The 60,948-nt window shown below is 39.3% G+C and overlaps 1 protein-coding gene across 2 annotated transcripts; it reads left to right on the forward strand.

The window, feature by feature from the left end:
• The first annotated feature begins 32,636 nt into the window (after positions 1–32,636).
• On the forward strand, positions 32,637–42,636 carry pitx2 (paired-like homeodomain 2). 2 transcript variants are annotated; one of them, XM_085468983.1, is made up of 4 exons: positions 32,637–33,087; positions 35,479–35,548; positions 39,948–40,147; positions 40,993–42,636. In XM_085468983.1, exons 2-4 carry the CDS (start codon positions 35,503–35,505, stop codon positions 41,548–41,550), a joined length of 804 nt encoding a protein of 267 aa, XP_085325109.1. In that variant the 5' UTR covers positions 32,637–33,087; positions 35,479–35,502; the 3' UTR covers positions 41,551–42,636. The 2 variants fall into 2 exon arrangements, with proteins under 2 accessions (XP_085325109.1, XP_085325100.1); XM_085468974.1 differs by lacking the exons at positions 32,637–33,087; positions 35,479–35,548 and adding an exon at positions 38,997–39,489.
• Positions 42,637–60,948: the final 18,312 nt, after the last annotated feature.

Raw genomic sequence — 60,948 nt, forward strand, 5'->3', positions numbered from 1 at the left:
AAAGCATTTGCCAAATGTAATCATTGTATTTGTGTCCAATGTGTTTATGACATTGTAGCTGAGGAAATGAAAAAGCATGCATAGAATGTCTATATTTCTTGAAGACACTGACTTATGTGCCTGTAAGAAGATAAGACAGATAAGACTAATAAAAGGCCTACATAGACCTTTGCATTTACCTAAATTCAGTTTTTTTACTGAAAGTTCTTCCTGAAAGCGTCCTGATTTAAGTAAGCGCACACACACGAACATGGAACTGACCAGGTGTGACTCACCAGTAGCTAACATCAGCCAGGCAGCGGGCAGCACAGGGTGAACACAGTGCTGGGCTGAGTAAGGCCTTATCGCTGCTTTAATTTTTCTCCCCAAGGTGAGCTGGGAAGAGATCAGTGGCACTAAACCCCAGGAATTACCCTAGATATTGGCCCCCTGTGCTCTGCAAATGAAATCCTGCCGTCGGTTTGAAGAACATGGTGGTTAACACTCTGAAAATCATTTTTTGTGCAGACCACAGCTGGCGCGAAGAGGCAAGAGAAAGCAGGGGAGAAAGGAGCAGGAAGGAGGGAGGAGAGAGGAGGGGGAAGGGCAGTTTGAAAAACGACAGAACTCATAAAAGAGAAGTCTGAGGGAGAAGGTTTTCCTCTTGGCGTCTCAATTCTTTAGAATATCTGCTTACAGAAAATCTGTTTTTATGTGCAACAAGTGTTCGTATCATAGACAGAATTATAGTATGGTGAGACTGTGTGGAAATAGAGACATATGAATATGTGACAGTGGTAACAGAGAGTGGTAGTCTGTAGTTGTAGTCTCCAAACTAGTGGTGAAACCAGAACCAAGGTCCAGCTGTCTGAAGTTCTAAGCAGGGGTCTTGGAGCCATGTCGAATGGGTGGATGGTGTGCTCAAAACCAGTCACTGTGAACGTACGCCTCAAAGTCATGAAACTGACCAGCTGGCCGGCCTGTGTTTGCCTTCTATACTATAAACACTTCGGGTAACATTTTTTAATATAACATTTTAGAGAAACATTTTTCTGGGGGATTTTTTTTATTTTATAGATTTGAAACAAAATTCTGACATTCTTCCACAAATAGTGTCATAGTTTTGGCAGGATGAGAGTTTAACTGCAAAATGACTGCAATTTATATAGGAATAACAGGAATAGAAACCAAGTGGCAACCAGTTGAAGTAAGTCCACTATTCCAAAAAGAAGTACTGAGACACGTTATGCACACTGACTTCAGTTGATTGCAGCAAGCTGACAATCTAGGTTTGTCAAATTATATAGTATTATACTGTGATTATTTGCTTAACTAAATGTGTCTGAGAGTGATTTCAGTTAGTACAAATCAGACTGCAACAGTTTGGAGACAGGTTGCCTCAAACCAGGGCACCTGTGCAAGTGCCTTATGATTGAAAATGGTTCCACAATTGGTAAAGCAAAAGCAAAAAATGCCACTGATGTTACTAGTCACGAGGATCCCATGTTTAGTGTCATGTGACTGAACTATTAGTGTAGCAAACTGCACTGACAACTTTCATGATATTTGTCACTCTGAAGGAACCCAAGAAAAAACAAAGCTACAAAGCTGAGTCTGGAGCACTTTTTTTTTTTACAATTGTAATACAGGATATTTTGCTCAGCATGCTCTTCATGTGCCTTTCTTGTTTTTGTTTGTTATGTTTGGTTTTGTTATTTTGTTTTTGCCAGATAAATATGAAAACTAAATGCATATTTTAACCATATTTAAAGAACAGGAAGCCACAACTTATGCAACAGTTTTATCGGTTCAAACTATCAAGCATCTTGGACTTGTGGCCACACCCAACTACAGATGTCACAACCAGTCTTTTGATTTCAGCAGCTGATGGAAAACACTTGCTGTGACATCACTGCTTCTCCAGTACAGCAGCAGTTTTTGTTTTTGTTTATTTTACAGAAGAAAAAAAATCACAGCAATTCATGAAGAAACTTGTTTGTTGAGGAAAAATGGCTTTTGAAATATGAAAGGTACAAATAATGCTTACTTGACAATAAATTGGGTTTATCGTTACATTTTTTATTTGTTGGTTTGTTTGCTTGTTTGTGTGAGCTACATGGAATGGCAGCTAAAGACCTGGAAAATCAATCAACAACTCCTCCCTCACCAAACTGACACTACACCGAGAAGAAACTGTATATGCTGTTATATTTCAACACTCACTTGAGTTGGTCTCAGTTTCTGTCCCTCACAGATATACACAAATACACACCCATTCACACAGCATGTACATACACACATATCATCACCCATATACTTTGCTCAGACCCCCTCACTACCCCCCACACATAGATATTATTTATAGTCCCTGATAAGGGTGTAAAACCAGCCCTTCTCTCTTTAGAATAACCCGCCCCATATTCTCCCAAAAATAGCAGGTGTCCAACCAGTTAGCCATGGTGGGGGGATTCAGAGGTTCGAAATAAAGTAAGGGATGTTTACTCATCGCCAGAATGAAAATGGCGCTAATCTCCAATCAAGTCCAAAAGGCAGATAGTTAGCAAGGAGAACCTAAAATAGCGCAGAGGGTAACACATTCCTACTATGACTGAGCTTAACTTTGATCTTACAATACACTGGCCCTTGTGCACTGAAAATGATTAGCACTTCTGTATAGTGATTTAGGACATACTGTATATAGCTGAACTTAAAAGACATAAATAGGCCAGAGCATTAGTGGATGCTCCGTGTTTCCGTGGGATGGAAAATGTGGAGCAGTGGGGGTGATGGAAAACTGACGGAAAGCTTCATTTGGAAATAAAGTTACAACAGACACAACTGACTGATGACCTTGGAGATGGTCAGGATTTACTGAGAAGGTTGGGTTCATATATCAGGACCAAAATATTGAACTTGAAAAAAAAATGTAATTGTCACCATTGTTTCCAGAATTTAACATTTCACGGTTGTTTAAAGGACCTCTCATTTCACCATGCGGTAAACAGAATACATTGTGGTGTTAAAAGCAAAGTATTTAATCAAAACTGAATGAAAAATAGCACAAAAGAAGAAAACAAACAAAAAGGGATGTTAGAGTTCTAGAGAGCAAATCACCCGAATATATTTAAACTGTAGAAAGAAAATTTGTGTGCAATGCTGCAGGTGTCAAGTATTAAACTATAAGAACTATTAGGTTTCCAGAAATTCAGGTTTTTAAAGACATGTAACTACAGTGTGCGCTGTACCATGTTACAAGGGTGAGTTTAATTTTCCTTTAGGTTCCAGTGTTAAAGTTTGCATTGGCCCTCTTTCTGGGTTACGGACAACATCACTCTCTGTAGATGTAATATTACCTCTTACAATTTAACATTCCTGTTCAGCTATTCTGAATGAGCAGTTTTCTGTTCCTGTTCACCATACTCGCCAGTGTTTAAGGAATATGATATTTATACACATGGAACAATAGTAGTAACTAGAGAGCAATTCAAATCCATCTATCCACCCATCCATGTGTTTTCTTAATCTAGTATATAGATAAATTTAGAATTAAATACATCCTCAAATGTGGGTAGAGAAATATCCTTCATTTGATTCTGTGACCTGTGCTGAGTGTCATACCTTCCGATATCGTCTTGTATTTCATGTCTGACTCTTCGATGTTTGGCTTCAGATATGGAGCAAAGATCTATTTTAAAAGCATCATGTCTTGTTTGAGTAGTCACCACTCAAGAGTTGGATATTCTTAACATTATCCTAATTTGTGCAACATAATCTGCATCGCACGTATTTATGAGACTTGTTTTGATGACACAGAAGAAGGAGAAAATTCAACATGTAAGCTTCAAGGATTAAGTAACATGGATCTGTATCCTGAGATTAAGAACTGTCACAGTAGATGAAGAACTGACATTACAAGTAGTGCAAATAACTCTTTAATATTCTACAGATTAACAGTCACTTTAGACATATTAGCTGGGGAACTTTGCCTATGTAGCAAGGTGTACAGCGGTCTGTTATTTTAAAGGGCTTTTTTAAGTGGTTTCAGAGGGCTGTTGTGTAGCTGCACAGTGAAGTACTTGGTATCATAACCATTTGGCTATGACATATTTTTATAGACTTGAGATAAACTTTGAGGCAACGTGTTTAAGACTACCAATGGATGCAATGGTTGTTGTTGGCTGATTGTTGATATGATGTAAATCAGAATATTTGAGAATACCTATGAGGTCAGGTCTTAGACTGTCCACTAGTGACCAATTTCCAGCTACAAAGTAAACGATTTAGTGTCTCTCCACTCGTCCATAACTCTGGTCAGTAATTAGGGATCACTGTGTTTTACTCCTCTATTCCAGCCCTGCAACAATGACATAAATTTACTACTATTACCCCTGCCAATGCTCTAAATGTAGTTCAATTCCTAACTCTTGCATTTCTTCTTCAACCGCAACTAGAATTTGCCTCCTCAGCTAGCTCTTTCACAACCTTTCGATACTGTGCTCAATCACGAATTCCCAGGATTCCACTTCTGCAGGATACATAACAGTCCTCCAACCATCTTCTCTGGACTCAGCAGCCAGGTCGTAATAATTTATTTGCTTCTGCTCATGGGCAGCTGTGCCAGCCCTTTTCCCCCTGGGGCAATGAGCTCAACAAGTAGAATGGAGAAGAAACAAATTACAAGGTCAGACCAGAGCGATGTTGCAGTAGTCTGCAGTAGGAACTGAAGCTGCTTCCCAAGGTCAATTCTTATGCTCTACTCATGTCTGGTGAGAGAAGTTTTGTTCTTTCTTTTAGTCGGGAGGCTTTAATGTGCTCTCCAGACCTAGTAACCTGGACAAAATGTTTGGCTGGAAAGGAAAGATTGTTTGCATCTACCCTGTATCCCTTAATCAACTCCAAAAACTTCCTCAGTCATGCCCCACATGCTAAGATTTCCTTGAGTAATGCATCAAAGACCATAACATAAAATGTTGTCTATCAAACCTGCTGGTCTTGGTAGGCAACTTTGGCCTGCTAGCATTCCTGCTTAGCACTTGTCACTTCTACTACCACCACGACCTTTCTACCATGGTTGGCCTTTGACCAGATTAGAAAGATTTGCTCCATTTGAGGTCTGCTCCACCTCCTTGGACTCTGCCAACAAATCTGTCTTTGCTTCTGGTCCTGTCCTAAACTAACACACTATAAGTTTCAGGGTTTGATCTCAATCCATGCCCATGCATAAACTTGGCAATCCTCTTCAGCAGTCTTGTTGTTCTAGCTGGAGTATGACAGTGACGCTGTCCATGCAGTGGTCTTTGCTTTGATGGCAGTTTTACTCCAAATATCTGTCCTACCCTGATGCCTACTTCTAACTTTTGCCAACTTGTAAAGAAGACCAGATGGACATAGCTTACTTGGTGGTCCTCACTGTAATGGGCTACCGAGTTTCTAATGTTGTAATAGTTGGAAAAAGAAATCCAGGATGGTTTGTTTCTTTGATGCACCTCGCAAACTTCCACGGGATTTTTAGGATACCTGCTTAATAATGCTTGTATGCATTTCTACCTTTCTAGCTTGGGAAGAAAGGTGTTGTTTAGAAAGGCTGGAGGAGGAGCGTGAGCTGTAAATTGGAGAACCTTTACTGTGCAATGATGTGTTGCTGAACTTTAGCTCTTTTTCTATCTAGCTGGTATCTAACCTCTCTATGTCTCTAGTAGTTTATTTGCATGGTTACAAGTTTATTCCTTTTTTTTCATCTGTCTTCCTTCTGATGTACTTTGCCTTCAGTGGACTCTTCTAGGTTCTTCTTTGTGCCTTTTCACAGCAACTTTGGCCTTCCTTTCTTCTTTGTATTAGCTTTCTCCACTCTTTTTAAAACTACCACAATCTCGTATCCAGTTCCTCAATTTCATTCACAGTCAGTCTTTTCCTCCCTGGTCAACACTTGAACCATTGTACTTTTCCCAAAGTATTCTTCATACAAACTGCCTCGGATATGTGAGTGTGAGTGCTACAGTATGGCATTGGTGACCTTATTCACGTAGCGCCCTCTTTCCTTGAGGGTGTTTTATAGTCTCTCTCCACCCTGGTTCTTTTCTCTCTGCTTCTTGGACTCAATCCTTGCCTCTGGACTTGGTAAATGTTGTGGAAGTGTTTGCTGTGGTGGAAATGATATAGCGTGACTTGAATGGGACTGTTCAATCAAGCTTTCTTCAGACACCTGATAAACTCAAACAGCCTTTTTTTAAGGAAGAATTGCCTGAAGATTCTCCTCATTATTGTGGAAGTATGATGACTAGCTTTTGGTGGCTATTGATGGTGACTGGTGTTGTTGATGTGTTTTTGGTTTTGTCAAATCATATCTGTATCAGGATTTTTCAAATGTCAAATGAGATATTCAGCATTTCTTGATCAAGTAGAACTTAGTCAGTATTTCACGCACTAGAAAGTATATAGTTGCAGGCTCTCTGTCATTATTTCTAGCAGGAAATTCTGATGTCTCATGTTGCTCGCCTTGAAACGTACACATGGAGACCGCAGACATCATAAAAAAAATGCCTATCCACCTGTTGTTCTGGCATTGGTTGGGGGGGGTGGGGGCCATTTTGAACCCCACCTGCAATTCACTGGTCTGGTAGACTGTGATGTGTGTATGTATGTGTACGTGTGTCAACCGAGTGCACCACTCCCCATAAACAGGTGGGGTTCTCTGCCACAGATATCAAGTTACGCTCTTTGATAACCCATTACAGACTTCATTAATTTCACTCACTCCAGCCACGCACTCACCGCCTGACAAACCCACTGAGGAATTTTTGCATGAGCACACCTCTTTGGGCTTGTGTAAGTTTTACAAGCTGGGATTAACATGTGTGAAAACAAATGTAATTTAACTCTTTATAGTTTTAGGAGAATGAAGCGGACATGCCTAGTCTTTTAAGGGGTTTCCGTGAGCAACACCGCAGTGCTGTGATGGAATTCTCAATAAAGTTTTTCCATCAATGTAGGCAAAGAAAATTACAAATTAATTTTGAAGTGGTGAAAAAAAATCCACATTAGGTCTCAAGCATCCACACATCTTTTTTCTGAAACGCTTTTAACTCAGGAAATGCAACTCTATATAGACAGATATCCAATGTACAGTTGTGCCGGGCCATTTGTGCTTTCCTTTGTTTCTTGACATTGACTGGTTATTCTTGAGCATATGGGACACCCGACACCACGGGCTCCTCAATTCCAGTTGTGCAGTGAGTCATCTCTGTGTCAGGCAGATGACACATTGTACTAGGTAAACTTGGCCTGGACTTGATTCCACATTGAAACTGTGGGTGCTGTGTGTCCAAACGCATATCTAGCATTGCTCCCAACAGAACAATGTCAGGGATTATGATACTGGGCTAAATATAAAGTCTTAAAATAATGCATTTAAAAGTACAAGCACCCACTTGTATTATAATTGTTACAAATATTTTATTCCTGTGAGTTTGGGTAGCAGTTGAGGTTGAGGGAGGTCGTTTAAGGGAAATGCTGAAAGAATAAAACTACCCATCAAGTTATTGTTTTATGATGACAAAAACACAAACTGTGAGGTTTACTTATCTTCATTTTCTTTCATTATATAACAACACATAGTTTTTATACAATCTGATACTGTTTCAGTAAAGCTAACCCAGTATGACAAGTGAATTTTTGTTGGTTTTGTGTGTTTGGGCCCTTTAACATCTGCTGCCAGCATTACTGGCATCAGTTTCCTAAAAATAATGTCTTCTAAAATTCTTGGTGTGACCTACACACAGATTTGACCTTGACATTTCAAAACAGAGAGCTTGGTGCAACGAGCAAGCTGTGGTGCACGAACTTGACCTAGTCAGGAAAAGTACAAGGGATGTACCATGATGTACCATTTGCAGTGCCTTGACACTGAAAATGTCAAGACTCATAGTGGAAAAGTCATGAATGTCATTATCTTTAGATACTGTAATAGATTAGATTCAGTTTAAGCTCTTTTGTTGTGGCTGCTGTTTTACTATTATATTATGTTTTATAGGATGTTCTAATAAAATCTAATTCCACTGCTGTCTTCTGCTGTAGGAAACTTGACTTGGCAGGTATTGATGGATGAATGAAACACCCTGCATGTAAACAGCTACGTCAAACTTTAAAAAATGTCCTAATTTTGTAGATACACAGGTCACTGCTGTCTTTTTTTTTGTGTTGTTGCTTAGAAGAGGTGTAGCATCTGACTGGACCTTATACTCTTGTGTTGTTGTGGCAAGCTTTGAACTTTTGTCTGACCAGACAATCGTCTTGATTTAACACAAAGGAGCAACGTTTCCTGGAAAAAGCTGAAGTATTTTTGGCCATAGAGGTAGATACTGAGCATGTGGGTGCTTGATTTCTAGATGATTTACAATGCTGAGGTATCTATAAATCAATACTTTTGAAAAGATATAAACATACCAGAGGAGCCACTGAGCAGTGGGAGTGGGAAGTCATGAATAGAAAACTAAGCAAAAGCATTTCATCAAGCAATTTTTGATCTTCCTCCCGGCTGAGTATTGATTTTTGTGGTTTACTCTGTAACTTTGTGTGAAATCTTTAATAGTTCAATGCCATGCATAGTAGCCGTTCTCATTAAATTAACAAGGTCAATCGTTACTACAAACTGAATAAGCCCATCTTTGTAATCATATTGTCTGCTGTGGTGTGCACGCACACACACAAACACACACACAAGTCATTCAGTTTTGAGTTTGGTGCAAACAGACAGCGGGAACTACTGTTGTGTTGTTTGATTCAAAATCATATTGATCTCTGCCTCTTTTGATTCGTATCCCCCCACTCATAGCCAATTCCTCCCACACAGGCTTTGCTCTTGAAAGATCACTTTCTGACAGTTCGAAGATACCAGCTATGCGCCAAAAATTGTTCTCAGAGAATAATAGTTTAAAATAGGTATTGATTCCACTTGCTGAAATGAAGCATTATGTGGGTGTTGAGTGGAGCTGGGAGATACAGCAGTGAAAAATGACACTGCATCATGAGCTATCAGTTTCAGTGCCTGGAAGAGAAACATCTGGTTGGACTCAGCTCCAAAGAACAAAAACGTAGCTAAGGAGACTGCATAAGTTGGGAGCAGACAGCCTTCAAAGCAAACGCCACCAACTTAGTTGGCTTCTCTCATAATTTGCTCGAGGTCTTATTCAGTTCCAGAGCTGTGTGTAGTACAGTGGTAAAGTGCAAAAGAAACGTATTACATGCACCGGGTCAACATAAAATGAAAAGGTGAAAAAAGGTTCAGTTACCGTGTGTGATAACAGATACCCATCCTATGAATATGTTACATTGTTACCTCTTTGGACACTGTACATAGTTTGGCTTTAGTGTAATCCATCAACTCAGGGTGACAAATAGCCTTCTATATTTGGCCTCTACATCTTTAGCTTGTTCTCTCAGTGGGTACATGGGCAGCTGAGGAGACAACCCTCTCCATCAGTCATAACTGCTGGCCGAAGGCCCAGAGTTTCTGTCACTAAGAGGCTTAAACCAAAGAATCTCCCTCCATTCGTATAAAAGCCAAGCAGGTCAAAAGGTTTTAAAATGATTTGTATAACCAGTGAGGTACTGACTTTATGACTGTAAGCCACTATTTAGACTGAGTTGTAATACTCTCCAAGGTCTAATTTCCTTAGATGACAACTTTTACCATTGTTACAATCAGTGCAGTGCAACAACCGTAAAATTCAAAGCTGCTAATAGCTTCTTTGTGGATTTACTGAAATCATTTTCTTGAAACGCTAACACGTGGAACTCTAAATTCTAACCAACTTAGACTCAGTTAATTTCAGTTCAAGTTCCTCTACATCAGCCTTATTTAACGTTTTAAACACCACGCTCAGCTATAGAATCCGAGACCCATAAAATGCAAGTGTAAGAGCGGCAATAGGAAAACATTTGGGGAAAGGAGTCGAAACTGGGAATTGCTTTTGTAACACTGCCGGGTGACCACAAAAATCTGTCTGAGAACCACGTCAAGACTGTGATCATTATTTCACTCCTTTCGCCAGCTTTTCGTCTGCATTCATTTACCACTACATCAGCATTTTTCACTTCTAATGAAATCTGAAGGCATTCCTTTTCCTTTCCACACCTTTTTCAGAGCTAAAGTCATACAGAATACGTCTCTCTTTACCTCACCAACTGATATTTGCAATTGTTGTTACTTTATTTGGAGCTTTTTCTCTTCAGAGTATAGTTAGCAGTCTCTATCATGAGTCAGTGATTCAACATAACTACCTCAGGATCCACATTGGGTCTTGCCTTGATTAAATTAAATGTGTGATTTGATAAAATATTTTGAAAAAGACTGGTCATTTTAATGATTTGTTGGTTACCCATATATCCTGCACTGATATAGAATTTATTTTAATTTAGTTTTACTCCAAGCATGAGTACAATGTCTACAGTAATGTTCTTGGGGTTGTACACACTGAGAGAATTTCTAAGCTGGAACACAGTGTAAATATGCAATGGCAGGAGTTGATATCTTGTGGTTACAGAACTTTTCCCACAGAACTACTCCGGGCTGAAATGATTGACATATTAAGTTTAAATAATGGTGTAGCCATCTCAAGCTGTCTTCAAAGTGCAACTTGTGCAATTTCTGAAATGTTCAGAAAGATTAAAGTCACAGTCTATACTATAACTTGAGACAATATGCCCTCCTATGAAAACTGAATGACAATGTCGCCCATGTTTTTAGCCAGTTTAGAGTCTCACACTCTGTCCAGGTTCTTCATGGTATGTAAGTTATGTACATTCTACTTATATATATATTCACATGAAAGTAGAATGTACATAATTTCAAGCAAGGACAGTCTATTGTACTATAGCTCAGTAACATTTTCCATTGAGGATGGTTTCCAGACAGAGCTGGCTAACAGACCATCTGTAACCACAAAATGCAAAGCACCGTTTGTTCACATAAATAGGATATGTTACAAGCTTGCTGATATATGGGCTACTTGGAGGCTTAGTTCCTGAAATACTGTTTCAGTCAAACTAATATGTAACATAGCTGGTCAGTTACATCAGCACTTCAACCTGGCTTTAACACCCTGAGAACCATTACTCTATAATGAGGTAGTTCATACTTCATTAGATAAGCATTATAAGAGTCTAGCTAAAAAGCAATGATACCATTTTGGGTTCTTCTAGTCAGGAATCCCATTTTGTCATCGGCTTAACATGAGCTTATATTTATACTGATTAAAAATGTGCTACCCGCTTGATGTGTCAAGATTATCATTTAACTGTTCTGATTAATGCCCTTTTTTCAACAACTTCAAGTCATAGACTGTAAATAAAAGATGGACATGGGCTATTGCTTTCTGGACTTTATGGAAGGGCTTTTCAAACTTCAGTGTTAGGAACTTTCCCACCACGATGTTGGGTTTTTTGGAATCAAAAGTGACCATATTTAGACTGTCTCCATAAATTATGCAGATACAAAGAACAGACACACATATTTGTATGTAACAGACTAATAAGGTACTGGAATTTTACTGACAGTACATTTATTATTGGACTGTCTGTGCCTCACAGCAAGCCACATTATTTGTCAGAAAAATTACCAGCATCACCAACACAGTTGGGAAGATCAGTTCAGTGAGTTGAGGTGATGGCTACAGCTTCCAGCTACAGCTGCATAATTTTAAGACTTCAAACTCCAAATCTTAAAATTGCGTCAAAACAACCCAGTTATATGGGGTGAAATAATTCATGGAGGTTTGGCTACTTCGCACAGGGGTCTAATGGGACTGACTTGTTTTTTTGAGCCAGCCCCAAGTGGCCACTCCAGAAAATGCAGATTTGGGCACATCTGTGACAGCTTTATTTTTCAGCTTTGGATGTTGCCATGTGTTGCAAGCAACAGAATGAAAGTTCTGTACAATAAACAGATCATTTGTGTACATTCTAGGGTCAGTGCAGCCATGTAGTCATTTCCAAGTAAATCGAAAATACAGGGTCTTTACATTTAAATGTACTAGAAATGCCTGATAATGTTATCCCACAGATGCATCTTCTGGACTACTTGTAGCAGACAGCACTCGTGACTCTCAAGAGTCCTCATTCTCCGCTTGAGTTGACCGCCACCGAAGCCAAGAGAGGCAGTATGAAGTCATCACAAGAGTCAAGAGCTACTGTGCCACAGAGACTGATGTGTTCAAGGAGGGAAGAAAAGTTGGCAGAAAATCAGAGTTGTGTCACTGGAAAGGATTTGCAAGTGGGAGGAGGAAGAAGGAGGGGAAGTGGGGAGGGGTTGAGAGAGCAACTTGGGCTGCAGAGGAAGAGGGATGCTTTGGAGAGACTAAAAAAAGAGTGAGGAAAAAATGCTGGATGAATAAAGTGAAATACAGAGATAAAAGAAAAGTTTAAGGGAGTGAAAAAAGGTGAACGAGTAAGACTTGGGGCTGTGAAGCAGAGTGAATAGTGGTGTTGAAAGAGGAGGTGAAAGACATTTTCTCTGGCTCTAGGCCCAGCTGGTGTCTGTGCTGGACCACTGCGGGTGTCAGATCTTTATTCCAGTCCTGGAGACAGCTGGAGGTGTCAACACTGTGCTGGCCTCAGTTATACCTCCCGACTCAGCCATGTGTTTGTGCACAAAGCAACCCCACTGTCACAACAAGCAGATATGTTGACATAGGGACCCACTCCTTTTACCACCATTTGTATCAGTGGTTTAAAATGTTATTTTACCTCTTCAGAAAAGTATATTTGATGAATCAAAAGTATTGTTTAACTTTCAAACTGTAAAATGGCCACTTGAAGACCAAGAGTCACTTACAGGATGTATAATCAAGCATGACATGACCCAAACGAAAAGTTATAGAGGGGCTTTCATGCCCCATTTACATTGAAACAATCACTCAGTACTGGGGTTTCAAATTCTCAAGAACCACAGACAGACATTTAAGGGGTTAACCCACTAGCTACAAATCAAACTGGTAGGAAGGCATTTTATACTTTTATTAATGGGTTCCAGAAACGATGACTCTTGACTATCACATGTGTGCCTCAGAAAGACAGTCCCGTGTTACTTTCCACCCAAGATTCACATTTTTTTCTTAATCTTAAGGTAGCACATCCTGCCACGGAGATATACTGCAGCGAGCAGGCAGCTTCACTGTAAGTAAGACATTCCTCAGTAATGAGGTTAGTTATGGTCTGATAGGTGAATGACCGTCTCTGCAAGAAACTGGTAACAGTCCCAGAGTGATATCTTTCATTTTGTTTTGTTTATTTCAAAACAACATTTTCAAACATCTGACAATGTGAGTTATGTCATAAAGATTCTTATTTATGAAATTGCAGCTAGTTTTATAAGGGAAGGAGGCAACATCTGCACTTTGCTGAACTGGAACTCTTCCACTACAGATTTGACAGATCACTTCTCCATTCAACTGTAGCCTTCTTCGAAATAATGTGGCCGTTTCGGAAGGGAAAATCATTTACTATATATAAATCAAAGGAGATCAAGGGGCTGAAAATCTTAAAATGATGCTTCACTTCCATATGTTGAAAAAATCAGTACCTATAAAGCTGCATATGTTGAGTATAAAGGTTTTAAGTATTTAACTGCATATCTACAGTATTGTTAACATGATATATGTTATAAGTGGTCAAAAGGAAGCAAAGAAAAACTGTGTAGTGAAAGGCTTTTGGGGTTTTTCTTTAAGGGTGTATTCAGAACAATCAGCTTCACTCTGTTCCTCAGTAAATAGCTCTGAAATGCATTACATATTGCAGCACAGCCTGCAAGAAAACTCAAGCACACAGATGTGTTCATGGGAAATGGGATGCCTAATAAATCTTTGGCATAATGTTATTGAATTAGTAAGGACTTAGGATGAGATACCATATTAAATCCTGTCTTTTCCAGTTCACTGGTTTTGATAGCAATATATTAGAGTTCCACATGATATACTTACGTATCCGCCATCGTTTTTTTTATCACCTCTGGTGTGGAATTGGCAAAGGGGCGATGATGAATAATAAATGAGTCTGAATTTTCTGATGGAATTTCCATTTGCTCTGTGAACAATTTTCAGGAAAGAAGATTTATACTTAATACCTCACGATGCCCCCTCCAACAGCTGCTGTTTGTAGCGCAGGTTAATGGGGAGATCTCCATTTCTTCCATGTCACGATGTGATATTTGTTGCCATTTAGAAGTTACTCATTAGTCTGAGGACACAAACCTTCCATGTCCAGACAGAATTGAAGAAGTTATCCCCAGAAAGCAAAACTTTAATCACAGCAAGTAAATATCTTAGGTCCAAATATGTCTTTATAAGTCTGTCTGCTTGCTTGCAGAAGATTAAATGAGGAGGTAGCAGTGCAAGGACCAAATATTTTAGTGGCATTATCAATATTTGACTATTATTATTATTATAGTATATATTATAATTATATTCCATATAATACAGCAAAAGGGTTGCTGTTAATTGAACATTACACAGCAAAGCTTGTAGACTATTCAGCTTTCATGCAGCTTTTGTTAATGGGAGTGGCACATTGCTGATGACTCCCATAGATTTTACTTCCTTTAAAATTGTAACCAAATATCAACAAATACTGGTACTGAAAGCAGTTGTTATTTGTCAGGTCAAAGTTTTAATTGTCTTTGTTTTCCACACCTGCCTGTGTTAAAATTACAGTAAATTACAGTAATGAGTTTCAGATCACTAGGTTAAACTGCCCAAGTGTGGGTCAACTCATTCACTCTGACCTGAATCTGACCAATGCAAAACTGGTTTTGAAACCTTTGGTCCAGTGATTGGATACAGGATGCAAACAGCGCAGCCTTTATTTATGGACTGATAAGCAATCAGTGCCGGACCTGGTGTAACAACTGTAAACACCCCAAAAGGTTGCTGTAGAGATCTGTGGATGCAGGTGTGTTGGCTTTGACAGTAACATTAATTGAGAGAGAAGATACATTATTCCTCCAGCTGTGTAAATATATGCTTAGAAAGTGAAAGTTGGGGTATCAGCGGGTTAGAGAGAAAACTATTGTTCAACTCTATGTTAGTACAAAGTTGTATCCAAAAGTATACAACAAAAGCAAAGAGCTAGTGAGAGGAAACGGTCTCCAAGTTAATAGTTGAGTGTGTTTGGAAACCTCGTCTTCTTTAAAAAAAAAAAAAAAGTGGAAATTTTGTTTAGCAATGTGTGATTGGAGGACTTATTAGCGTTAGCGTTAATAGACAAATACATCCCTTGCGCATTTAAAAAGTCACACTACTGATAGAAAATCAAAATAAAAGGCCAATACACTAAGGGATTAACAGGTGATCACATGTTTAAGAAGTGAGCGATGACTGCTTATCACCTTACATGTTAACAATAATCCCTGTTTCATCACAAACTTCTTAACTTGCATCACCTTCTTGCTGTGACATTTCATCTACTTTCAAAGTTGCTTGCAATGTTTGCAATGCATGAAGCTCATTCCACTGGTCCTCTGGATGAAAGCAGAAGCTAAATACCTCAGATGTAAATGTAAACAGGCTTCCACGCCCTCACATCTTTTCTTTCTTCCCAACATGGGTTGTAATCGGATGCCTAGATGCCCCTTTGCCATCCCTCATTACCCAGCATTCCTGAGGCCTGCATGCTGAGGGTGTGGCGGAGAAACTGGTGTGAGGTTGGCGTGGGACCAGGCGACAGTGATTGATCGAAGTATGATTGATGGCTACAGCTGATTCGCCAGCTCTGCTTTCGATTGTTGTTGGGTCTGGCACTTCTCACCTTGTAAAAGAGCTTTGAGATGAAAGAAGGCATAGATCTGAAAGAAGAGGATGTTAAGTGTGAAAAGTAACTGAGTGGTGAAACTTCAATGGATAAACAGGACAGTTCTTGATGATGACATATTCTGACCAAACAGCTGCTGTAGGTAAACAACTTTTGCAATGTTTTGATGATATCACTACATTAACCCTCTCAAAGCAGGCGTTGCAGATTTGCAACAAGTAAAAACTAACAACCTGATTACCCCACATACATATTTTATGAGGTTTTTTTACTCAGAAGTACCACTGCATGTATTCTTTTGTGCATTAGCAACAAAAACTTAATTTGAGCCTGAGAGGGTTAACGGAGTCAGAATGTTGGTAACTTTTTCGACTGCAATGCTAAGGCAAATGTAGCACCAGCAACTCATGCATCAAAACTAAATGGCAACATAACAGCGCTGCTCAGTATTTTATGTTTTGTCCCTAAAATCATTATTAGGAAAGTATAATTATTGTAACCTTTAAAGACATTCAGCAGGTACTGTTTTGCAATTTTGTTTCAAAAAGTAAATATGCCATTCACAAATACACATCCTTCTTCCCCCATGAGAATATTTTCCTTTGGCGTCATGGTGAGATTGACATTTATAGTTTTAGATGAAATTGCTGCAAATGTTGTTGGTGACACAAAGTCACCGGTGTTAACTTTTCAGAACGTCTGAGTTTTAATGGTAGGTTAAAATTAAAATTGGTTAACTACCGTGGCAATCAAAAGTAATGTGTGTATAGCACCATTTTATAAATGTTAACCTCCCAAAACACTAAACTGAGCTCCAAATAAAAATCAGCCACAAAGGTGACAATAACACTCGTGTTTATACTACCACAAAAATGGCTCTTTGCTTTCAGTGAAATGGCCACATCATGTTCTTAAGTTGACATTCCTATGAAATATTGTTTGTTAATTTTTGTTTTCTAAAATGCTTTTGTTGTTTTCCAAACCAGGACCATATCATCTACTCAATGTGATATCTTACTATAATAACTGCAGAAAGTATGTATATACACCACCCATAACATTGTGACCACTGATAGGTGAAGCGAATAACACTGACTATCTCTTGACCATGGCATCTGTTAGTTGGTACGATATATATTATCAAAGCTGATGTGTTAGAAGCAGGAAAAATGGGCAAGCATAAAGATTTGAGCAAGTTTGACAAGGATCAAAATATCATTACTAAAGAACTAGCTCAGAGCATCGCCAAACTGTAGCTCTTGTGGGTGATCCCAATCTGCAGTGGTCAGTATCTAGTCCAAGGAAGGAACAGTGGTGACCGAGCGATGGTGCCATGAGTAGCCAAGGCTCACTGATGCACGTGGGGAGCGAAGGCTGGCCCATATGGCCTGAACCAACACATGACCTGCTGTGGCTAAAATTGCTGAAAAAGTGGTGGTTTGGATAGAAAGTTGTCAGAATACGCTGTGCATCGCAGTTTGTTGCCTATGGAGCTGCATTGTCACAGACCAGTCAGAATGCCCATGCTGATCGCTGTCCCCCTTCAAAAGTTTCAACAATGAGCACATGAGCATCAGAACTGGACCATGGAGTAATGGAAGAAGGTGGACTGGTGTGATTAATCACATTCTGTTTTACATCACATGGATGCCTGGGTGTGTGTACGTTGCTTACCTGGGGAATACTTGGCACCTGGATGCACTGTGGGATGAAGGCGAACTAGTGGAGGCAGTGTGAGGCTTTGGGCAATGTTCTGCTGGGAGACCTTGGGTGCTGCCTTCGCAACTTACAGGACTTAAAGTATCTGTTGCTAACATCTTGGTATAAGATACCACAAGACACCTTCAGAGATCAAGTGGAGGCCATGTCTCAGTGGTTCAGGGCTGTTTTGATAGCTAAAGGGGGACCAACACAATATGGCAGCTGATCATAATACTATGCCTGTATGCATCCTATATCCTCCTTAATTGGTGAGCCTATCTTAGCTAAACCTTTCACAAACATCATCACACACAGCAATGTTTAGCATTTTTTAATCATTTTCTTATATATCCCAATTCTTTTGATGTTGATATATGTATATTATGTTCAGCTCATGTTGCATTTGTTTCATGTGTGATGTTCAGTGTGTCTTACCTGTATTTAGCTGTTACCAAAATTTGTATTTGCTACAGAATTTAGTTTGAGTCAGAACTACTTACAGAATCAAGACTTTAAAAAAGCACAACAGGGTAGGTTTTAATGTTTTGTTTTCTTTTATTTAATTCAAATTTTAGTAATGAATAAATTAATAGATCATTGCTATGGTGAGTAATAAATTAGATAACACATACACTACCAGTCAAAGGTTTGGACACCATCTTATTTAATGTTTTTTCTTTATTTTCATGACTATTCACATTGTAGATTCTCGCTGAAGGCATCAAAACTATGAGCGGCATCTGCAATCAGGCCTCGACAGCTTAAAACAGATTGAACTGGGTCCTGACTGTTGTTGGTGGTGTATGACCTGCTGTGAGCTGGAAAGCTGCCGACATGTGTATTGTTGTGAATAGCAACCCCAATAAAGAAAAGTGTATGCTAAAAAGCGTTGATATGTGGTCGGTTCTGTCATGCGATACATGAGGTAGTCACCTGAAATGGTTTTCAAACAGTCTTGAAGGAGTTCCCAGAGATGCTGAGCACTTGTTGGCCCTTTTGCCTTCACTCTTTGGTCCATCACATCCCAAATCATCTCGACTGGGTTTAGGTCAGGTGACTGTGGAGGCCAGACCATCTGCCGCAGCACTCCATAACTCTCCTTCTTGGTCAAATAGACCTTACACAGCCCGGAGGTGTGTTTGGGGTCATTGTCCTGTTAAAAAATAAATGATGGTCCAACTAAACTCAAACCGGATGGGATGACATGTCACTGCAGGATGTTGTGGTAGCCATGCTGGTTCAGTGTGCCTTCAATTTTGAATAAGTCCTTAACACCGTCACCAGCAAAGCACCCCCACACCATCACACCTGCTCCTCCATGCTTCCTGGTGGGACCCATGCATGTAGAGACCATCTGTTCACCTTTTCTGCGTTGCACAAAGACACGAGAGTTGGAACCAAAGATCTCAAATTTGGACTAAAGCATAGATTTTCACTGGTCTAATGTCCATTCCTTGTGGGGGGTTTTTGGCCCAAACAAATCTTTTCTTCTTGCTGCTCCTCCTTAATAGTAGTTTCTTAGCAGCTGTTTGATCATAAAGGCCTGATTTGCGCAGTCTCCACTGAGCAGTTGATATAGAGATGTGTCTGGTAATGGGACACTATGTGGCATTTATCTGGGCTCTAATCTGAGGTGCTGTTAACTTTCAATTTCAGACGTTGGTGACTGGGATGAATTTATCCTCAGCAGCACAGGTGACTCCTCGGCTTTCTTTCCTGCAGCGGTCCTCATGTGAGCCAGTTGTAGCGCTTGAAGGTTTTTGTGACTGCACTTGAGGACACATTCAAAGTTTTACCAATTTTCCAGACTGACTGACCTTCAGTTCTTAAAGTAATGATGGACTGTCGTTTCTCTTTACTTGGCTGATTGGTTCTTGCTATAATATAATTGTAACAGTTTTCAAATAGGGCTGTCAACTGTGTACCACTCGACTTCTGCACAACGCCACTGATGGTTCCAACCCCACTAAGAAGGCAAGAAATTCCACAAATGAACCCTGACAAGGCACACCTGTGAAGTGAAAACCATTTCAGATGACTACATCATGAGGCTCATTGAGAGAAAGCCATGGGTTTGCAGCGCTGTCAACAAAGCAAAGTGTGACTACTTTAAGGAAACTAAAATATACGACAAATTGAAAGTAATTTATCATTTTTTTCTTTGCCACATAATTCCATATATCTTGCTTCATATGTTTGATGTCTTCAGTTTGTATCTACAGTGTAGAAAGTAGTAAAAATAAAGGAAAAACCATTAAATGAGAAGGTGTGTCCAAGCTTTTGAATGGTATTGTACACATTGATCTTAAACAGAAATACCCGCTCTCTCCTTTGCCTAGGGTTGAATGTTTAGCTGAAGTGAACAGGTGGCACCCTTGTTCCTCGACCCTGCTACCCCACTGCTAGCTCCACTGGTCCTGCTGGGAACTGCATATCTAACACCCTCGCTTTCTGAGTTCCTGCTTTGTGGCCAGGACAAAGTTACTTCGTGTCCCAGCAGGGAGGAAACAGGACAGCATGCCGCCAGAGTATGGGAGGACATAAAAGCCTTATCTGTGACCTTCTGAGACACCAATAGCTATCTGCCCTTTACAGCATGTCTGTGTTCCTATATATATTGCATCAGCACAGAAGGAAAAAAGAATGGATCTTATACCTACAATATCATATGGCTGTTAAAGTTGAACAATAATCTAGCATGAGCCTGAATGTACTGCCTCACTCTTTCAGTAGTTCAGTAACTCCTCCCATTGTTTCATTTAATTCATGACTTGATAAAAAAAATAGCAACATAAAGAGTGAAATACTTTTTCAGGCATTTAATGAGCGGAAAAAGACAAAGCAGAGAGATTTAAATGAAGACAAGTGGACTCCATATTAAAACCAAAGGGTCAGCGCAACACAAAAGAGATATACCTGACTCCCTTCACTGCAGCCTTTATTTACTGGGCCTGACATTTCTGCCTGTGTCAGTGATTCTACAACCTCTGCAAATGACTTTTATGTGGTGTAGCCAGTAGATGTTATTGAAGATGGAGAATCTGATTTTATTCCAACTAATCATTTGATTTGGCTCAGTTGCTTCAAAAGGTAAAGTGATCTGTGGTTTGTATGTTGAGGTAATCGGATGGATACCTAATTGAGCGTCAGGAGAGAACGGAGCAGATGTTCAACCTACAAATCTTCTTTTGTTTATTAGTGAAACAGAGACATCTTCTTTCCTGCTCTTTTTTATGTCAGCTGGCAAAAAGTGAAAATTATGACATAGTTTTCATGCTTTCTACTAATTTGTTGCCAGTTTACTTCAAAGTAGTTATTTTTATGGCACTGTGAGCCTTCATTTAACAGATTTTATATTTTCTTTTTTCTTTTGAGGTGCAGGTAAAGTTGAGTTCTTGAGCCCAAATGTTCTTCAAAGTGTTTTTCTTCTCTGTGCCCATAGAACAGTTATGGAGTCAGGAATTGATCGATTTGCTTCCCTTAAAGATCCTTGAAGTTGAGTGGGATTGGTGACAAAGCCTTGCTTCTGTTAATATGTGCCCCCGGTGACCTGACGGTATTTGAACTGCCCTTCAGGTCCGGTGATCAGAATGCACTGTGTTATAACCATGAGCACCATAGAAGGGGTTAAGACTCAGTTGGTGGTCTACAAGGGCCAAGCCTTCAACATACTCGGGCATCCGCAGTTCTCTTTGCAAGGATCATGGACCTGCAACCTGTCAACCTCTGCTGAATTCATGTCTCACTGCCCAGTGGAAAATATCAATCAATCACTACCTGAAGCCCACCATTCAATTGCAGCAAATCCTGTAAACATTTTATCTGTCAGCAAACATTGGCTATCCTTTAAAACAATCTTCTTTCAGTGTGTTTTCACAGCCAACACACTTCTAAATTTTAAAGATTCCGTTCTTTATAGTGATTAAAACATATATGTTCCTATTCGCTCTGTTCAGCAATAAAACTGAAAGTGGAGTACTGTTGAAAGTATTTATGTGCATTTACAGCAACTGGTCAGTAATTTACCTGCACTGAAAAAAAGATCTATGTCCTTTGCAAGCCATGTGACGGACTGGCAACCTGCCCAGGGTGTATCCCACCTCTCCCTCAAAGTGTGCTGGGATGGGAAGTAGATGGATGGGTGAGTGGATGTTAGAAGTCTCACATAAAAAAGTCTACTTGTATAACTTGAAGCAGAACTTAGATCTGTGCCTTAACAGCAACATTAATTTCTTTGAACATTATAACGCTGCTTTGATGAAGTGTTGAAGTAATGTAACAGGAAAAGGAAACAAAGCAAATTTTGCTTCATTAGTGTTGGCTTTCTTTCTGGTCTGAAAATCAATACGGTTCCTAATCACATTCCTCTGATTAATCTGTTTCATCATCTTCACTAAGAGGCAAGATATTTGTTTAACTACACCTAACATATCTGATTCATAGCCACCACCGCTGCACGCTGTTTGTTTTATGCACATTTCAGGTTTCACACAGTGATTTTTCTAAGAAGCCTCTCAGGTCCTATTCATCAGCTGCATAACCTCTTGGTGTTTGGCCTAAATATTCACACTTTATCCTTGACTGTCAATTTCAGATAATTCTGTCAGGATACAAGGCGAGTTCAAAGGGTCATTTGTGGCTGAATATCAGAGAAATGAAATTGGATCCAGTAACATACTGATTAATTCTGATAATCAGATTTTCCTTGTGCTGTATTTATTAAAGTAACATATGAAGCAAAAGCGAGGAGAAAGCGATGAAATTGCCTCGAGTGAATGTTTGTCTCGCCACACATGCAAAATGAAGTAATGTGCACCACCAGGGATGCACAGTGTTTGCGTGATCCGTCACATCAGGCATTATCAGTCATATAATGAAGGCTTTGGTTCCACTCCCATGCTTTATTTTCTCTCACACTCCTCAGATTTTTCCTCCAAATAATAAACTATCTCATCCCTTTTTCATTACAAAAGTATTCCAATGCTGGACTAGCCTGAAGGTGAAAGATTTTTTTCTTGTGATCAGTAGGTTACAGTTTTTGAAATCTGCCAGATTTGCTAGGAAAACTTGGAAGGGAAAACTGTATGAGTATGTCACAACTTCCACTGCGTGCCATGTCACTACTTGGCTTTGGTGCAGCTGCTCAGGACATTTTTAACACTCTTTAATTAGATCTTACTTTTAAATATCTCCAGAATTAATATATATATAAATAAACAATTAGACTCCACATTTGAGGACCTGTTTTTGGCACAAAAGTGTCATTAAAATGATGTGTAATCAATATTTTTAGTAGCGCTATAACTTAAAAACATGAAGATTGTCGGACTTAGGAATAGTGAAGGGGCCCGATTGTGTGAAACAATGTGGAGCGAGATTTAGCTGTTCTAATTACATCTATCAACAATCGGTGAGCTCACGTCAATGCCAATGTGTTTCCTGTTAGCTAAACACAGTTCGTGACAGCCCTGAAATTAATTGAAACATTAGAGAGAGCAAGGAATGCTCTTGGGCTCATGTGGCCTTGGCTGACGAGTCACATGCACTGCAGCCCCCAAAAGACACGGAAAGCCTGAGCTGTCCAGCGGCAGCTTAGCCTAGCCTCAGTGTCAGCAGGCTAGCTTTTCTCCCAGTCAGGGGGAACCAGATGTAACTTTGTACTCAGCATTAGCACATGTATCAAGTAAATGTCCCTTTCGTGATGAGGCTATTGCCCTGCTGTGTATTATTTTGAAAGTGTTAAACATAAAAGAACCAAAATGGTGACATCTAGTTTCTGGCGCTCATATGATTTATTCGTGTGTTACATGAGGATAAGGGGCTTTTGGAAAGTAAGAACCGAGTAGGGAGTGGCAGCATGTGCTATCTCAACCACTGCTCATGTGTCCTCTAGCAAGAAAATCAACCTGTGGAATGCATTCACTTTGTTCAATACGCACTTAAAATGATGACTTATTATACTGTCAAATGCACCAGCAAAACACTCAAACTTCAGCTTTTGCTGACTTCAGCTTCTTAAAGTCAAGGATTTGCTACTGTTTTCAATCTTTTATGACAATAAACTGAACTTTTTTTAAGCATTTGTCAAATACAATTGGAAGCTCATCCTTTAACTGTGATAGGCAAATTTCACTATTTTATGTCCCTTTATTTATAATCATTGATCAATTCCTGATAACAAAAAACAGATTCAGCATATCAACCTTTCTGGAAAATTATTAATCACTCTCACACATCGTATCCTTACAGGGGACATCTTCAGGGCGAATTATCCCAGCTTTATTTATGTCATGATGTGGTTTCAGTTTATTTTAATTGTAGTGTTTTAAAAGTAATCAGTTAAAAGCTTTTACCTAAAGGGGGAATACGTTTTCTTCTTGACTTGAAAACTTTCTTTCTTTCCATGTACCCATGTGTGAGGGTTTAGGCCAGGCTGGATTTTTTTACATACTCTCACAACAGTTATCGTGTGTAATATGTATCTGTGTTTGTCACAACTGTTGAGTGTCTACATCAGAAGGAATTTGATGTCTTTTATATTCATGCATCTCAAAACTATAAATGTGACATTATTCTTGCAAGGACAAACGGCCGCTGTTATACATTTGTGCCATCTGTCAGAGTGTCTTATGTTGGAAAATTCATTTAGCAATGAAAGTCATCTCTTACATTGTGTGTGTCTGTTCCGTTCATTACAATGGAAACTGTTGTGTGACATTCACAACATGCCAGGGGTCAGCAGCGCCAGCCTGAAGCAAACCAGCATGTCAGTCAAAAGATGTACTTGGAAACAATCTTAAGTATTATTTATGAGATGGCAACTGCCATTACAATGAACTATGACATCACCTAAGCTTAGCCCATTAAGCATTGATTTGCAGCAATGTGGCACCTCACAGATCAAAGCTGTCCGCCCGGTATTCCCTGCGCCTCCAACTGCCTGTAGCTAATTACACGATCTGATGGTTACCCAAGGAGGGTTGTGACTGGATGCACGCTGCTGGGTGCTCGATGTTGTTGAGGTGGCTCACCGCTACCTCAACAACAGCAACAGCTGCTGTGCCCTTGAGCAAAGTGTTAAACCCACACAACCCAGTAGCTGCTCATTGGCCAACAATTAGTATTTAGTAGATGTCAACCACATCTAGGGCAAGTCTGACACTATTATGATTTTATGTTTTTTCAAAAGATTAAATAGAATTGACAGGAAATAAAAAATAATCTTATTGAATGTCCGACAAAGACATTTTAAAAGGAGAACTTTGGTCCTCCAATTCCTATTCAGTCAATGTAACAAGGAGTGGCGATACAATCGCTGTAATTTCCTTTTAGGACAAAACATGCTTACATCACATTTTCGCATTTCAATACTGAAATTTGCCCTGTGGGATTAATACAGTTCAATCATCTAATTATACTGCTACTTTGATCTTCAAATATAAATAGGCAAAAGCTTTGATTTTGACTACTTGTCACTTTCAAGCAGGAAGGAAAGTTAGCCTGGAGCAACACTGTTCCACAACAAGAACAAACAAGATTTCTGCTCAGCTAAAACAGGAAGTTCTCAAACAGGTGGCTTTCAGAAGCACTTCAGGTTTTTACTACTCACGCCAAAATGAATCAGAATCACAATACTTTATTAATACCAGAGAAAATTATGTGCTAAAATAGCAAGAGCAGTAATGAACAAATTAAAGTACAAGTTAAAGTACCATCAAGTTAAAGCATGTCCACTTGTCTCATTAAAGGGGTTCAAGCTGCAAATATACGACATTGTGCAGGTTTTGTGGCTGTGGTGAGCAGTTTCATTTGTTTTACTTCAGGAAAAGCAATCAGACTTTCAAATATTGATAGGGATGTCCACAAGCTACAAAAGACAGTAAAGACACCTTGTCTTTCAACACGTTCTCACTCCCAAAGCATAATATTTTACTCTAGGTGACAAATCGTCAACATATTACGCTTCCGGGTACCCAACACGTCCCTAAATGACAAGATCAGAAAAATGTCTTTAGCATCACATCGCTTTTCAGCAAAACATATCAGTTACACAGAGCCCACATTTAAGAGCTGTCCGGTGAAACTGTAAAATATGGGTGTTGTTACACCTGAAATAGTTGTAAGGGAAGGGTGCTTTTCTCACTGTTCTCACCGTTGTTTTAGTGATACATCATGTTGCATCACGTTATAGTCATTTTGTATCTGTATACTGAACTACTGCTGCTTGGTGGAGGGTAGCAAAATACAAATTTAAAGTCAATTTTGTCATTCTTAGAATCGTCATCAAATGTAGCCAAAATAACATGGATCCAGTTCATTTTAAATTAATATACAACAGAGCAAAGTAAAACACGGCACCTTCTCCTATATAACTGGCCATCTGCCTGGGATACATAGCAGTAGGATCAAAGGCTTTCTCTTTTCTATGTTGATCTTCTGTCCTTTTATCTTTCTTTGACCTGAATAATTCCACTATAGCAAAGTGTCACATAATTAACAAACTGGCAGTGGTGGACTCTCATAAGGATTACAAGCTTCTGTCTAATAAGCAGAGGTCAAATGGTTCATGGTCTCTGATCTGTCATTAGGCACAATGAATTGATGGATACCTGTGACTGTAAAAAGCTCTCTACTTTCTGTCAGTACCTGTGCTAAATATTAACCAGAATTTAGAGAAATGTTGAAAGAAAATGCAAAATTATAATACTGCAAAGTATTCGAGCATATATGGAAATAAAAAAGTCCATCCACCCATCCTGTTTCTTTCACTTATCTGATTCAGGGTCACGAGGACAAATCAAGTGGCAATAGATGATTAAAATAGAAATAATTAAATTAATATACCACGATAGATAATTAACTATCGTTGTCAACAGTTGTTTTTCTACTGCATCGGCAAAACTTCCAATCGCTGGCCCTTGTTGTTCAGGCCATATCTCCATTGTTGTGGCAGAAATCAAAAGTGGCAGTGGAGACAGAAATTGTGAATATGTATACCTTTAATCCCCCTTATCCTGCTGTTAGGCCAGGGTGTGTCCCCTGGTCTACTATAATAGTCTGCAATGAGAAGCTTGAGTAAACACAATCAATGGAAGACACTAGCATATGCACCACAGAGACTTCCGAAGTCTCCCCCCTTCCTTTTATTCATCCCTCCACGTATTCGATTACACACCTCTACCACTGAGGGGCTTCGTGCAAATTACAACCTGAGACAAAAGTATTGATGCAATACTACCTGTAGGTTGCAGTAATCAGTAATGTTATCACCAGCACAGGACTGTCTCAGGAAAAGAAAAAAAAATCGGATTTTACAAGAGGGGTGCCCTCTCTCCCTGTCTGTCTCTCCCTGCACATGGTATGCTTGCATGCTCTCTTACTCCTGGATTACAATCTCTTCATCCATTATTAATGAAGTTAAACTACTAGTGGCATGCTGAATGTGCTGCATGGGAGATTTGTAGCTAATCCAGCGCAAAACAGCCCCAGTCACATAATGAAGGGAAAAAAAGAACAAATGTCAACAGTTTCACACTGGGACTGGATTAGACACCCCCACCTCACCCTCCTCATTCACGCACAGCCTCGTCCCCCCTCTCCTTTCCTTTTCTCTCCTCCACGCCACTTGCACAGAAACCCCTGCACACACAGACACACTTACAGAGTCGCACAGCAAATCTTGCATCCAGCATGTAGGGTTATGAGTATACACACGTCTACCTCCCTCCGTCGCTTTCTCTATGATGTTTCCCCACAACGGATTAGTGAATCTCAAGTACAGATCTGAAGGAAAAGGCCAAGGAGCTGCTGAGGTCTATATGTGAAACCATCCACAGTTCTCTAAAGATTAATAGTTGCAATGCTCTTTCTTATAAATCAGTTTACACAGTTACGGTTTGTGATGCTTGGGGTATGACACTGAGATGCATCATCTTTAAACTTCTCCCCCATGCGATCACTACATAGTGGGTTTGGTCCTTGTGTTGCGGTGCACTCGTGTACTGTGCAGCCAAGCGATGCGGCTCCATGAAAAGGAGAGACGAGCATGAAACACTGGAACTAATCAGAACACATGACACGGGACTAGCATCCTGATTTTAGATTAGCCGTATCCTATCCACCCTCCCTCCTGCTCTCTATTTTTCACTCTGTCTTTATATCTTTTATCTTTGTCAGCCTTTGTCTGCTACGTAGAGTTGTTCTTTTGATCTGTATCATTAAAATCTCCCTAAAGAAAATGTGCTAATTTTCAACTGAAATCTTTTCATAACTATCTCTTGTTTCTGCCATTGCTACTATTCACATCAATTCAAGCCCAGCACATCCAATTTACATGATAATATTTTTTTAGGTTCCCAATCCCTAACCCAAGTCAACCTGCAGCTACCCGTAAAGCTACATAGGTTATATTTTTTAAGGCAAACATTTTTGTGGCTTTCAGATTTGTCTACAAATTCAGTTCTCTCAGTTCTCAACAGCGATGAACAGCAGAACTTTCCAAAGAGGAGATTTGGGGATCTTAAACAAACCTGTAGTTAAAATTTGGGACACTGAGCAACATAGCAAGTTGGTCATGCGATTACAGGATAATCAGGCTGCTGAGATGACATGGTTATGTATTAGCATCATCAAAAGCTTTCTCACAACAACAGCACCAGCTGGTCTTGAGCTAAGATGGACATCGCTGCATTGAGCTCTAGTTTGGCCCAGTTTGGCTGTTGTTTGTTTTTGTGCCAGAAATGACCATATTTGAACACCAAGGTGGAGTAAGGTACTAAGGTGTCAGGTGAAAAGGACAGACAGACAGCTGAGATGCCTATTAATCAGTGCTAAAGAAAAAACTGATACAGACTAAAATTTCACTCACAAAAAGTGGTACAAGCAAATTAAGATGTTTAAAAAAATAGCAGCACCTCAAGAACGGTCTCCAGTTCAGTATCTCCAATCAGCTAAACTGAAGCCTGACAGAGAGCTAGTGGCATCGTCAGTACCTGGGAATTTGGAGTGAATTTAGCTTTGGTGGATTGGAGTAAAATGTCTTAACTGTTGAAAATAGTGTCGTGAAATACGATGCAGATATCTATATTTTCCTGAGGATGAATTGAAACCGTTTTAATGATCCTCTGACCTTTTGTTAAGCACCATGATTGTGCCGTTATTTTGACTTGCACAGTTCTGTTTTATGAACCTGTACAGCTTGTCTTTCATATAGATCTTAAGGGCATGTTCTACACATTTTCTCTATCCTCTGCTCAGTGCAGTTTTTTTGCATCCATTCCTCGTATCACAGTAGACCAATTAAGACTAATCTGATTCCAGTTGTGACCTTTAGTTCCACCTCAAGTCTTTTGACAGGCGAGTTAGCGTGTAGCTGAACTGTTTTACATGTTATCGACGGGGTGCGAGGCATCATAGTCATTTTATCACACCAATTTCATTCTTGGCCGATTTCCCCTTAGGCAGGTTAATGGCAGCTTCCCATTGATTTTTCATGTAATTGATCAGAGACCTGCTTGAGCAATTTATTGGCCCACTCGCACCTGTGATTAAGGCTGAGGCCACATGTGTTTATGCATACACCGGCTATTACTATCCCCGAGATCAGCCGTGTGCCATAAAGTGCTGCTCTGCTGTCTGTCTGTGACTGTCAGCGTAATGAATGCTGTCCCGGTCTCAGGGACATTTTTAATCATGCTTGACCACAGCCATGTCATGTCCAAAGTCAAGAGGAATAGAGACAGCCTTGTCTGACTGACCCACAATGACAGGAGTTAATATGTTCACATAAAAACATCGACCGAGAGTTTAATTCAAAGTAGTCCTTACTCATTTTAAGCTGCTTCATGCATGGGATTAATATTAGAGCAGTCGGGGGGCCAAAACCACAATGACATCAGCTAAGCATTTTCTTTGGAAGCCGAGGATAGGATAATTACAGAAGAAGACAAAGACGAAGAGCTGAGTACTTTTTAAATATACACCCTGTTAGTTGGGCATGTCGGGAGAAGTGAGGGTAGCCTAACATGTAAGTCATTTACTGGCCTTGCATATTACGTCCTAAACCACAAGCCATGTTGCTGAGTTGGAGTGCTTAGCGCTGGTGTAGCTCATCTCCCTTTGGTACTGTGACAGCGCTGGAATAGTAAGGATCAGGCATAAAGCCGCTCAACAAGCTCAAGAGCTATCAAAAAGCCACCCTTTTAATTTGGTTAATTTACAGGCAGCTTTTTCACTAATAACGTTCTTGGAGTGATACTTGACAAATGGAAATACATACAGGATATTTCTGTCTCAGTGGAGAATGCCTCATCTAATGTTTTGCCTTTCATTTTGTTTCTTTCTCCTCTCTTTCTTCTATTTTCATCTTTGACTCGTGCGTTTTTCTTCATATTTATCTCCCCTGCAATTGTATAGAAGTCACAACCTTCAATAAAACAAAGTTCCTGGCCAGTACTTTATTTCTAGCATATTAGCAGCACATAAACTGATTTGTTTAAAGATTTGTGGCTTTGGAAACACCAATTTGACTTAAATTTTTATTATGTGGCCACAGAGTGTTGGCCAGACAGAACTCAAGGCGACAATCACATGTGGTTTGAGGCAAAATTTGAAAAAATAGAGCGAAAATGAGCCTGGTTTCTCAGGCAAAGAAACCCTTGCATAATGAAACCACCTCACATTTGCATTACTCAAGCTTCCCAATGCCATGATGACAGTCATATACATCACTGAATGTTATGGGAAAGAGGATTATTTTAGCTTTTTAACAACAGTATAAAAGCAGCAGAAGTTAGAGACATGTTTTTTATCATTTGACACTAATTTTGTTTATTCCTCGTGCAATGGACAGGATACAAAAGGCTCGTTTGTGGAAAAAGGTATCTTTTGTACCAAGATAATTAGTGTTTGCATCTTGTGGAAATTAAGGTGTACCTAATTTCACAGCACAACTATTGTGTCACAGTGCAGTTTGGTAAAGCAGAGGGTTCACGTGAATGTGAAAAAGATTTTATTTGTGCAGAAATGTGGGGCTGTGGCATATTTGGTTATAAGGCTTGCGCATATTTACAAAATCTGCATATAGCGACTTTAAATGGTGTTGTTGCTCTCAGGCCTTAGACATCTAAATATTGGTTCAAATGTGAAATATATTGCGTTTCCTGTCTGGTGTCACGCACACAGTGAAGTCAGCAATAGCAAACACTCTGGGGCTGCACTAAGTCCTTGTGAAAGTTTGAGTAAAAGAAGAAAAACACAACTCCTTCAAAATAAAACTTAAACTGAGTCAAACTAGTACGGCTCTGGTTTCAGACTGTGTGTGGTTGTTGTGGCTGACAGGCCGGGAAGTCTATCAACTCTCGTCTTTAAAGTGGAGGCTGGGATGCGTGCTGATATACATAAAAGCCGGAAAGAGTGTTTTAAAATCCTCTCCAGTATGCAGGAGGAGGAAAAGTTGAAATGTCCAACTACACTGACACTGGCGCGCTGATGTGCTCGTTAAGAATCAGGAGAGAGCATCAGCGGAGCAGGTCACCCTGTTTCTCACATCACAGCCCCATCAGAAATTCTTTCAAGTGTCCTTCTGCGTCGCCAAAGATGACAACGGCGAATCGATAAGCGCTTGAAATGAAAAGAAGCCGTCGGTTTGCCCCCGAGGCGAAAGATTTCATACCCGCCAGCCTTCTCTGAACTTCAGGCATTCCTCTGCACCTTTCTGCGTGAGAAAGAGGAGGCTCTTGACTGATTTTTTTTCTCTTTGTATAAGAAGGTAAGAGGAGAATATAACCGAACCATCATGCCTCTCCAGACGCTACTCACCCTCTTTATCTCTCCGTGCAGGCGGGGCGTGATTTGAAGATGCAGGGCTGATGTTTTCTCTTCTGGCTTCTGGGTCCTTTTACTCACATTTTATGCGATGGTGCATGTGTGTTGGAGTGTTTGTGCATGACTGTCCCATAATACAACAACTAATATTAAAGCACAGAGGTCAAAGTTTGAAAGAGCGAGCTGTTTTGGCAAATATGCTTATTTTATTTATTTTTTCCCCATATTGGTTCGCATTTGACCCATTGTGCTCAGTGTGCATGTGTGTTTGGCGAGAGGAAAATTAATAAAATATGGTTTTCTCGGGCCTTTGTGGAAGACTAAAAGGGATTTCTCTTGACTAAAGCCCAGCTTAATTTGATGTCTTTACTCTTACATAAGAAGACCAAATAAGCTATAAAAAATTACATTATGGTGGCTCTTATTATTTTTCCATTACATCTATCTATATAAGGTATTTATCAGAAATGTGCTTGGATCCCAGAAATCAAGCCATCCTTTACTCAACAAATTTTGATCGAGGATGGCGTGTAGATGATGCACACTTGCTTCAGTGTCCCCATTTGCCTAGAAATTCCCATGTGGATGGGTGCATTAATTACTTGTTTAATGGGAGTATGACTAAAAATGTAAAACAAGGATTAGGCGCGGGGAATGCAGGCCTACGTCCGGTCGGCTTGCCTCACTTAAGATGCGAATGGAAAATCAGCCTGTATCTAACGAAACGGATCTATAAAGAACATTTGCATCCGAGCCAGCTGTTCACTTCATCTGCACATAAATCCGCAACACGATAGCGCTATCTGGCCCCGAAGGAGCCTAATGCATCAATTTAAATACTTTGCAGTTCCAAATATTCAAAATATTGCGTTGTGTAAATTAGTTAAATTATAAATCCACAATGACACAACAACCAGCTTGTGTAAAATGGACTCATTTTGCTGATTGGATTATAAAAAGAAATTTTAAAAATCACTAAATGCCTTAAAAAGCATTTTATTTAAAATAAAGGCCAGTGAGCTGGTTAAATAAGGAATCTGCAGCCATGCTCGCTGTTTATTTTTGCACGGGCAGAGTTTATATAATAAGCGGTTAAGTGGCTGGTTGTAAATAGGTTGGGTTTAAGCAAATTGAACTGCTCTGTGTTTTGCATGCCTGTCGGGATGGCCTATCAGGAATCTCCGTGTTTTATTTTTTTAACACGCTCTTTTTAAAGATGACACTGAATTTTTGTGTGTGTGTTTGATTATTGTTGAAAGCTGAGACGCTCCGAGTTGCCCTCTGCTAGATTACACAGGCACATGAGCGTACACAAACACACCCCTTTAAAAGCGCGCGCGTAAACACACACGCATACGCACACGGGGTCCCTCTCTAAGCTCAAAAGCAGGAAAAATTGCGCCACTCTTGGAGCGTCTTTCAAGGGGGAAAAAGTTGAGGAAGACAGAAGAGGACGAACCAAGAGGAGACTCGAATGAAAGCGCCTCCTTCGCAGTTTCTCCTCACTGTAAATAGATGGTTATTTATGCGCATAAATGAAACAATCCTAAAGGTAGTGGTGCGTCTCTTTTTGGATACATAGTGGGAGAGCACATGCTACGCTCTGGTTTTCCCCGGACAGAAACGTAAACTTCAGTGCTACTGGATCTTGAAGTTGCTCGGTTTGTCGCTGTAGACAGAACTACTGGTGTCTCAGTGCGTTTGGACGGTGGAATTTATCTCATCTCTGTAGAATAAAACGCCGACGGCCGGGAAAAGCAACCTCCCCACCGGTGTCTACAACTGGTAAGTACAGTAGAAGAGTGGAGGCGCTTAAAAAAGTGAGATGTGAGTTAATGCGAGTGAAGGAATTTGTTCCACCTCGCGCTTTGTGCGCTCTGTGCCTTTCCGATGTAAATTTAAAAGCCATGGTTGCAATATAAAGGAGCATGAAGTGATGTGAGGGCAGAGTTTGCCTTACAGGTCAGTGGATGATAATGATGTATCGTTAGAAGTGATGGAGTGTGGGGAAATAAAAAAAGGAGAAGAGCGAGATAAATCAATGTTCAGCCGGCGAGGGTTGTAATAAAATATATCACATAAGCCATTAAAGCTGATTTCAGAATTATACGTTTTATTTTGATTTTTAGCTTCAGACCAGAGCTGAAAATGCATTTTCAAAGATAATGAATAAACTGTGAGTAAAAAAGCTGACAAACAGTGTGGAAACTAAGAAATAATCAAGCTGCAAATAACAATTTTAACAGAAAGTGTCCAAAAAGAGTTTAGATGTCATTCACCCTCCCCCGAGTCTGTTTTCGAAACTGAGAGAAAGAAGTAACGGGGGTAAAAGAGGCGACGTTCACGGTCTCACGCCTTTAATTAATACAGGACCATATGGTGGAGGTTAGTCGATTCATCTCCCGGTAAAGGCTGCAGTCTCATGCTCTAGCCTACTGTGTTAATTTCAGAAGTAAAGCCAGTGAGAGACAATGCCAGTTTGCTGTCTGCACTGGGCCTGATGCCATGTGAGTCACTGATTCATATCAACTGTTGATGATGAAAGAAGAGAGAGTCCATGAAGTGAGAATGAATGGATGAACGAGATTAATATAAGTTATCATAATACTCATACTATTTTAAAACCGCTCCTATGGGGTAACTGCTGCAAAATCTAAATAAATACGTGTTGTCAGGTTCAATTGCCGTTAGAAATATTTTGCATTATTATTATTATTATTATTATTATTTTTATTATTATTATTATTAATATTATTATTATTACAGTTGCCCACATATGTCTTTTCAAATTTGACTTAATGAATGAGGCAGTTTAAAGATCATACTAAGGTGATGTTCGTCTTAAATGAGCAACTTCCGATTTAAAACAAAAATGCTTTTCCTCTCTAACTTTAAAGGAAAAGGCACTCTTCGAAATCTGAAGCGTCCTGAACAAAATACAGACAACAAAAGAAAAAAAATGCTCAAGTCGTTAATTCAAAGCTGAAATTGCAGTTAAATTTTCACACAATAAAACAAAATTAATAACAATAAATTAAAAAAAAATGTGTGTAACTTCAGAGACTGTGGAGCAGCACGACAGACTGAAATATTGGACGAACCTCTCATTAAATTTCACTGATTAGGTAACACCGAGCCGCATGCAATAACCTTACACCTTACAGCGTGACCCCCACTATTTCATTTTGCAGCGGGGATATAGAGGAGGGATGCGAAGAACGGTTGTGCAGGTACACAGCATGTAAAACTTAACCTCCAATATCTGCATCTTTTGAATTAAAGGGTGAAAAAAAGAGAAAGAAAAAAACTCGCAGATGATGTAGAGCAGGTGAAGAGAAGAACTGAGGAAAATGGTTAACAGCATGACTGGATGCAAATTTCCCCCGACTTGAATTATCATAAGCAAACATTGTGAGCCTGGACTAATAAAATCCCATCTGTGTAACTTCATATCGAGGTAGTATGAGGGCTGCGATAATGAATTTTGTAATATCCCACCGACAGACATCTCAATCAGACTCTAATCCCATGATTTTACTACGGAATCACTCCACTCCCAACTGCACCAGGCAGCACCAAAACACAGAATCCGGCTCGAGCAAAACACATGAAGGGTTTTCCACACCGTGCAAAAATAAGAAAAAAACACATAACGTAAAATCACGATGAGTTTTGAACTGTAATTTATCAGAATTAAGTAAAAAAAATACCTTCAAAACTAAGAGATTATTCACTTGATTATTGCGATATATTCCTTGTTTCGTGCACACCGGAAGTTAAACTCAAAATTCTTTCAAAAATGGCACATTCAAACTAAAAAAAAAAATTTTAAAAAATAAAAATTTAAAAATCTCATCAAGATCCACATTTTGCAATAGTGTCATCATCATGCACCGCCGCTGAAATCCCACCATGCTCTTATATATTTTTGCTTTTATGTTTGTCCCATTATCATCATTTGCCATTCACTCAAAAATAAGAGTTTTCAAAAGGAATTCTTTTTCTTTTTCTTTCTTGTTACAATCAAAGGATTGCCCCTTGACCACATCAAAGTCCTCACGTAGGCTCCCGAATTATTGACTGCACAGTTAGAGTTTGATGATAATAAACGACTCAGAGGACTTTTTCGCAGTCTCAAATTGTGGCCAATTGTGGCTTTTTTGTTTCTTTTTACAGAAGCTGTTTCTTTGAATTATCAGAATGGACTCCCATTGCCGTAAACTGGTCACCACCTGCGCACAAATAGGTGAGTAACAATTTCAAATGTTCTCATTCTAATAGAAATAAAAAGCTTTTGCAAAAATGTGTATTAGTTTACACAGGTTGATACAATTTTTCACTTCACCTAAATTAAAAGAAAATCATTTAGTGACATAACGAAAAAGAGTGTGTTACTTTCCAAATCTTAAGAAAATGTTTTACAAACCTAGTAACAATATGAAAAAGGTGAATATTTTTTATATTTGTCAACGTTTAGATATCTTAAATGTCCCCAAAATCTTAAAACGTAAAACACAATAATATACAATTATTAATGCACTTTTTTGGAAGTACCACAGATTATGTTGATACTTACATGTCAATATTAACAAACAGATATTTACATGTTAGGCAACAGGTTTACCAGCGAGCCCAACTTCTTCGTTTGTGCCGTTTCTGATCAGAAGACCAGATTAATTTTTCAGAGAAATATCATTGATTTCCTACATTTTATCTTCACGGCTTCGCCCATATCTGTTTATTCGTGTTTTAAAAGTTGCTTTGTGCGCATATGTGGTATTTTGATGTTTTCTTTTATTTCATTATATTGGTGTAGCCTTTTTTATATGCCTGTATTTCGGCCCTTTTACTCCTCAATATGGAGAAGTTGTGAGACAGCCGAGTTGGTTCGCTATGTTAGAGGGACACCTGGTGGTCGAATGCGGATCAGCACGGCACCAGAGCAGAAAAAGGAGAGCACAGATAACTCTGATCATCCGGGATTTGAAAAGGATGGCCGCTTCGCATAGCAAAGTTAATTAGTTAATTTAAAAATATGCTAATGTATGACAAATTACACCGTATTGTTAATTTTACTTTTAATGACATTTAACACAGGAAGGCAGTTTTCACAGATTTTTTTAATCGTCAGTTCTCCTGTAATATGCTGAGAGCCTTTCATATAAATGGTAGTCTCCAAAATCCCTTAAAACCGATATCAGACTAATTTAAAGCTGCAATCCTGAACGACAAAAGGATGGGATTATTAATTATTCTCTCATGTGACACGGAAATTACATCAGGTCTTGTTAGTGTCTTTGACGAATAACCAATAAGTCGTATTGTGTTTCATTTAGTCGACATTGCTGGGTATGTGTGACGGTCGCGTATTGTAGCTTCTTAGCTGCTCGTCGTGAACCACCACTGATTAAGAGTAATAAGATAAGTAAAATCAAAATGGGTGATCGAGAGAGATGCCGGCAAATATAGACACACCAGCGTCAACTGTTTTGCTATAATATATGCAGTGCTTGTTGGATTGACTCCGGGGAAAACTACATGTATAATGAAAGCCAATTCGTGAGGAGGAATATCCTAATGGAGGAATCTGATGTCTGCTTAATCCTATGTAAAAAGCCTTGTCGTCTCCCCTTATATTGACTGAATTGCTAATTAATGGCCCTCTATGGTGGAGGCCTATTGCACGCAGTAATCCGCAGAAGAGAGATAAAGCATTCAGAAGGTAGAAATGAAGAGGAAACCGATAATCCACTTCAAGTTTATTATTACAATGCGCCTGGAAGAAAAAAGGAGCAACAGACCGTCCGTTATTTAACGGAAAATAAGGCACTAAATAATATTTTATTTGCTATTTTTTAACAATATAAAGGTAATACATATTATTATAAATATTAATATTATTATTGTTGTTGTTGTTGTTGTTGATCTACATGAAATTTGGCTTACTGGTTTTTACCCTTTATAAAGTTTTGTTATTGCAATGATAAATAAAACCATCATTACAGTTTAATGTTAATGGATTGTAATTGAATTATGATCAAGGTTTTATTGCTCTACATTAGAGGCTGTTCGTGTGAGTGTGTGTCTGAGTGTATGCGAGTGTGTGTTGCATGCAGTCTACGGTCTGCTGGTATTTATATATGAGGGGCTTTCACGGGATTAGCCCAATAACTTCTTAACAGCGCCAAGTCCCAAATGTGCTGGCTGAATGGGCTTTAGTCTGGCCACGTGGAGGGTGGAAGTGTGATTTTGATGATGATGATCTTGATGATGATTATGATGAAATGTGACTAGAGTGTCTCTATATTTAGATGTATGTTTTCACTTGCACTCCTGATCGCACTAACTGGCGCGGATGTTGCCTATCTCTTTATGGTCGCTCCATCACTTCAGCCACCTGTTTGTTACCCAGCTGACGTTTCTCCACCCGCCTATGAAAATCAAAGTCGCATTTGTTTGATTAGACATGTTTGCTTTGCCTTAATGCGGCACAATCTTTTAGGAATTAGATCTTAAAAAAATGTCTCGCATATCAGCTCAAACTCTTTAAAAGTGCTCCATTAGAAATAATTAGTCAAATTAAGAGTCTTATTAGGTTTTCTGCCAAAAAGAACACTTCGGGGGGGTTCGCTGACAACGGCTATGGACTCCAAACACAAAGTGAGGAGAGATCCAGTTAAGCACCCAGATAAAGTAATCTGTCATCAACAAACTGAGACTGCGTGGTACAAAGCTCCAGTCAGTTGATTTAATGAATATGTGAACCTCAAGTCTGGGAAGGTCAAGAGAGTCGCCTCATTTGAAAACTAGTATGACTGAAAATGCTTTTCCAGGATGGATGTGGGATGGATACGGGATTCAGGGAATAGCAAACCAGTTAAAGTCAGCTTGGTCACGTTTTTGGACCGTGATGTAAATGCACAATAAAACTGAAGGCGCAAAATGCATACATTCAGTGTGTTGCCGGTTACCTTTATGTAATTTGAGCACTAGCACTGAGTTAAAACATGCTACTTAAAATTAAGCATTTTCGTGTCCATATGAAAGCACAATGTGCACATGTGCTCTTTTTTAAGGTAATGCGCGCGCCTGGCAATTAGCATCAGTTGACAAGTGCTCACAGACAATTTGGGGTCAAGTTGGCACAGTCCTTAGTTACATTTGTTGTTTGTTCTTTCACGGGTTCTTTGTGGTCCAGGAGGTGCTTGTGTTTGATATTCACTGCGCTTTTTTTTTTTTTTTTTTTTTTTTTTTTTTGTGGTTTCAAAACAATCCGCGCAGTGGCTGGCTTTATTCACACGGAGTCCCAGAGTAAACTGCACTGACAGAGCCTACCAGCCTGAAGCTCAACTTGGTTATCAATAGAACTACATCGTTTTACTGGGCCACTGGACCCATCTCATAAAATGAGACCAAACTGTGTTATTTTCATTTTTATTTGGTCTCGGGCTGTTGCGCAACGGCGTTTTGGAGCGCCGCGGGTACACCGTGCGTCCCATCTCTCTTTACATGCTTTTATTTGGAAGAGAGAAATAAGCGCCAGCGCCGGCATAAACACACTGGCAGACATATCTTGTTTCTGCAAGCTCTGGTTGGTTGGGCACGCCGTCATATTCACATGGATGTGCCTGTCAGAGAAAATATGGGCGGGCGCAACATGGTGACGTGGAGGTCTGGAGAGAGGCGCAGTTGGATAGACAGTGCTCAGGCAACAGCTGAAATGAACAGTGAGTGGTGTAGTGTGTGTATGCCTCTGGATCTAATATCACCTACCTGTCCTTGTCACTCTGATAGTCAGGCGAGGTAGCCGCTGTTTTTCACCGATGCTATGGCAAAACTCAATGGCCTATTTTAAAGCGTTTTCCAATTTAAACACAAAGAAGGCTTTATCTCAACCGCAAGAGGATCCGCGAGGTTGTGCGTTTTTTGGAGAGCTGAGCACATTCCGCAGTCGGACTTTCCGCCTACCCTTCCAGTACTAAAGGTTGTGCGATCTTTTACCGATGAACTCTATGAGGGATCCATTAAACATAGACCATCATCACCTAACAGGGAATAAACTTGCCTCCACACACCACACGGCTCTGGCGATGGCCTCTAGTTTGCAGCCACTGCAGCGGTCTGTGGACTCTAAACACCGGTTAGAAGTGCACACTGTGTCGGACACATCAAGTCCGGAGTCTGTCGGTAAGAACCGCCCGGAGTGCAGATGTTCTCTGCAAGACGCCGCAGATGTCATCTTGATTTCAAACAATAGATGGCTCTCATCAGTCAAAGTAAAGGGAGCTTTACATGCATGCAAATAGGCGATTACAGCTGTCATTTACTAAAAGATCATCTGTCTGTGTGCGGCGCTGAGTGAAAAAGTTTCAGTTATGTAAATGAAAACAGCTTGTGTTGCCAATTAAAATTGGCCCGACTTTTTCTGATATTCTCAGTAATTGCGTTAAATAAAAAAGGTTAACTAAAACCCTAGAAGTCAACGGAAATTCAGAACCCAAAACATGAAGTAAACAAAAGATTTATTTTTATAAATCCTTTAAGTGATAGTGTTCCCACGGGAGCCTCGGATCGTTTTTTTTCTCCTCGCATTGTTCAGGCCATAATCTGGGTGATGACTTAAGTACTTCATTCCCTCTTCACAGAAAAGGAGAAGATACAAAATAAAAATGAAGACTCTTCAGATGACCCTTCCAAAAAGAAGCGACAGCGGCGGCAGAGGACTCACTTCACCAGCCAGCAGCTGCAGGAGCTGGAGGCCACTTTCCAGCGGAATCGCTATCCGGACATGAGCACAAGGGAGGAGATAGCCGTGTGGACCAACCTTACGGAGGCCCGAGTCAGGGTGAGTATTCCCTTGGGTGTAAACAAAAGCAACTAGTGTGTATAAATTCAAGTAATTTGCGCCAATTTTCCGGTTGTCCCATAAATATCCGATACTTTAACATAATTACGCACGCACTGAAAATTTTATGCACGATTGGAATTTGATTTAAATAATGTACAACATAATTTTAAAATGAAAAACAAATAACCGGAGTCTTGTTTAAATATACTTCTGGTGAAAACTCAATTTAATTAGAGCGTTAGGCTATATGTTTATATTAAGCCAAATGGAATTTGAACCCCTTGTACACAATGAAAAAATAATCAGTTTTAGCACAAGTCACAGTTCTCGGCATATTTTAATCTGGCGCATAATTTTATTTAAAAGAGCCCAAAAATGACTCATCCCCGTTTCCAAATGAAGTGTAATTAAACACTTACAATGTTGTTAGCAGTTGAGGGGCTCGACATTAGTCGGTGACAGATACCAGTCGTGTTCTGCTGTTCGTGTGAAAGAGGTGCAAAGCTTGTATTTTGCGATTGTCGCCCTGTGCTTGTGTGATTAAGGTCAGCGTGTTTATGGAAGCATGCAGAGGAATACACGTCCTCTGCGCATTAAGATAATGCAGAGAGACCGCAGTGTGTATTCTGCTCAGATAAACACGGAGTTTTTACAGTTTTAATGAAGTGTTAAAACAGTAGGAGACGGGAGTCATTTTATTTGAACAATTACAAATTAAATTAATTTTATTAACTTGTAAAGCTCACATATTATCACGGAGCCATATAAATATATCATACTGATAACGATACTGTTGCCTAACAATATACTATGTCTAAACCTCTGCATTTCATTTGCTCTAGGTGTGGTTCAAGAATCGGCGAGCCAAGTGGAGGAAGAGGGAAAGAAACCAGCAAGCAGAGCTTTGCAAAAACGGCTTCGGGCCGCAGTTCAATGGACTCATGCAGCCCTACGATGACATGTACCCTAGCTACACATACAACAACTGGGCTGCCAAGGGCCTCACATCTGCCTCTTTATCCACAAAAAGCTTCCCCTTCTTCAACTCCATGAATGTCAACCCCTTATCCTCGCAAACCATGTTCTCACCGCCCAACTCCATATCCTCTATGACTTCCAGCATGGTGCCATCGGCGGTCACCGGCGTACCGGGCTCCAGTCTCAACAGCCTCAATAACTTGAATAACCTCAGTAACCCGTCTCTCAACTCGGGGGTGCCCACGCCGGCGTGTCCCTACGCCCCTCCGACCCCTCCTTATGTGTACAGGGACACTTGTAACTCCAGCCTGGCCAGCCTGAGACTGAAAGCCAAGCAGCACTCGAGTTTTGGATACGCCAGTGTGCAGAATCCGGCCGCTAATCTGAGTGCTTGCCAATATGCCGTGGACAGGCCAGTCTAATACCTACCTGCACTGCAAAAAATAATCATCTTAGCAAGATATAAGAGGCTAGTAGGGACGCTTACAGTTACATTTTTCTCTAAAGACAGTGGGCATCTCTGGTGGTGCGATTGTTATAGACTTTTTTGCGTGTATCAAGATTTTGTTTTTTAATTTTTTGGCGATCTTTGCCAGTTGGAATGTTACTTGCAGTATTCCGACCCTTTTCCTTAATACACTGCCACTTGCTCCGGTAAAAATCTAAAATCTTATAGGAAACATGTGGGATTATCCCATCGCATCACATTCATTTTCTTTCTTTTGAAGGGGCAAATGTGATTTGAGGGTGATTACAATCCCAGATAGCTTGCTATGGTGGTCATTTTTTGCAGTGTGAGGGTAATCACAAACAGCCGGCCACAGGAACAAGAGACTACTACAAGTACTTTTTCATTTTTCAAAAAGGGCACTAGAAGACTGAACCACTGAAACAAGCTCAACTACAGGTCGGAGTCAAACTGAAATGGGACTTCTTAGGTTTGTTCCCCTTTTGATGAGTTCAGGCCTGCTTCACACTGCGCCTCAGCGGAAAAGAAAAAAAGAAATAAACGGAGAAAAAAAAGAAAAGAAAAAAAGGCCTGTTTTATTTTTCACAACTCCTCATAAGGGTTTTCTGGTGGATTTTTGGACGGTACCTATTGACTGAAAAGGTTGTATATATATTTGAATTATCATCTCCTGTTTGTCGAGGCGAATGCGCTATAACCCCACGTCCTCTCCAGGTTCAATTTATCAACGCATGTGGAAAAAAATCTCTAAAAAGGAATCATGTTTTGCTTGCAAACAAAAGGGAATGTACATACTAAAACGCACCAGTTGTGTGTTTCTAACATATTATAAATTTATTATTAATGTCTGTGTGAATATCGATTTAGAATAGCAATTCTGGATTAAAAAAAAAAGTTCAAATCAAAATGTTCCTGCGACAAATTATTTGGTTTTTTGCTCTGTGTATACTATTTGGTACGGAACTATGTTTTTTTTTCCAGCATTCAAAAACTATTGTGTTTTATTTAATGGAAGTAAATATATTGTTCAAAAACATCATGCTGGGGGACTTTTATTGAATCTTTGTGCTAGTTGTCTGATAGTGGAGTGTAAAGCAATGACAGTCTGTCTATAGCCTTTCGATTATGTGAGGTACTTGTGCGGCTAATCTATAGAGGAAAACAATGGGCCGCTCCAATACACATAACTCCGAGATGCTCCGTCAGATTAACTGCTGAATACATGTCTGCCTGCCCAGCCAAGAGCTTCGGCTGGTCACTGGTGCTTGAAATAACACGGGAATCCACAAAAAGGCATTGGACCACACAACAATGATAACAGTCCATTAGAGGTTGTTTTTTGCTCCCCGTCTTTGATCTCAGAAGAGACGGTAGTTTTCTGAAGTGGCTTATTAGAAAACTTGAAGTACAGCCCGCGATCTGATTCACATCATTCTTTAATATGGATTTTACGATATGTTTGAATTTATCACCTAGTAACTTATCAATCAGCAATGTTTAACAAAATCATGTTTAGAGTTACATATTCTAAATCCAGCCTCACATCTTTTTTTCTGCCCCCATAACTAATCCTTTCTAATTGTGCATCCCACCTGATTTATACGTGTATATATTTGCCTTTCTAGTATTTGCTTTTGTAACATTGCGCTTTTTTGAGGTATGCTTTCCGTTGTGCAAACGCGACGAAGCAAAACAAACCGTGATTCGCAAGCTTAAGCAAACAAGAGCACACAGAGATACAGAGGTATGTGGGCCGGTGCTGCCTGGAGGAGGCGGGGGATGTGTGCAACTTCATGGCTGCAACCAGAGCGGAGACACCGGGGAGGAAACACCGCGACACTTCCACACACAACAAGCCAAATAAATTATCCGAGTCCGGGCAGCCTGTATTTATTCCTAGTGTCGCCCATAAAAATTGATAGCAGTATTTAAAAAATCATTATATAAATGGGCCGATATGACACTGTTTCACAATAAAAATTAAACAGTGTGTTAAAAGAACAAAAGAAATGTAGGTTGAAAAAGCGTAATGTCAAGTTGGATGATGACTCAAGTCATCTTTTATGAGAGGGTGTTAACTATTATGAGGAAAAATCAATCACGGTCCAAATTTGGGGTGTTTTTGCAAAAGCGCCAAATAACAAACACGAGATAAGTGTTCTTCTATTTTTACATTTTGAGTTGAAGTGGCCGTCCAGCGGCTTGAACTCCACACCCTCCGCAATTAAATTTTCCTCTCAAAAGCTGCAAGTGTCACCTTTTGATGGAGTTGGTAACGCGGAGCAATAATCAGCTGACAGGGGATAAGCCTAGGCGAATACACAAGTCTGCAGCCTCAATACACAACCACACAATCAACATGTGAACAGAGGGTGACCTGAAGAGAAAAGGCTTGAGTGGGAAATTGTTCATTTGGCTGACACGGCGCTCAGGAGTGCTTCCCTCTTCTCTTCTGTGAGCCTCTGCAAGGTAAGAGCTTATTAAAGTTTAATGAATGCAACATATGTGACTTTAAGCTGCTGTGTCTGCGCTTTTTCTGACGTGTTATTTTATACATTTTCTGCAAGATTACATTAAAAAACCCTTTGTTTGCATCGTGACTGAATCTGCTCATATTTAAGTGAAATAAAGATTCTAAATTCAGGGAGTGCATCATTTATGCATCAAAATAAGGCTGTGTAAAGCGGAAAACAATGTTCTGGACATAACTACGCTTAATGACACCAGGGAAACACAGAAACATACATATATGACCTCTATTAACGTGTAGTTCATATTTAATCTAGTAAGCAATTCCTTTTCTCTGTAAAAAATAAAAATAAAAAAAATAAAAAATAGCAAGTTCTTGCTTCTCTTGCCTCGTTTTTAGGACTCCTAAAACACACCGGTACATCTTGATGCGAGATTTGTTCCGCCAGCTGATTAAAAAAAATCCAACGTGATGAGACACTGCTAGTCGACAGCTTTCACCTCGTCTCCACTGGGAATTCAAATAAAAAGCGAAGAAGTGCAAATATCCAAACATGTATCGTTACAGCGCCAATCTAAATAATTAACAGGCTCTCAATATTCATACAGCGACGGGTTTGCAGGAGACATGACACGGTTTGGTAACAGCCTAATGCTGCATGCTATGTCGAAATGTGCAGCATGTTGTTTTTTTTAATTACACCCTAACGAGGCTTGCTTTTCAACTTTTATAATATTTTTGGAACTATGCATAATATTTCAACTGAAAATGTGTCTGGATTAATGTTCATATCAAGACACTAATTCCTGCTATTTGCAGTAAAAATAATCTGAGATTCCATCCATATTTTTTTAATGTATATAATTATTAAAACGGAACATTTAGCTCGTTCTGCTCTCCTTACCAATGAATCTATTTTTTTAGTTGCACATTTTAATATATGTTAAGATGAAGCAGGAGATATGTCAGATGGGGGATATGGGTTAAGATAAGCATAGAAAATGCTGTCCAATATTTCATTTTTAGGGTTGCAATGGTGCAAGACTTCCAAAGTAAATCACGGCAGTGGTTTAAATGGACAGCAATATTCTTGTTGCTAAAGCCAAATTTGCCCATAAGTTAGGCCGTACAGAGAGTTTTCCTTAGGGAGAAAACTGGCCTTTCGCAATCTGCGCATGTTTATGTCTCAGGAAAAAAAATGCAAAATTACACATGCACACCTTTTTTTGTATCCATGCATAGATTCAAACTTGTCCTCACACGTGCACATGTGATGTTGCTGCAACACATCGACATATACAAAAGTCATTCTGTATTCTTCTGGAGCAGGAGGCTACAAAAAAACTGCTCCAGAAGACTTGTAGCATAAAGGCCACGCAGATAATAGGTGGTGCCAACACACAACTAGCTTCAGCACTTTGCAGGAGAGAGGGGCTGCTGTGTATCTGGGGGGAGGAGGGTTATGGCTCTCGACCAATGACGGCCAAGCGGCTTCAGCTAAAGGTCACATGGAGTGACCTCACACATTCTCACCCTCACCTAAGGCTTGAGAAGAAGTTCCCCATAACAAGAAGCATTGCTGCTCAGCTCGACTGCAAAAAAACAAAAAAAACAAAACTCATGACAACTTCAAAGTGGAGTTGTGTTTTTTTTGTTTGTCTGTTTGTTTGTTTTTAGCAAGCTTATCCAAAATCAATTGTAGATTTTTGCTTTACATTCACTGCAACATCAATGCATGTTTACATATTGCAAATTGAAAAAAACACATGCATGCTGCCAAAGGCTTTATGTAACAGTGCATATATTTTATTTAAGCCAGTATTCTTAGGAGTAGGTGCACACAGAGCTGAATACTCACAGCGTAATCTGCATGTCTGTTTGGAATATATAAATTCTGTGTGAATCTACACGTATGTATACGAGTGCGTATAAGTTGTGCATCAGCCTCTCACGGTGGGAGCTTGGTGCAGTTTGAGGGCAGGCGGCTGGCCAGAGCGTGTGAAAGCAGATAACCAGGGCAAATTTCCTGACGCACACACTTCCTGCTCTCTGAAGTTGTGTTAAAGAAGGATGAAAACAAAACACACATCTGAGATGTTTTCTCTCCAAATCAATTTCTACACATTAAACATGCTGGAAAAAGATCAGCAGCAATGGCTCCCATAAAACTCAGAGTAGTGGAGGAAAATGTGATCCATCATCAGAGACTTGTGAATTTATCTGACAGAGTGAGTGCCCGATTTTGGTTTTAAAAAAATCTTTAAGAATGAAGACATGGGTAGTTTGTCTGCAGGTTTTATCATATGAAGAGCTGAGTTTTATGAATAACGTGAAAGTCAGAAGAGCAACTGGCAAGAGTATCTGAAACTTTTAACTTTTTATCCATTTAGTAATGTTGCTGCTGGAGTTCTGTGATGTGTTTGTGCATGTCCGCAGCAGACAAGAAGCATGCCTGCTTAAACGCTTCTGCATACAAATGTAATCGTAATAAGGTTAACTACAGATACACTGTGAAGCTGCTTGAAACAACAGCAGGGCCGTAAATACTGGGCTCATGAAATACTTCTAGAATTATATCATATTATTTGCAAAATTCTCTTTTTCAATAAAAATAATAATAGTGACAAAAGAGAAACATCTATCAGATGTGCGAGAAAAAGAGACTAATTTATAAATACACATCCTCCAGGCACACCAGCCACCTGAAGTCTTCCTCATGCCTTTTCATGTTAACCTGACAAGTCTAAAGCTGCTAACATTTTAGCCTGATCTGAAGCGTCATGTTCAGACACCTTCAGTTTACACAGTCTGCCCCAGATGGCATATCTCAGCACTGTTTTCTTTAGGCCTGTCATCTACTGTAACGTCTTAATTGACGTTTACCTCAGTTTGCTGCTGTCAGCCACCCAGAGTCTCTGTCTGAAGAGCAACCTGGCAGAACAGTTTCCCAGGCTCCAACTTCAGATAGAAAATTACACCTGAGAACATTTGTTTGTTTTAGTCTTTCTTTCATTTTGTACAGTACAATCCTCACATGCAGCGTGACTTAAGAAATAGTGTGGAAATTGTGAGGAGAGGTTTTCTACTCTTATTCTCTCTTATCCAGTACTTTGTGTTTTATGTCCCAAATCTTTATTGTATAGAAATCAAAAGACTGGTTAATAACAGTTCATTCTGGTATTCAAATGCGTCTGATGAAAACTTTTCCACAAGATATCAAATGCATGCATTAAGACTTGGGGGTGGAAAAATCCCAACCACTCCACCTGGGTAAGGTTAAATATTCCAGTTAGGACATAAAGACCAATATACAGAATTATATGGAAATTTATATGCACAACAATACAAGAGCGCTCTGGTGGAAATAAAAGCCAGAATTCCTGCAGTTTTAATGTCACACTCCACAGGCTGATTTGACTTTCCAGCTGTACAAACATGGCATCTTTGGGCATAAAACGCAAAATATTATTGAGAGACTCACTCAGGGAGATGCTTTATATCATCTTTTATTCATCTAATGCCTTGTTAAGTCCAAAGCTGGTGGTTAGCGTGTTTCCTAAATAAAACCTCTGGGCTTTCATATGGTGCTGTTTGGAAGAATAAGGAAGAAATATGGATACCCACATGACTTCAATTAACTATTGTGAGCTCCATCTCTTACATAAATACCAAAAATATTCACCCTCTTAGAGGTATGTCCCAGTGCTTTTCATAAATACTTGCTTGTGTGATGATGATTAACCAAAGATGAATTTTTAGAAAAATGTTAAACATTAATGCCGTGATACCGTGGATAACTTTCTGCCACAGCCGTAGCTCAGTCTTATTTGCATTTACCTGATGATCATTTTAACCCACAGCACTTTCTTCAGCTATGAGACTTTTGTTTGTTACTGGTGGCTATAAATAAGCAAATTGAAGAAAACCAAGCACACCTACAGATTTTGTGTTTAAAACAGAATAAAACCTTATAAATTCAAATTCAGATTTATTTTCCATAATATCCTATGGCATTATAGCAGCACACATCCAAATAAAAAGAACTGAATGCACATATATTTTTAGATACTAACATGAGTCACCAAAATGAAAACGGGGACCGTCGTCTTTTTGGTGTTATAACATTTTCAAAGCACTGAAGAACAAAAACAAACAGTGACCAAATTGACATCTTAACCCTTAACCATCCTATTTTTACACCTGTTATTTGGGGCTTGCTTTCTTTTAAACAAACTGAAACGTCAGAAGCAATAATTAAACTACAAATTTAGCTTCTTTTTTTCTTTTTGGGCAACCAAATATTTATGACTTCTATCATCCTTCTGCTTTGTTGCATGCTGGAGACACAGTTACTAATAACTACAAACTTTTAGCCAAACAATAAGATAGATTATAACATCGCACATTTGATCTTAACTCTAGAAACCTTCATTACAGTGACTCATGCATTACTTCTCTTTGAAAGCAGTATAAATCTTCTGTATTCTACACTTGGTGGCTTTTTTTTCTCTGCACACAATGACAGTGTGATACAATATATCAACATGCTTGTTTCCAGGCTGATGGCTTTAGTAGTGAGCTGTCTTTACAGGGTTGCATGTAAGGACAAAATTTGAACCACACCCACAGACAAATAAATGACCGAATTTGTTTTCATCACCCAGAAACAGTCGATTAATAACTTTTATTAATTGTGTATTTCACTGCCCAGATAAATATGATTTTCTCCACTCCTTCCAGCGTCTGTTGCTGTGTGTTACCGTCGTACAGCGGCCCATCCCTCATAATGGCGAGCACATCAGCTGCAAAACATGAAGCTCACTCACACATGCAAGTCTCTGTAAGTCTCTGTAGTGTTGGCTGTGTAAAATGTTTACTCCTTGTAAAAACATTTATTTGGCTTCCTCTTTTATTAAAACCAGATGTTTCAAGCTCCAATTTTCCCTGGTGTGAACATGCTTTTTTCAATATGTATTTATGTCTGGCATTGATTTTTCCCATCTCTACACAGCAGTGGTCAACAGTCCAGCATATGCAGGTTTCTAAATGCAATAACTTTGCGGAAAGATGTAAATCATAAAAAACAAAAAATATTTTTAAGATAATGACATAAATGTTGATTGATTTCTTGATTTCTCTATGTGATACTGCTGATTTTTTGTTTTCATTGCACATTTAGGATGCATCTTTTATTTGGGGGGGGGTTCTATTTATTGTTTTATTGCAATATATGTATATGTATCTATGTAGTGTGTCATTTTTAAAGATTTTTGATATAGTGCAGAAATGGGGTAAACATTACTTTGCTATATATATTAAAATGTTAATCAATATTATTGTGTATATCGGGAATGACATTTTATTTTTAAACTAATTTTCTAGAAGAAATAACTCAAGTTAAAGGGACAGTTCACCCTGTTTCTCCTCTGTCTTGTAGTGCAGTGCACAGAGATTGTTTTGGTTATGAGTTGTCCAGTTCTGGAGATACCAGCTGTACAGATGTTTCGCTTCTCCTACGTGTAATGGTACCAGATGGCACTCACCTTTGGTGGCTAAAGGACCTGAATAAATACATTTGAAAAGAAACCATTTGTCTTTCCATAAACTTTTCATGACCCATTTACTTTTTTTCAATAGCATAAGTAAAATAATAAATAAGTAAAATTTAAAAAACCCTATAAACGAAAGTAAGTAGTTAACTAATACTGCACCTCAGCCAGGGGGACACAATTAATCTTGTCATGCACTACTAAAATTAATCTTGTCGTTCGCTTCTGTCTGTGCAGTAAAACACGTTAAATGCATGTGAAATGGTTAAATAAAAGACTGTAATATCTTCCTGGAGCCAGGAGCCATTGCCTTCCTGGAAATGTCACAGCAATGACAATGATATAAGTCAAAAATAATAATTATAAGTTAGTGAGCAGTCGATGGACAGATTCAATCTAGCTGTTTGTTGTTTTTAAATATTACTTTTAGCTAAATTTCCATTTTACAAGCACAAAATAGCCAGCCTTTACTTTCGCTACCAGATAGATAGATAGATAGATAGATAGATAGATAGATAGATAGATAGATAGATAGATAGATAGATAGATAGATAGATAGATAGATAGATAGATAGATAGATAGATAGATAGATAGATAGATAGATAGATAGATAGATAGATAGTTCGGGTCATGTTAAATGTGTGTGCTTCATTATCAGTATATTTGCCAAGTAAGGATACCAGTAACCACCATCTAAAGAAACTGAAAAGTAAAACAAACACTGAACTGATGAAAAAGAGTAACCACTCCACCTGGTGAAGTTACCTCCACTCTTCCACCTCTGCCAGCTTCCAGCATTTCCAGCCCTACAAGAACAGACGGTGTGAAGAACGACTTATGGGATTGGATTCCACCCAGCAGTGACTTATACTCTCAACCTATATGTCACAGATGGTAGGATTTCAGTGTGGTTGATATAGGAAATCCACTAAGGAGTATTGATCTTTCTAAGATCTGCTCTCTCTGCCTGATCTCCACAGGATCTCACTCTCTGCAGAGACCTGAGAGGGGAGCAGAGTTGCTGAAATCTCACTTTACCTTTAACAGTTAAAGGTGAGGTAATGCTGTGCAACATAAATAATGTTCCAGATACAAATCTCACCATCCTATGAGGACAATGCATGTTGCATTTCACAGTGATTTGAAATAACTTGAGGCAGAACCGAGAGCAGCACAAGAAAAAATGTCTGCAGAGAGCGAAAGAAAAGAATGATGTCTAGAACAACTCAAACTGTGGCAACAGAAAATCCAAACTCACTGTTGACTCACTGTTTGCTTGCCAACTCATCTCTGGGTAGATTAACTTCAAAACCACAGCAGTAATAATCGGTTTGCGTCAAAGATGTCTCCAACAAGAAAAACAATAACCTTGCAGATTACTCCTTGATGATAAAGTTACACATGACCTAACTGGGATTTCTTTGTAAAATGCAAGGCATTCTGCAACCAGACAAAACATTACCTGTTACATGTCAAAGCAACAATGCCTACAGCGCTCCACCTACATCCCACACACCTTTATTCATCTCTGTGATCAGTGCTTATATTGCATGGTAATGAGTGTCAGTACTTGTCATATGTTGTGAAGTAAGCTTAGGGACCAAATTAAAGTTTCAGTTTGGATCCCACAAAAACTGAAAAGCTGTGTTTCTCAACAAGTATCCTCTAACATTTTGTGCTCCCATTTAAATGATGAAGACTTGAATTTTAAGGTATGTATCTGCTTGTCAAACCAATTTCATTGTTTAGCTTTTGGTCCAAGCTTGCATTCATCAAGGGCTGTGGCACTTAAAAAACAGACATTTTTGACATAGTTTTCCTTTGATTTCCTGGACTGTTAGCCAATGATCTGCTGTTAAATTGTACAAACAGGTTGAAGGGGGAAAAAGTGCATAAAGCCACACATCTCCCTCCCCTCGTTTCTCTCTCCATATATATATATGTCTCTCTCAGACAGTTTTAATCTCTGGTAATACAGTCACGTCCAGAATTATCGTCTGCCGTGTAAAGCGACCTGCCGCCAGTGCCTCCAGTCTCCGCAGCGCTCCTTCATTACCGTGCACAGTGGGTGAGCCAGAGCACACAGTGTGGTAATCCCTGCTGGAAGGCGTCACCATACCGCCATTACTGAAACTAAACCCATCCATGCACATAGACCTGTATACATCTCCAGCCATGACTGGTGTGTTGTAACAGCATATTGTAGACTATGGATATAGGTTTATAGTTCTCTGCAGGGGATGTTAGATTTATCCTCTGAAACACGTTATAGGGATGGGTTGTTCTTATTTGTTTTTAAAATATTAAATACTAAATACTAAAAATATTTTTATTGGAAACTTATTCATAGGATAGGTTAAAAACTGGTTTGGTAGTGACATATGCTGTTGCTGCCTACCTAAATCTACCTGATCAATTCTAAATCCCATATCAGGTTCAGCTTCATGCATCTTACGTTAATCACTGCATTTGTTGTGTCACTCATACTAGTATTTCAGCATTTTTATGTGTTGTGTATGCAAGAACACAACTTGTACTCTCTTGTAAACTCCACCGACAAAGGCCAGGCTTGAACCAAGAACCGTCTTGATGTCAGGGAACAGTGACAACAAATGCATCACCGCACACTCTCACTCGTTCCCTTCAGTATAACGACAATGAACCTTTGATTTTCCAAGGTGGTAATTTTGTAACTGCATCACCAACAAACTTTAGCCTTGTACTTTAATCAATATTGGCCAGCAGAGGTCGCCAAATATAATTTAATTTATTAAAAGTGCGGAGGTCTTATTTTTAAATCTAACTCAGAATCATTGTGATTTTGAAAATATTCCACTTGTATTTAATTACAGTGGACAGTTTCAGTTGAGTGTTCCCCAAATTGCACTGCATCTTTGCAACACTTATTAAAAGGGTTCATATTTGTGGATTATACCAATCAACAAGTCTATTGCGGTTATAATATCATCAATTATGTTTTACTCTTCTGTAGTAAAGTGATCGTACATTTTACACCAGCAGTGGTTATATCACTGAACATCATTAAACTGTTTATTTTTATTCCTCTTTATTTGATCACGACTTGTCTTTTCAGACATTTTGGTAATTTAACATGTATCACTGACCTTCAGGTTCAGAAATGACAAAAATAACTGACTGTCCGACTTTCAGATCATAGAAGGAAAAAATACTACCTGCTTTCTTCTGGTGTGACAGCAGCGCTGTATTCTTCTCAATTTATTAGGTATCATGGCAAGTAATGAAGCGGAAAGGTCAGGGGGAATGTGTTGTTATCTGCTCTAAACCAATAGGTCAGATTTCCACTTTCCACGCCACAACTCTGTGAATGCAGCTGGTGCCCTTTTGGTTAAAACAATACATTCACCTTGCCCACTCATACATCACATCACAAATTCTCCATCTTATTGGCAATGTCACACAGAGGACTGGGAGATATTACTGAATAGATTTACTGCCAGGGCTCGTCTACAGCCTCAGATATGATATAAACAGTGTGTAATGTAAGCCATACATTATGAATCCAATTTGTTTGGGTGAGATCGGGTATTTGGAGTGGAAGATAGCTTTGCTGGGCTGAAATTCACAAAGAGACCACTAGATGGCAACATGTCGGTGACTATGAAGTCAAGGTAACACTTAGGCAAGCAAATCAGGACATAAGTGAAACACCAGAATCTGTTTATACCTTATTATATTAAATGTTCTTGCTATTTTGACTCTACCCTGTATGTCAATTACATGGAAGAGAAAAAATAAACTGAAAGATAAAAAATATATAAGAATAATATTTTTAAAAAACTCACTAAAATACAAAATACAGCCTCAAAATGATCTTATTGACCTCAGTAGTACTGCCACAAAAGGAAACATACATTTTTATTTGATTTTACTGTATTTGGAATTTTATTTTATTTGGATTACAATATGTGGTCTAGCCGTGTGGATTTATAGGTGGCTTTGGAGGTTATTACCAAAATTATGGAGTCGTACATAACATTTACAGTTTATCAAAGAAAAAAAAAGTTATGGCTGAAATGTTGTTTATCCAGTCATTTCTTTAAGAAATACAGACTATAAAAGAAGTGAGTTAGCTCAAAATATTCCATTTACAATTCAAAAGCATAACAGACAAATGTAGCAATGTGTCACATTTAAGAAGCTGGAGTTTCTGTGAGGTCGTAAATCACAGTGTGATTGCTGCAGGGGATCCAGATGGCCTGTGAAATGTATTAATAAACTTTTGTTTCAGGACAGATTTTTTATTCCTCAAGGACATTTTGTATTCAAAGCACACAACGCAAAAGAGCAGGACAAGGCGTTATGTATAGGTAGGAAATGCTGAATCTACAAAGCCACAGGGTGAGGGTATTAGAAGAGACTGTGTGTCATAATGATGTATGGTGCAATGTGTGTGGGGGTCATGGGAAAATAGATGTCTGTTTTAGAGGAAAAACATTACATAACACATTAAGGAAGGGGAAAAAGCATGCTCCTAACCACAATTGTGCACAGATAAACATCACAAAATTACAACACAATGCACAAAACAATCAAAGGTCATTTCATGGTCATACGCTATCTAGTGAGATTACTGTAACTGGTATTTCATCTTATCTGTGACGTTGTGCTCCTGATCTAAAGTAACAGTTAACGACAGAAGCTCATGTTTGGTGATTCTGTACTAAAATGAAATATGGATGGATAACAGTCAAGCATAATATGGTCACTGTTTGAACAAACCTGGATACAGATCATATTCCAATCATTGGCAACAAACTACACTAAATTATTATATCACAAAAGATACATTATTGCATGAAGAAGGGACACCATACCACTATTACCTAGCACATTAATAAAAGTGCTGCATGCGTCGGAGTTTGTTATTTGCCTAACTCATGTTACTTATTGAAGTCTCTGGAGATGCCATGTTTATATTATTACCAAAAAAGTGAGGATTATTTTGTTAAATTATGGCTTTTATGGTCTTTTTGAAGATTAACATTTAAAAAAATGTGAATGTTAAATAAATTAATAAAATGCAAAAAAAAATGCCACATTAGCCCCTAAATCAAAATGTTAGCATTTAATTATGTAAATAGATGAACTGAAAAAACTGGAGTAGAGTTAGATGATTTCATCTCTACATCAAAACATTATTATTATTATTATTATTATTATTATTATTATTATTATTATTATTATTATCGTTGCAATGAAAAAACTCATTAACTTTTTGTTGAACTCCAGGTCAACTAAGCTTTTTTCCAGGAACATGGAATCCCTGTAAAACCTTCCCCCCTGAGGGGACACCAACTACACAGGTGTACTCAGGAACTTACAAAACATAACCAGCACACGAGTAAGCAAGTACTCTAATGCACCTGCCAACATCTCTGTTACTATGAATATCAAAGTGGTTAGATGAGCCGATCTCCCAAACTCATAAAGTTAAAATGAAACACAGATCAGGGGAATATTTTTTTCCCACAGTTTAGGAGTAGAAAAAATAGAAAACAGCACCATGTGGGTGCCAGTATGGCTCAGCAGGCTGAGCTGACAAGTCTGAAATCCTATTCCTGTAGTCCATGTTCCATCCTGCCCTGGGCCAGTTCCTTTCTTGTTTTTTACCCTGCTCCCTCTCTGTTCTTCCATGTCCAAAATAAATGCTCAATGTTCAAAAAAAAAGGACATTTGGCAAACATTGCACCATGTGGCACCAATAGCTCGCTTGTTTGAGCAGGCTGTCATGATCCCTTGGGTCGTTGACCCAGAGTTTTGAGTTTGGGGAATATTTAGGGGTTTTGTTTATTGTCATATTATAGTTCTGTATATTGTATTGTTGTAATTCAGGCTTTATGTTATGGTGCTGATTATTCCCTTTTGTATTCCCATCCTGTTCCCTCAGTCTTGTCTCCATGTTTTTGGCTTCTGTCTGTGTCAAGTTTGCGTCTCTTAGTCTGAGTCTGTGTGTTCATTACTTCCTTTTTTATTTTCATAGCCTCTCATCTGGTGTGTATTGTGTTCTGTTAAACTTCCTTTGTCTCATTACCCCTGATTTGTTCCAGCTGTGTTCCAAGCTTTTACCTGCAGATAAAAGCTGTGTTTTTTAGTTAAACTTCCATTTGATAAGTCCTGCATCTGGGTCCACCTTTTGCCTTCCACATGCCTCTTCCATGACAACTGCAGGGTCCAGGGTATTGAAACAACCTACCAAACCCTAGCTGAAGGCCTATGGCCATCACAGTGGCCTGTCAGCTTTGAAAATCCATGAATGGACATCAGAAGTGCAGAGTGTGCACAATGATACAAAACTTGCAGAATCTATTCCAGGAATTATTTGCATGAATAATGGGTGAAAGTCTCCCGAGCAAGAATGATCAGACTCTTACCTGGTTGCAAGAATTCTTCACAAGTTTTAACACTCGCTAAAGAGGGTGTGACTACTCATGACCATCTCTGGATTCCAAATTTTCCCTTAGATCCTTTTTTTTTCTTTTGTTATTGTGAAACTGTAAAATATTGAAACGTTGTCATCCATGAGCTGAAATCTTTACACCCCACACGTTTCTGCAGCAACACTTTACAGCTGTTTGATAAGGAGAGAATGAACTGTGAACAGAAATGAACTGATGTTGTATCACACCTGTCCTCAGATGCTCTGCCGGGAGACTTGATGATGACACACTTAGACAGGTGAGAAGTCACACTTTCCATGTTTATAGCTTGACTAAAAACAAAAGAGATCAGTGAGAAACTAATGACGAAAACCAAAAGCTGGATATTTTAGGAAGTGTAAATAAGTAACAAGGGAGAAGAACAGTGTCGGTGAAAAGGTGAGGAAACATAAGTGCAGTTCAGTCAGCTGGCTCAGGGGGATAGATTTATTTATACGAATACAGAGATATTTGGCTTCTAGCCTTCTATCCACTCCACACAAGCTTAGATATTCCCAATTTAGACAGAAAAAAACTAGGTTATAGAGTATGGTGCCAACCAAGAGGAAACATATCATTTGTGAGTTGATGCTACCTATTTCTATTGGCCCTTTCCCAGCAAACCTGAAGAGAAGCAGAAAGCATAACAGAAATTATTACATTTAAGCCTAACAGTCTATATAATATGTGCCCAAATATGGCAGCAATGCAGCTAATAACTGTTCACTTCACATTCAGATGAGAAGAGCAGAAAATCTACAAATGCTGTGTGCTCCAACTATCATCAGACAGCTAGAATAGATATAAGATAAGGCTGGCTGAGTTTAATAGGAACATAAACTACAACACTGAGATTAAAATGATAATGACAAACAAAGTGGAACAAAATCAATACAATATACTTCAGTTAAGAATAGTATACATGGCTTTGTATCACACCCTGCACATTAATGATGATACTTCATCAAAACTGCTGCGGCATGGTTGTGACATTAAGGACACCTCACCTGCATTTGCTGTTGTAAAGCCCTCTTGTTAAGCAGTTTTGGTCAGTATTCTTATTATAGATATCAAATTTTGTCCAGGTTTGAAAATGCCCAGGCTGCAAAAAAGAACTGCATTTGATGGTAGTGGAGTTTCAGTCAGTTAAGAGAATGATTCTAATCAACTGGAAATCAAGTAAAACAAATTGTTTCATTACAAATTACTTAATTTGCATTAAGGACTTCATGGAATGAACACAGTGCTGCAATCCTGTAAGACAAGGAGATGCTAGATGAACATGTTGGACTGTCTGTCTGATTTGTGCAGCTGTGGCCCATCTGCTTTAAGGTTAAATGTGTTCTGTCCCTGCACCTCCTGAAGCTCCATTGTTCCACTGAAGGAAAAAGCACCCAAGACCATTATGGCGCCCTCTTCCGCTGTGGCACATGGAAAACATCTCAGGTGGGATCTGCTTGTCATGCCAGTAACGTTGGAAACCATCAGAACCATCAAGGTTAAATTCTTTTCTCATCAGAGAATAAACTTTTCTTCCACCTTTCAATGTCTTATGTTTGGTGCTCTATTGCAAAGTCCAAATGGTCAGTTCTATGGCATTACAGGAGACGAGGCCTTTAAAGACATTTCTTGTTTTTGAAGCCCTTCAGTCCCAGATGCCGTCTGATGGTTATGGGGCTGCAGTCGGCACCAGTAACGGCCTTAATTTGGGTCGTTGGGTGTCTCGATGGACAGCCAAGTGGATTCCCCAGCTCAGTGCTGATTAAATCTTTTTGGGTCTTCCAATTGACTTTTTCGTTCCATAACCCTCAGGATCATTTAAGAAATTCCAAGTGACTGTCTTACTATGTCCCACCTCAACAGTGATGGTGTGAGAGACCCTGCTTATGCTGTTCAACAACCTGACCATGTTAAAAAACTGAAAGTTTGTTGCCTTTGCCATCAGAATGTCATGGCAGTGTGACTACCTGACAGAAAATGACAATGTGGTCCTAAACTTTTGAGCAGCTGTAAAACATCCTGTTTCAGTTGAAGCGTTTTTCTCAATAAATTGCATGCTCAAAAAATATTTTGTCTCACTCCCATTTCTTCTTGTTGGATGTTGAAGCTCTACTTGGAACCTTGTTAAGATCCAACCACACAAAATATGATTGTTTGCCATTTTTCAAGTGGTCTTAAACTTTTGATTGGGACTTTATTTGCATTGACAAGCAACTGAACAGCTGTACCTAAAAACGTCTCTGATGAGTGTAAGTCCATGTGGACCAGGGAAGTCAAATTCATTTTACATGGTGGGCCACATATTCTTTTTCAGCAGCTGCAAAAACGTATTAAAATACAATGAATAATCCAAAAATGTATGCCCTCGTTCACATTTTCCAAACTAATTACTTTACGGGAAGCTCGGCAGTGTTGCTATGACAGGTGTGGGCAACTCCAGGCCTCGAGGGCCAGTGTCCTGCAGGTTTTAGATCTCACCCTGGGTCAGCACACCTGAATCAAATGATTAGGTCATTACCAGGCCTCTGGAGAACTTCAAGACATGTTGAGGAGGTAATTTAGCCATTATATCAGCTGTGTTGGATCAAGGACACATCTAAAACCTGCAGGATACCAGCCCTCGAGTCCTGGAGTTACCCACTCCTGTGCTATGACAATAACCATGCACATTACTGGATTATAATGGAAAGTCAGTCAATCCGAGTCACGTTGTAGCGAATGTACCTCTGCAACTTAAAAAAGAAAAAGAAAAACCATCGAAAGGATTTTTTTTCTATGCGTTTCATCTTTTGGTGTTTCTATAAAGACCTTCAGAAAAACCGTTATCTTTAACATCGGCGTAACTTTGTGCTGAACATTGGGGGGGGGGGGGGTCAAGATCTCTGTCTAAATAAATAAATAAATCTGGGTAAATTCCCAGATGATTAAACATGCAACTATTTTGCTGGTAATACCTGAAACGAGGAAAGAAAATCAGCAACCTATTTATGCAAGATAAAGGGGTTATGTGTGTGGTTGTTGTCAAGTTTAAAGATTCAAGAAGTTTATTGTCATGTACGCGGCAAAACACAAATGGTTAGGCAGAGCAATGAAGTTTTTACTTTGCGGGTTGCCAAAGGTGTCAGAGCGTCCGTGACATAATTAATATGCGACACAAGCGCTACAACAAAGGTGTATGTCAAGGCAAGAATATACCTGCTGCTTCGTCAGACTCTGGGACCACAGTGTTGTTTTTCATAGCCATTTCCCCCATTGCTGGGTTTCATGAATGGTGGCCTTGATTTTCGAGATGTTCTCATGAATCATCGAGTGACGCTACTGACCAGCCAATCAGTGGCATGCAGTCTGACGATGTCACATTTTAGTACCTGCTCAGATTGCTTGGAACCCTGGCTGAGCAGGAACAAAAAACGTACTTGGTACCGGGTACTATGACTTAATGGAAAACCCTGAAAACCACGGAGAATTGTGCCGAGTGCCCACACTCAAGCATAGTCATTGTTTTGCATTTTAGTTTTCTTTTTCTATTCCTTTACTGATTGTACTTGGTTTATTGTTTATTGTGCATCATTTTGGTCAACAGCTGTTGTGTTTAAATATGCTATATAAATAAGCTTAACAGTACTCAGACCAATGCTTTTCACAGCTAAGGATTCACACATTCTCTCCAACTCTCTATACACTTTTGTAGTATATTTAATTTGACAGAAAAAGACAAAAAATACACAATAAAAAAGAAAAAGACTAACTTAAGTCATTTTTTATATTTCTACCAATATTGCTATAATATTAGTGTGAATTCATTTGGTATAATAATCTGGTAAAATTTTAACATCATTTCCAAATTCACTTACACAATTAGCTGTTTCTGATATGGGTTAACCTTTGTCAACATGCTTGTGTAAAGGTTTGAAAAAGATCCAGCTGCCTCCTATTTCAGTGAGGTTTTTTGGGTTTAATAGGACAGCTTGTCTGCAAAAGTAGGACACTTACCTGAACTCTAAATGAGTGCAACTGTATACACATTTCTGGAAAATTTCATTTTAAGATATATTTGAAAAGTACAAGTCAGACTTTAATATTAAGATTTTAATCAATTACATTAAAATAACATTTTCATGATTATCTCTTTCAAACATTAATAAAAATAATGAAATAGTCATGTTCCTGTTTACTTCATGTGAAACTGTTAAATGACAGATTACATGTTTTATTAACATTCTCAGCTGTTATTCGCCATACTAACATCAACATTGCTATGTAAATTTCCAACTCACCCCTTATCCTTCAAGCTCAAGCCCACTACCAGAGGCCTGTTAACTTGAAGGTCCTGGGCAATATCTTTGCTTTTCCTGGGACTACACTCTGCTGGATGGACATCTCGAAATGTTGTTGGGATCTGCTGGAGCCACTAACCCAGTTTGGGGGTTACTGCCCTGAGTGCTCCAATTACCACGGGGACTGCTGATATCCTCACCTTCCACAGCTTCTTAAGCTCCTCTGTCAGCCTTTGCTATTTCTCTGGCTTCTCGTGTTTCTTTTTCTTGATGTTGCTATCACTCAGGATAGCTACATCTGCCACTACGACTGCCTTCCTCTGCTTATCCACCACTACTATGTTCATCACCTGTTTGTCTTTCTGTATCTGGAAGTCCCACAGAATCTTAGCTCGCTATGTGCTGGATTGTCTTATGGGCCTCTTTGCACAGCCTGCACCTGTGCAAAGATGCACAAGTGCATCAGGTCTACCACCTGGTGTGGATCTTGTACTTTGGGTGTATTCGTGTGCTGCCATGCTTAGTGCCTCTGTGCTGTCTTTTAGGCAAGCTTGGTCAAGCCACTGGTAGGATTTTTCAATATAAGCCACTTCATC

Source organism: Copadichromis virginalis, linkage group LG2 (genome assembly GCF_057382275.1).
Source record: "Copadichromis virginalis isolate Kocher_CV1m ecotype Utaka linkage group LG2, C_Virginalis_male_GT1.1, whole genome shotgun sequence".
Taxonomy (NCBI): Eukaryota; Metazoa; Chordata; class Actinopteri; order Cichliformes; family Cichlidae; genus Copadichromis; species Copadichromis virginalis.

Excerpts from the sequence above, each read along its gene's own strand:
- pitx2 (XM_085468974.1), top strand. The coding sequence starts at position 39,306 with ATGAACTCTATGAGGGATCCATTAAACATAGACCATCATCACCTAACA. Across the intron at positions 39,490-39,947 it reads ATCAAGTCCGGAGTCTGTCG|AAAAGGAGAAGATACAAAAT; the intron begins GTAAGAACCGCC and ends CCCTCTTCACAG. Across the intron at positions 40,148-40,992 it reads TTACGGAGGCCCGAGTCAGG|GTGTGGTTCAAGAATCGGCG; the intron begins GTGAGTATTCCC and ends CATTTGCTCTAG.